General features: G+C 39.4%; 1 long non-coding RNA gene and 1 pseudogene across 1 annotated transcript; both read left to right on the forward strand.

Moving 5' to 3' along the window:
• The first annotated feature begins 17,796 nt into the window (after positions 1–17,796).
• LOC138814768 (uncharacterized) lies at positions 17,797–29,159 on the forward strand. Its single transcript, XR_011368082.1, has 3 exons — positions 17,797–18,069; positions 24,061–24,111; positions 28,960–29,159. It is a non-coding gene; the product is annotated as an uncharacterized lncRNA (long non-coding RNA).
• A 2,375-nt stretch (positions 29,160–31,534) lies between these two features.
• Positions 31,535–31,634, forward strand: LOC138814775 (U6 spliceosomal RNA; annotated as a pseudogene).
• The last annotated feature ends 40,455 nt before the right edge of the window (positions 31,635–72,089 follow it).

Below are 72,089 nucleotides of genomic sequence, written 5' to 3' on the forward strand. Positions count from 1 at the left end.
GTTCCTGTCCCAAAGAATGGCGGAGGCCGGTAAGTCCCTACCCGGGAGGTGGATAATCTCCCTTCACCCAGAGTGGCAGAGGCCGGACAAGTCATGGTCCAAAAGACGACAGAGTCAAGCAAGACCCCACTGGGGAGGGCTTCCCCAAGGGCCCAGGGAATGTCTTCAACTGGCCTGCTGGCTACCTTGTAGCATGTCCACCAACGTTTCTTGCCAGCTCCAAAACCCTACTTGCAAATCAAACACAAAACACTCAACATAAAGCAGCTGCACCCCCTCTTATCGGCTAGCTGGACGAGTCGCTGATCAAGTATCTGTGTGGCTTATGGGGGGGTCTATCCCGGACAAGCTCCCACATAAAGTGCCCAGTTTTCGGATGCCCCCTCTCAGACCACCAGAAACCATGATCAATGCAAACAGCAAAGAGTCGTTTATTGCAAGCTGGAGCTTGGTCCTCTGTGCACTTGGTAACTGGTGATGCTAAGAGGCCCCAAGCATAAAATTGACACAGCTTTTATAGTATCAAACAAACAAGTTTAGGGGGTTTCCACACAAGCAAGTTCACAAGTTCAGGGGGTTTATTTCCACCTTGATCACACTTCCCTTTTTCAGCTGGAACACCTGGGCAACTGTTCTTTTCTTTAAGGGTGGGCAGGGTTGGTGGCAACCTGCGGTTTTTCTGAGAACTATTTTTCTCTTTGGCAGCACAGCTCTCTTTGGGGGTTACTTTGAGGACAGCAGAGCTCAGGGGGCTTGATCTTAAAACAGAATTACTTTAGCTCTTCAGTTAGGTCCTGAGTTCAAACACCAGGAATGGTGTATGCACACACACACACACACAGACACACACACACCACATGGAGGCACCTTTGCCAATAATATATCATTCCATTATGTTCAGCTCCCTAATTGTCTGCCAGAAGGACACTTGAATTAATTGTAGCAGTTTGTTTCAAAACTGAAACATAGTCTTACAAAGACAGGATGAGTGCAGGGAACTTGGCCTGCCACAGAAGGTGGCACAAATGAAGGTTTCCTATCAAAAAAGACCACTGGGGAGAGAGATAGCTTGGGGGTACAAACAGGCCTTTTTCTACTGACCATCAGAACCTGTGCACATTCATCCTCATTAATTGGCCCGGATGAATTGTTTGTTATGCAGCTTTACAGGAGTGAAGCTTTTTGTCCGCCTGTTCCAACAATGAAGCCAACTTCCTCTGGTAGCCTGGGGTATGGAGACCCCTCAGGCTACACTGGGAACACTGTGGGAGCCCCGAAACATGGATTGTCTTGAAAGCACTCTCTGTGCTATGAAATCATTCTATTCAAAGCAAATTTCCTAGCTGGGTGCCTTTCTTCATGGCAACTCTGGATCTTCACTGATACAAATACATGCATACATACACAGACACATGGAGTTACAGGCTCTTTTTTTGTGGCAGGTCCTGGGCTTGAACTGTGAGCCTAGTCATTTTCCCTGAGCTCCTTTTGCTCAAGGAAACATTTTATTGTGTCTTAAACCATGATTACCCTAGGCTGGGGTGCAGCTTTTACACCCACAGATGATCCAGGGATCCTAGGACCAGAGTTCAACTCCCAGCACTGGCAAAAATACATTAAACCTACAAAAATGGAGGAGGGAAAACCAGGAAATGTTACACAACAGTTTTTACTTTTGTTTCCTTAGCACTGTGACCCTCCTGAGTCCCAATGACTTGGCTTGAAAATTGTATGTGACCTTGCATGGATGACAGCTGGGGGGCTGTCAGTGAAGCCTGAGCCAAACCAGACACCTAGGCACTGAGATCGATCCTAGGACTGCCTCCTACACACAGCTGAAGATCCTAGGAAACTCGTTCCTATCTATAGGAACATTAATAGAATATTTGACATGTATTAATTGAATTACTAACTAGCTAGTCATTCCAGTATAAGATTGTATGCAATAAATATAGGTCATTGATTAATTAATACTTTGTTAATTCTTCTACCATGATAATTGGAAGCATAATTTTATACCAAATAATTGGTAGTAATAGAATATATAAAAATAAGGTACAGACAACACTCTTTACATTGGGTTATACACTAGATTCTACATAAATGTCTGTCTCTCTCTGTATATATTTATAGATGCATACACATATGTAAATGCACACACACATGCACACACACACACACACACACACACACACACACACACACACACACACACACACAAACACTGCAATCTAAACATCTACCTGTTTATATATTGGCCATTCCTAGGGCTTGATCTCAGGTCCTCAAATTGGCCGGCCAACTTCACTTGCATCAGACTGGTGTGCTAACATTTAACCATTCATGAAGTGGGCCTGCTAGGCCCTGAGTTCAAGTCAGAGAATTGCCAAAAACTTAATCCTGTTCGAAAAGCCAATTGTTCCACTTGTTTTCTGTATCAGTGAAAGTCCTGGGCCTCAGGAATGATGTAGAATACATAGGCAAAGCTATGTCTTATGTAATAGGATGCAAAATGTTATATGTGTAATCATGCTCACTCTCAAATACATAAGAAATAAAACACAAAATAAAATGAATACACTAACTGCAATATGCAATAAGCATGTGTATGTAAATATGAATCATGTATTTCAAATATATATGAATATTATTTTTTCAAGTGCTAGGATTTGAATTCAGGCCCTGGGAACAGGCCTGGCTTTCTTGTCTTCCAGCCCGGTGATCTTCCCATCCCCCACAGTGCTACAGATTTACCCACATCCTGAGTTCAAATCCCAGGCCTGGCAAAAACAGTGGCCTGAATTCCAAGCCAAGGAGCCTCATAATATTTTAAATATTTTAATGTATATATGTATGTATGTATGTATTTTTATTTTGTCAAGCACAGGGCTTGATCTCAGGTAGTGGCAATTCTGCCTCAGCATTGATCACTCTAGGCTGGGGTGCAACCACTGGACTCAGCCAAACCTGGGTTCCTGGGCCTCAAATGCTGACAGGAAAACAATAATAAATAATGCGACACAGAAAAATAAAAACTGGCAACTTACCAGTTTTACATTTGTTTTCTTTGCAAAGTGATCATCCTGGGTCTGAATGACACGGCTGCAAAATGTTGATAACCTGGCATTGCTGAAGGCTGGTGGGCCACCAGGGAAGCCTTAGGCCAACACGGCAACATAGACCATGTGTTTGAAGCACAGTCCTGACCCCTACCAATGAAGGGAGATCCTAAGAATCTCGTTCCTATTCATAGGATTACCGATGGAAGATTATGAATGGCAAAGTTGAATTAGTTGTTTCTGAATACTACTATACAATTAGATGGAGTGATTTTAGGAGACCAATGGATTTTAATGAATATTTTTCACACATTCAAAGAATAGTATTAATTACATGGATGCAATAGTTTTGGGACACTGGTTGCTTTATTAATAATTCATTAAGGATGAAAACAAGAATACTAATTACATGGAGGCATAATAAATACCCAAGAATTGGCAGGAATGCAGTCTATATACATAAATAATGTATAGACATCACTGGCACTCTATAAAGATCTGTATTTATTTGTGTACTAACATCTGCATGTCAATCTGTTCTTATCTTGTCAACCCCTGGGGCTCAATCTCAGGTGCTAGAAATGCTTGTTAGCTCAATATGCCCCAGGCTAGCGTCCTGACACTCACCCATTCATGAATTGGGACTTACAGGCTGTGAGTTCTAATGCCAGCACTCACAAAAATTGAATCATGGAGTAAGAATCCCATGGTGACACATGTTTTCCAATTCTTTGAAAGTCCTGGGTGTAAGGTATGAAGTTTCATACATAGGCAAATCTATATCTTATGTAATATATGGAGTAAATATTTCATGTGTAATAAGAATCAATAAAATAAATAGTAAATAAATTAATAAAACAAAAAATAAAATGAATAACTACACTAAGTGCAATATGTGGTCAAGATATGGGGCTCGATCTCAGGGCCTGGGAACTGCCTGGCAGATGAATTGGCTAGAGGCTTCTGTGCTGACAGTCACCCATTCATGAATTGAGCCTTCTAGGCCCTGAATTTAGATCCCAGTACTGCCAAAAATGTAATCGAGGAGGAAGAAGCCGAGTGTGACACATGTTTTCTTTTTCTTTGAAAAGTGCTCAGTGACAGGATGTATAATTCAGATGCAAATATATATGCTATGTAATAGGATGTCATAAATGTAAAAAATGTCATTGGTGGAAGAATTGTCACTACAATAAAGGAAAAACAGATTGAATTTGTAGTGAATCATTCTAGGATAAAATTAGACACACTAATTATAGGATATGGATTAAGTTTAATATTTTATTAAGCATTAATAGAATGAAAATTGCATGGAAACATAAATACCTAATAATTGGTAGTAACACATGATGCATAATTTAATTATATAGACATCTGTCACATTCTATAAAATATGTAATTTATGTACAGATGTATATACTTATAATTTTAATTAATGCTTTATTAATTGTTAACTGAGACACATGATTAAATGGAGACATAACTTAATACCTAAAAATTGGTAGTAATATTATCTATAAATTAATAATGTACAGACATCTTTTGTGTATATAAAATTATATACAGCAACCTCTATCTATTTTAACCCTTTCACTCCTGTGGCTCATTGGTTGAGTGCTTGACTAGTAATCACGAATCCCTGGGTTCGAGCCCTCAGTGCCACATAAAAAGAAAACCTAGAAGTTCTGCTGTCTTTCAATCAACTGAGTGCTAGCCTTGAGCACAAACGCTTAGGGACAGTGTCAAAGCCCTTACTCAAGTCCCAGGACTGCCAAAAATTTTTTTAAAAAGGTAGAATATACTCACTGCAACTATAGAAGGACAGGACATCAAATACCTCATCACAGAGAAAGCTAGGAGTCTGGTGCTGACAGCTGTCACCTAACCTGACTTAGCCAGATGTAAACTGCTGTAACCCAGCTCCATGGGTTACCCCCATCATCCTGGATTACTCTGCCTTACCCGCGACATCTTGGCTGCTTGGGGGCTTTAAATCCTGGCAGGAAGTCTGCTAGAATCTTTGAAATATGGCTTGAAATGGTAGAACACTAGCCTTGAGAAAATGTTATTAGAACCGTATCCCCATGTTTTGAATTCAAGCACCATAACTTACCTCCCCCAAAATAAAAACACCCCACTAAACTATTAGATACGAAATGTTCCTTGAAGAATGTGAAACCACCTTAATTCTAATTATAGCTTGTGGAACAGAGCTTTGTGCTGAGTCCTTCATCGAGTGATCTGTGCTGAGTCCTGCACGTGCAATGGTGCTATGTGCTGAGTCCTTCACAAGGTGGAGTGTGCTGAGTCCTGCATTGGGTGCTGGGTGCTGAGACTTTCACAAGATGCTGTGTGCTGAGTCATGCAAAGAATGCCATGTGCTGTGTCTTTCACAGGGTGCATTCTTTCAACTTGTCCTTGTAAGAGCTCCACAACTGAGATGATTATGCAGACAAGAATATTGAGGCTCAGATAGGTCCCCATGGCAGGGACCTATTACTGAAGACTAGTGAGTTGTCTCCTGCGGAAAATTGTTTTGTTTTGTATTTTCTCAGTCATGAACCTTGAACTAGGGGCCTAGGCACTGACCCTTACCTCTTGGGCTCATGGCTAGTACTCCACCATGTGGAGCCAAGGAGCCCCTTGCACCAGAAGCCATGGCCTAGGGGTCTATAGCTGAGGTCTGTCATCCTGCCTTCTCAGGATGCTGAGATCTGGTGATCTGGCTTCCAAACTATCCTAGGCAAAAAGGTCCCATGAGACTATCTCCTATTCACCACTAAGAAAACTGAAGTAGAAGCTGACTGATTGACGCTCATGTTTGTCATCCTAGCTACTCAGGAGGATGAGATCTGAGGTTCATGGTTCAAAGCTAGCCTGGGCAGGAAAGTCCTGGAGACACTTTGCTCCAATGGACCACCAGAAAAGCTGAAATGGCGCTTTGGCTCAAGTAGTAGAGCACAAGACTTGAGCTGAATAGCTCAAGGACAGCACCCATGCCTAGACATCAACTACTACAACAATAAAAAAAGACAGAAAGAAAATAACAAACCTGAAATAGAGGGCTGGGAATTTGCCTTAGGGGTAGAGTGCTTTGTATATATGAAACCCTGGGTTTGATTTCTCAGGACCACATCAATAAAAAAAATCCTGAAGTGGTTCTGTGGCTCAAGTAAGAGAGGACTATCCTTGTACAAGAAAATCTAAGTACAGTGCTCAGGTCCTGAGTTCAACTTCCAAGAATGGTGAATGGGCCCACATGCATGCCCGCGCGCGTACACACACACACACACACACACACACACACACACACACACACACACACACACACACACACACAGATTATGAGTGATGCTGTTACACAAAATGGTAAGGTACCAGGCTTCTTCACTGAGATCATGGTCAACACCTTAGCCCCGTGTCCCCAAAAGCTAGCCACCCAGGGCCAAACTAGGAGAGGTCAAAAGTTTCAAAACCTGATGTGATTCACCAGCCCTAGAAGACAGGAAGCTTTGTGATATCAGATATGTGCTTGGATTTCCCAAGCTTGCAAAAACCTAGGAGAAGCATCATAGGCCCAACATCGCCCTCAATGAAACATTTCATGAGCTTCAGTGCCCTAGTTGTCTGCCAGAAGGACTTTTGAATTATATTGAGAACTGTATCTGAACACTGGTATATAGTCTCACAAAGGCAAGATAAGTGCACAGGATTTGGCCTGCCATGGGTGGTGGCACAAATGAAAGCTTCCTGTCAAAACAGAGCACTGGGGAGAGAGATAGTTGCCAGTACACAGTGACCTTTCTCTCCTGACCTTCAGAGCCCGCCTGCACTCCTTCTCACTATCTGACCTGGATGCAGTTGTTTATTACACAGCAGTACAGGAATGAGGCCTTTTTTCTGCCTGTCCAGGAAATGAGAGATATTTCATCCACAAGGCCTGGGATGCAGAGAAACCCACAGGTTATAATGGGACCAGAGAAGGGAGCCCTGGAACATGCAGTGTCATGAAAGCAATCTCTGTTATGAAATAATTTTAATGAATACAAATTGGTGCCGTTCATCATAGCTACTTTGGAGCTTCACCTATAGGAATACGTCCATACATACACAAAGATATGGTGGTACAGGCTCTTTGACGGGGCAGTTCCTGGGGCTGAACTATGAGTCTAGGCATTGTCCCTGAGCTCCTTTTGCTCAAGGATAGTGCATTAACCTTGAATCACAGCCCCACTTTGGTTTTTTCTGTGATCTCTTAGAAATAACAGTGTCATGGACTTTCCTATGCAGGCTGGATGCAAACTAAGATTCTCTACATCTCAGCCTCCTGAGGAGCTGTGATTACAGTCAGCAGCCACTGGTACCTTCTTTCTCTTCATTTTTTAATCTGGACAATATGACTTCTTTTTTTTTTTTTTTTTGGGTCCGGTTGTGAGGTCTGAACTCTGGGCCTCAGCTCTTCAGCTCAAGCCTAGCGCTCTACCACTTGAACCATAGCACCACTTCCGGCTTTTTTCATTTTGTTTATGTGGTGCTGAGGAATCGAACCCAGGGCCTCAGGCATGCAAGGCAAGCTCTCTACCACTGAGCCACCTTCCCAGCCCACAATCTGACTTCTTAACAGGGTCATTCCAATGCCTTGAATTTATAAGTTAACTACCCAATGATCTTTATGGCTGTTTTCAGTGAGAAGGATTTTCTCGCCTCATCTTCCCCTCTGGACACAGGTTTGAAGCCAAAAGTGAGAAATGAATGTCACAGGAATTGGGAGAAAATATCCGCAGGTCATGCCAGTTCTGTCACTTAGCATTGAGCTGCAGTGAATTTACTGTCTCAGGATGAGAGGACTGAAAGCTGCAATGATTCTCATAATGTCTGAATTGTTCCTTTTGCCAATAAAATGATCTAATAATTATGAGTGTTTTGTGTCTCCAACCTTAAGTATCTAGAACACACTAGAAACATCTTCATATATCACTTTTCCTCTAGTGCCTCTCGAGATTTACAATAAGGTTTTGTGTGGAGCAGCTCCTCTGTGTATCCTTGAGAAAAGCTGCTTGAAGTCTCTTCGGGAAATCGCCATTCAAAGTCAGCCTGAGCAGGAAGTCTGTGAGACTCTTATCTCCAATAAACCATCATAAAACTAGAAGTGGAGCAGTGGTCCAGAGGGAAGAGCTCCAGCTTTGAGAGAGAAAGCCAAGCAGGAAACACAGGCTAGAACAGTCAGGAAAGCCTGGGAGGTGTTTATGTCCAATTAACGACCAGATGGCTGGAAGTGGAGCTCTGGTGGCGGTAACACCTCAGCCTTGGGAAAAACATCCAAGGAACGCATCGGGCTTGAGTTTAAGCCCTGGAATGACCACAAAAGTTTTCATAAAGAGAAGGCCAAATTTATTTATCAATGCCCTACCTACTTATGTGTGTATATTACCTCCATGAGTGCAAACAGACTGTATGCAATACTTTTTCTTTTATTTACTCGTTCATTTTTTCAAATATGCTCCTAGTGCATACTGCACCATTTTCTTCATTTCAGACCCATGGCTTTTCTCTTCCAGGTTTCCAGTCCTGTGTCATTATATGATGCACACAGCAGATCTCAGCAGCCTTTATTTACATTAATTATGAGGCCAATGCAGGACCAGTCACAAATCAGGCAGGGGAAAAGAATATCAGGTTTTGTAGAAGTAACCAGTATTCAGAAAATTAACCTAAGGGACTTAAAATGGTAGCATACTTATGTTTAAAAACTACCATTAAGGAAAATATGAAGGGGCTGGGAATGTGGATTAGAGAGAGAGTGCTTGCATAGCATGCAAGAAGTCCTGGGTATGATTCCTCGGTATCACATACAGAGAAAAAGCCAGAATTATTGCTGTGGCTTAAGAAGTAGAGTGCTACAGACAGTGCCCAGACCTTGAGTTCAACCCAAAAACTGGCAAAGAGATACCTAAGTAGGTAGGTAGGTAGATTAGATAGATAGATAGATAGATAGATAGATAGATAGATAGATAGATAGATAGATAGATAGATAGATAGATAGATAGATAGATAGATAGATAGACAGATAGATAGACAGACAGATAGATAGACAGATAGATAGACAGATAGATAGACAGATAGATAGACAGATAGATAGACAGATAGACAGACAGATAGACAGACAGATAGACAGACAGATAGACAGACAGATAGACAGACAGATAGACAGACAGACAGACAGATAGACAGACAGATAGACAGACAGATAGACAGACAGATAGACAGACAGATAGACAGACAGATAGACAGACAGATAGACAGATAGATAGACAGATAGATAGACAGATAGATAGACAGATAGATAGATAGATAGATAGATAGATAGATAGATAGATAGATAGATAGATAGATAGATAGATAGATAGATAGATAGAAAGTTGATAGATAAATCTGGTCTTGGATGTCAGGAGGAAAGAAGGGAACACTTCCCATTCATGAGGCCTTCTGCAGTGTGCTATGCCACCAGCATCACCTTCACACAATTACAGAGCAGGAAGACTGTCTCATTCCCACTTCTAAGGTAGCCAAAGGCCCCAGAGCCACGAGGGCAGAGCTAGGTTCTAATTCAGGGGCTTGGAGACAGAAGAGAAACAGCCATGCCTCTTGTTGGTCTGGGGATTTGCATTAATTAAGTGGAGAATGAAGGAAGGAGGATGGACTGGCAGAGGTAGAAGAAGGGCTTCAAATCTGACAGATGGAGAGTCAAAAACCCACTCCCTAAGACGAGAGAGCAGGGTTTTTCTACTCTGTTCCTCCCCTCTCCCCCACTAAACTGGCTCTCTATTGGTAACCTAAAGATAGCCTGAGGCTCCCTTCACTGCAGGAGGAAGGTTAATTAGTCATTGTTTGAAGAGGCTGAGAAAAGCCTGACCCTGGTGTAACTAACAAATATTTCAGGTTTCCCTTCATTGCTGGTTGTTCCTGGAATGAATGAAGTGGTTTTGCAGCTCACTTCCCTGTTTAGCGTGTACATTCTGCCTCCTAATCCTGCAGGCCTAGGTCTCTGCACCTAGCCTGGCTTTTGCAACTGTTTTCTGTCCTTCAAATACAGTGTTACACTGGAGTTCATCCTGCTAACAGGGCTAGAGCTTGGATCCTGAGAACTTCATTTGAACCTCGGATGGGTCATTGATATTTCTTTCCTCCTTTGATAACTCAGGAACTCTAAGAACATTTAGAGTGCAAGTAAATTCTCATCACCAAGGGAAACACAAGAACCTCTTTGAACATCTGACCTTTCAGAAGTGGAAGTCAGAGTGTCATAGACTTCCCTGCCCTGATTGGCTTCACCCTGTGATCCTGAGACCTCACGCTCCAGAGCTAGGGTGATGGGCGTGAGCTACTGGTGCTCTGGTAGGTTCAGAACTGTAATGACATTGACAATACAAGTCAAATGCTTATTGCAAAGTGTTTGGGGAACATATTAAGCCTTTCAACAATGGACCATTCAGAACCCTGTAGGACACAAGGTTACAATGCTGGAGTCTGAGAGGCTGGGTATATGGATCTGCTACACTTGAACCTGGAGCTCTACCTCCAATTCTGGTGTACATCAGTGTTCATTTTCCAGAGAATGTTCTCCTAATTAGTAAATAGGAAAAGTACTTTGATAAACCCTCACTTTTTTTTCCAGGTGTGTCTCGAACTCAAGCCTGGGCACTGTCCCTGGTCCCTTCAGCTCAAGGCTAACACTCTACCACTTTAGCCACAGCACCACATGGGGTCTTTTGGTGGTTCACTGGAGATAAGAGTCTAACAGGCTTTTCCTTGCCTAGGTTGTCTTTGAACTTTGGTCTTCAGCTCTCAGTCTACTGAGAAACTAGGGTTCCAGGTGTGAGCCACTGTCATCTCGCCTATTGTTTTTGACACTTCTGGGGCTTTATCATAGGGCCTGGGTACTGTCCCTGAGCTTCTTTTTCTCAAGTCTAGCCACTTTAGCCACTCCACAGCTTCTGGCTTTTTCTGAGTATGTGGCACTAAGGATTCAAACCCAGGCATTCATGCATGTTGAGCAAGCTCTTTACCACTAAGCCACATTTCTAAGCCACCTTTCCAATTTTATCCCTCACCTGCCTATCCTCAAAAAAAGGTTTCTGACTATAAACTGACTATAAAAAGAAATCCCAATGGGAAGATGTCCAAAGATAAGACAAAGCTCATACTTGGGGCAGACTCTAAACATGTGAAGACTGTGACAAATGCTTTCATTTAATTATGTACTGTGTTTCAACACTTAATAAAATAATAATGAAAAATGAGTCAATATCCTAAATTATTGTGTTTAATATTATAATATATGTGCAAAATGTAAAAAACATTGTGTATAATAATACTAAATACAATAATCATTAAATAAATCAAAGAAAAATAAAATGCAAAATCAATAATAAAAATCATAATATGAAATTAACATACATATGTAAATATATATCATATATTACATATGTATAGAAATATTTTTTCTCTTGCAGGACCTTCATTCAGGACATGGGAATTCTAGCCTGAATTTCTTTTCCTCAAGGACAGTGAACTCTGCCTTCACCCATGCTGCAAAAGAGTTACCTGGATGGTGAGCTCAAATCCTAGCAATGGCAGAAATACTGGCCCCAGTTCCAAGACAGTGACTTAATTTTTATTAATGGAAGCAGTTATGTTTTTTCAGTTCCATACTGAACATTTAAAAAAAGCAGTGTAGAATGTTGTACAGCTATTCAGACATCCTTCCTTGATTGCTTCTCTGAGAAATACATTGTTTCCCTTTTTTAAATACGTTTTTATTGTAAAAATGTTGTACAAATTGGTTACAGTTACAGGAGCAAGGTAATGAGTACATTTTCTATTGAGCATTGTTGACTCCTCCTTTGTTTTCCCCCTACTATCCTTTCCCTCCCATCTCCACAACTACCTCCCCCTGCCAAGGTCAGTGACTTAGTTTTCCATTTTTGGTTTGCACAGGCTTTGAACTCATGTAGTGGCAACTCTTCCCTCACATTGCTAAAGATTTACCAAGACCCTGATTCTAAATCCCAGGCTAGGAAAGAAAACCGGCAGAAATTCCAAACCAGGGAGCTTTATTTTTTACAATTTAGATAAATGATTAATTAATTAATTAATTTTTGGCCAAACATGGGGCTTGAAGTCAGGTCGTGTAAACTCTGCCTCAGCTTGGATCTCCCTAGGCTGGGGTCCAGTCTCCAGACCCATAGCCGATCCTGATATCCTAGGCCCAGAGGGATTTTAGGAAGAAAAAAAAGCTGGAAAGCACAAAAAGTGGTGAGGTGCAGAGTGCTGGGGTTTTACTTGTTTTTTTCTTTGCATGTTGACCATCCTAGGTCTGAATGATATGGATGCAAAGTCGACTTGACCTGTCATTGCTGATGGCTGGTGGGATATCAGTGAAGCCATAGGCCAACCTGTCAACATGGCCCTGGATTCAAATCCCAGTCCTGACACCAATGGCAGGAGATCACCAGAGACTCATTCCTATTCATAGGAATACTGATTGAAAGTGTAGTTCATGCACCGGTCTAGTCTAAAATTGGATGCAATAATCGATTTGGTAGGAAAGTTATAGGTGTCATTTAATCATAGATAGACAGCCCTGGCACTCTTTACCAATGTATATTTATTTGTATACCACCATCTGCCTATCCATGTATCACTGTTTTGGCCAAACCTAGGGGTCGATCTGGGAACCATCTGACAGCCTCATTGGCTAGAGGCTGCCATGCTCACACTCACTCATTCTTGAATTGAGCCTGCTAGGCACTGAGTTCAGATCCTAGCACTGCCAGGCTTGATGGAGAACACATCTAAAATCTAGATACTTTGTGATGGGATGTAAACTATGTAATAAATTGTATATGTATCATCAGAGTCAATAAAATAAATGGTAAATAAATGAATAAAACAAGAAATAAAATGAATAACCACAGCAAACACAATATGGACTGAACAGCTGTACGGAATTACAAATCCTAACTTTAAAACGTATGTAAGATGAACTTTTCCAGGTCTGAGGCTTGAAATCAGCCCCCCCTACAAGGAGGGAATTGCGAGGGACCCTGAGATACTCGTTTGTGAACCTATGAGGAGTCATGGAAAGCAATCAATCTCATCCCTGAATGAGTAGTTCATGCATGATGCGAGTAGGAAATGATAGGCAAGACTCATGGAATATTGATTATTTGTAGAGAAGAGTTGATGAAGCATGATAATTATCATCACAGTCATGAAATGGAGGCATCCAGAAAGATCCAAGAAACAGTAGTCACACAGAATGGATTCCATTACAAGTCACCATCTCTCCTACTCTACACAAATATGTACTTATTTGCATACTACATTCAGCTTATGAGTGGGTGACTATTATCCTCCCCAGTTTCCCCCTGCCGGGGGCCTCAATCTCAGGTCTTTGAATGGCCTAGGTCCTTCATGGCTCACAGGCTGGTGTGCTCATGTGGACCCATTCACCAATTGGGCCTGCTAGGTCCCAAGTTCAGATCCCAGGCCTGCCAAAAGATTCAGCTTGATGTCAAAAGCCAATCATTGCACCTGTTTTTCTTTCCTGTGCAAGTCATGGGTCTCAGCTAGGATGGAGAATAAATGGGCCACCCTGTGGCTATGGGAATAAGTTGTTATCCATGTCAGTCAAGGTATACTTGTCATTATATACTCAAGAAAATACACAATATATCCATGAATAGCATACAAAATAAAGAGAATAACTACACTCAATGCATGATGAAGTCCACACACGGATGTGAATATACATACCTTGTTTCAATGATGCATTGATGACAATTGTGGCCTCCCTGGGGCTCGAACTCAGTTCCAGGGAATGACCCAGCTCCTTAGTGGCTCACAGTCTGGTATGATCACATGATCCCATTGGGCAGTTGGGCCTCCTAGGCTCTGAGTTCGAATCCCAGCACTGCCAAAAGTTCACCCTGATGTGAGAGGCCAGTTGTTGCATCTGTTTTCCTAGGCTGTGCAAGTTCTGTGTCTCACCTAGGAAGGAGAATGTATAGGCAAGTCTATACTCATGGGAATAGGTTGTCATCCAGTTCACCAGAGTTATATCTGTCATTCTATACTCAAGAAAATACACAATACATCAATGAATAAGACACAAAATAAAGAGAATGACTACACCGAACACAAGATGCTGCTCACCAATGTTTAGAAATATAGATCCTTGTTTAATTATGAATTTATGGCTATATTGGCCCCCACCTGGGCTGGATCTCAGGTCCTGGGAATGGCTTAGCTCCTTAGTGGCTCACAGGTTGGTGTTCTCAACATGTCCCTTTCACTGATTGGGCCTGCTGGACCTTGAGTTCAAATCCCAGCACTGCCAAAATATTCAACCTGATGTAAGATTCCAATTGATCCACCTTTTTTCCTGTCCTGCGAAAGTCCTGGGTCTCAGCGCAGATGGAGAATGCTATAGAGGCAACTCTATAGCCATGGAAATAGGTTGTCATCCATGTCAGCACAGTTATATCTGTCACCATACTCAATAAGATACATCCATGAATAAGACACAAATTAAAAGTATAACTACAATGAACTCAAGATGCATACCACTCCTGTAGGTAAAGAGAGATCTTACGTTTAAAAAAGGTGGGCTTATTATTTTGTCCAGTGCTGGGCCTTCAAATCAGGCCCTGGACCATGCCTGACATTCTAGTCTTCAAGGATGGCGAGCTTCAATTTTCCCACAGTGCAACAGAGCTACCCAGACCTGAGTTCAAATCCCAGCACTGACAAAAGATACATTCTGATGTCAGAAGCCAGTTGTTGCACACGTTTTCCTCTCCTGTGAAAGAAGAGGATGGAAAATGCATAGGCAACCCTATAACCATGGGAACAGGTCGTCGTCCATGTCAGCACAGTTATACCTGTCACCATACTTAGTAAAATAAACAATGCCTCCATGAATTAGAGACAAAATAAGAAATGCACCAAACACAAGATGCTGTCCACACATGTATGTCAATTTAGATCGTATGTTTAAATTATGAACTTATGAAATTATGAACTTATATTGGACCACCCTGGGGGTCAATGTCAGATCCTGGGAATGACCTAGCTCCTTGGTTGCTCACAGGTTGGTGTGTTCACCTTGATTTATTGGCCAATTGTTCCTTCTAGGCCCTGAGTTGAGATCCCAGTAACATTAACAAGTGGATCGTCGAGTAAGAAGCTGAATGTGAAACTTGTTTTCCTTTACTCTGAGAATTCTAGGTGTCAAGCATGATGGAGTACATTTCTACAAACCTAGTGCTCTGTGATAGGATGTCATCAATGTAATAAACGAAATGGGTTTCATATAGTAAAATCAATGGTAAATAAATGAATAAAACAAAAAATACAAGGAACAACCACACCAAACATGTATGGACTGAACATCTATAGGTAAGTATAAATCCTATCTTTACAATGCATGTAAATAGTATGTTTTCCAGGGATGGGGCTTGAATTCAGGACTAGTGAACAGGCTTGACATTCTTATCTTCAAGTACGGTGATCTACCGCCTTTATCCACATTGCTGCAGATTTACCCTGATCCTTAGTTCAAATCCAACACCTGGCAGAATAAATAGCTGGAATTGCAAGCCAGGGAGCTAATTTTTTTAAAACTTTTTCTCAGCACGGGGCTTGAACTCAGGTCGTGGTAACTCTGCCTCAGCTTCGATCACGCTAGGCTGGGGTGCAGCCACTGGACTCACAGCTGTTCCTGGGATCCTCGACCCCCAGGCCTTGCAGGGAAAACAATGTACAGAAAAACTGTGGCCTTTTTAGGTTTTCTTCCTTTGCACATGACCCTCCTGAGTCTGAATTACACTGTTGCAAAGAGTACTTCACTTTGCATTGCTGAAGGCTGGCAGACTATTGGGGAAGCCATAGGCCCACGTGGCAATATAGGCCCTGAACAACCAATGGCAGGAGATACTAAGAAACAGGTTTCCAACCATAGGAATAAAAATGAAGTGTTGTCAGTGTCACCGAATGAGTTGTTCATGAATAATGCTCCTATAAAATTAGACAGCATGATTTCATGAGGTTGATTGATTTTATTTAATATATATGAAGCATTAAAAGATTATTACTTACAGGAACACAATAATTTCAGGACACTGATTTCTTTTAAGAAAGAAAACAATTACATTACTTACATGGACACATAATAAATACCCAAGAATTGGTAGGAATGTAGTCTGTATAACTAAATAATGTATAGACATCTCTGGCACTCTGTAAAGACATATATTTATTAGCTTACTGCCATCTGCACGCCAATCTGTTCTTATTTTGTTAACTCCTGGGCTCAATCTCAGGTCCTGGGAATAGTCTGTCAGCTCAATTTGCCCCAGGAGGGCATGCTGACACTCACCCATTCATGAATTTGGCCTTGTAGGCCATGAGTTCAGATGCCTGCATTCCCAAACATTGAATCGTTGAGTAAGAAGCTGATGGTAACACATGTTTTCCTTTTCTGTGAATGTCCTGGGTGTCAGGTATGAAGTGGAATATATATGCAGACCTATATCCTTATGTAATCAATGTTCTATGTGCCATAATAGTCAATAAAATAAATGGTCATTACATGAACAAAACAAAAATATAAAATAACTACACTGAATGCAATATAATCAACATATGTATGTAAATATAAATCATATATGTAAATTGTACATGAATAGGATGTTTTCTAGTGCTGAGGATCGATATCAGGCCTAAGGAACAGACTTGAATTTCTTGACAAGAAGGAGGCAAGCTTCCACTTCCCACACAGTGCAACATAGGTACCAGACCATGAGTTCAAATCCCAGTCCTGGCAGAAAAATAATGGAACCTTTATAGTATGATTGGCCCAATTCTTAGGTATTTCATTATGCCTCCATTTTATGAATTTGATTGTTTAAATGCTTAATAAAGTATTAACTAAAATTGATTAGTGTCCTATAATATAATTGTGTATAATTTTATCATAGAATCATTCAAGAACTGCCCATTCAATCATGACATACATAATATTCCATTGGGTATCATATTGATAGAAACAAGTTTCTTAGGATCTCCTGCCATTTGGAGGTGGCAGGATCACGATTCGAACTGTGGGCCCCAGCTCCCACCATTTCACTGCGAGAATAGGGTACTCACCAGTCTGTCCAAGAACATCAGCAAGACCAATGATTAGGCAGGTACCAGTGGATCTCAGCAGTCCTCCTTGATACTTACAAAGCTATGAAAGGAGGATCATGGTCAAAGTCACCCAAGCCAAGAAAGTTCTTGAGACTCCTTTCCAACTTCAGTGCCAACATATCAAGTGTGGAGGGCCAGCCTTGAGCAAAAGCAGCTCACAGACTGTGTCCAGATCTTGAGTTTAAGGTCCAGGATTGGCAACAAACAGACATACACAACAATCTGTGCAGCCATCCAGCTAAAGCAGGTTACTCTTTTGTCCCCAACTGCATTGGACAGAGTTCCTTGGGAAAAAAGGCTAGGCGAGCCGCTGTCATCTTGCTCTGCCCATACTGCTTGCATCACAGGATTACAGCCACACCCCCATTCTTTCATGTTCCTTTCTGACCAATGAGATACAAGAATGGTGACCACGCCCGCATTCCATGATGCAGGGGAGCACCAGGATTCCCTCTGTTTGTTTACAACACTACCAGAAGTTGAGGAAGGTAGAGGTGGTTGAGTGATCAGCAAGAGACTTGAGGAGAGTTTGGAGTATAGTAGGAAATTGATGCTCCCACCAGCGCCCCACCTCCCTCCCCACTTCTTGCGGTGCTGGGTTTCAAACCTCAGGCAATGGAGCACTCCAGCAGTCATAAGGCCCCAACCAGGTCCCTGCCCCTGGTCTTCTGCTCTGGGCCCATGTATCCACAATGCCACCTCCATCACTGCTCTTCCCACCTGTCACAGCTGCCAACAGCTTCTCTGAGCAGCACAGGTGAGTGGCTGCCCCAACACTACCCCTGCCGCTGGAAAGACACTCCGCTGGGGTCCCCCTGACCCCTGCTTGTTTCCTCTCCCTGGCTCTGAGGAGCCACCTTTCTGTCTTGGGCATTTCTGAGAAAGAGACTGAATAGAGACTCAGGCTGTGCTGGATCGGGGTCCTCCTATCTGTGACAGGTATGCTCCACCAAGCATGGTCCTCTGTAGTTGGGATGGTAGACATGTAGCGCCATGCTCAGTTATTGGTTTAGATAGATTATCCCAAACTTTTAGTCCATGCCAGCAGATTCTTGACCACAGATGAAGTTCTGGATAGTGCCGAAACCATCAGACTTCAGTCTCCTCAGAGGACAGTTGTGAGGAAACAAGGGATTCATACAGAGGGTTCTGTGGAGCATGGCTAGGCACAGAGGGAGCATCCTTCAGATAAGGTTCTCGGCAATTCTGTGAGCATATGACAGGAAGATACCCGGAAAAGGCTTAGGTGGGGTCTGTTATTAATTGTGCAACAGGTGTGGGATTATGAAACAAAACATGGCTCTCATCATTACTCTATCCCCATGAGGAAGGGGATCCTTCACTCTGTTGAGTTTTTCAGCTGAGGAAACAGATGCACAGAGAAGCTGGGTGACCTACTTATGACCTCAAGGTCACAGGAAGCTCAGCCTGACTTCTCTACCATGCTCCTTGGGACAATGGGTTCTATTCAGTCCACTTGATGTGGTGGGAATCACTTCTTGTCAGTTGTGGGTCTTGAACTCTAGGCCTGGGCGCCGTTCCCAAGCTCTTCAGATCAAGGCTAGTGCTCTACCACTTGAGGGCACTTCCGGTTTTCTGGTGGTTGTTTGAAGATAAGAGTCCCACAGACGTTTCTGCCCGGACTGGCTATGAACCATGATCATCATATCTCAGCCTCCTGTGTAGCTAAGATTAGAGTTCTGAGCCACTGGCACCCAACTTAAGCATAATTCTGATTTTCTTTCTTCGTCTCTCACATAGTAACTGGTTGAATGTTTTCTGGATGAGGTGGCCCAGTGTCCCTATGTGCCTAGAACCCAAGGTAGCCCTCTCATTCAGGAAGTGGGCTGTGGGTCAGGAGCTGTCTAGCTCAGACTGTTGAAACAGCTCCATGACGTAAGCCCCTCTGTGCCCTGGCTAGACCATGATGGTTATTCATTTTCCATCCAACCTTCCTGGACTTACTGTATTGTATTGTTTTTTACATCATTTTCTAGCACCTGGCCAAAATTATGATATAGTTATGGAATGAAAATGTAATGCCATCTTAAGAAAGTCATTTAGGGCTTTGTGAATGTGGCTTCATGGTACATTGATTGCCTAACATGCATGAAACCCTGGGTTAAATTCCCCATTACCACATAAACAAAAAAAACTGGAAGTGGTGCTGTGCCTCAAGTGGTAGAAGGCTAGCCTTGAGCAAAAAAAGAAAGACAGAAAGACAGAAAGAAAGGAAAATAGAGAAAGAAAGAAAGAAATAATGAAAGAAAGAAAGAAAGAAAGAAAGAAAGAAAGAAAGAAAAAAAGAAAGAAAGAAAGAAAGAAAGAAAGAAAGAAAGAAAGGAAGGAAGGAAGGAAGGAAGGAAGGAAGGAAGGAAGGAAGGAAGGAAGGAAGGAAGGAAGGAAAAAAAGCCCTGGGTTTCCCTTATTTGCAATAACTAGTGTATGTCTGAGTCAAGCAGAAATGATCAGATAAGTTGCTGTTAGGGAAATGAACCCTAAGATATGTATTTAAATGTTTTTTCTTTCATGTGATATTTTTCTAACACATTTATAAATTATTTCTTGGTTGTTTTGTATTTCCCTCACCCAGGGTATAACCCTTGCTTTCACTGTACTTGATAATGATATAATTTGTGGAGGGGAAGGGAAAAAACACGTCATTTAAATAGGGATACAGGTGGACCCATTGCAACAATGAGATATGCAAGTCGTTATGTCAAAAACGAACTTTACAACTTTGGTGGGGGGGATGGGAAGGAGGATTGGGTCTGGGGGCAGGTGGAGGATGGGAGGGGGTCAGAAGGGGAACCAAAGTAGGAGGATACAATGCTTGATAAGAAATGTACTCATCTTGCCCCTGTAATTGTAACCCTTCTGTACAGTATTTTCACAATATAAAAGAAAAAACTAGTAAATGCAAAATAAAGAATCCCTACTTTGAATATATAATTGCTCCTTCCAAACTGAAACCTGACAGTAGTCCCTAATTCATTAGGTCATTAGGTCACAGCAATTAATGCCAGTAATGTGCTTAGATTTCAGGTGAAGATTAATTCTGGAAATTCAAAGATTCCAGGATTTTGTGTGGTCACTGCTAATCACAAAGAGAAGGGTAATCTAAGTGACATTTGGAAACCTTTTTGGTCAGTGACTGCAAAAAAAGGCAGAGGCTAATTAACAGTTGTGACACAAGAGAAAAAATAACTCCAGATGGAAGGAATAAATGATAGTAACTAAGGTATACCAGAAATTGTTCTAGAAAACAATTTTGGTTATTGAAGAACTAGTTTTCAACTAGGCTTATTCCTCATTGCCTTTAGCATTCTAAATCTCTTAGGCTAGTTATTAATCTCTGTGTGATAAATGTATCTCTCTCTATGCTGTTCTTTCATACTCGATATCCTTTGCTTTCTAAAAATCTGTCTTTCTATATTTCTCTATGAACATTTCCTGATACTAAATACACCAATACAGATGGTAGAGGATGTTAATGGAGGGATCCCATAGCTAATGAGTCATTAATGTAACAGAATGGAAAAGGAGGACATATTATTGCTACCTCAAATTTTCTGAAAAGCTGCAATGGCATCATTTGGTTCAAATTTCCATTGTTTGTCTACATAGTGTCATTCAGTGCACATAAATGCAAATATGAGCCAGGTGCTGGTGGTTCACGCCTGTAATACTAGCTACTCAGAATGTTGAGACCAGAGGATTGTGGTTGAAAGACAGCCTGGTCAGGAAAGCCCATGAGACCCTTATCTTCAATTAAACACAGGTAACCCGGAAGTGGTTCTGTAGCAAAAGTAGTAGAGCACTCAACTTGACCTGAAGAGCTGAGGGACAGCGCCCAGGATCAGAGTTCAAGCCCCATGACCAACAAATAAAGTGAAAGATGACTTTGTTTCCCCCAAAGGAATGACAAAATTAATAATCTTCCCAAGCAGAAAAATAAATTCCAAAATGATTCAATGCACCTACTTTTGCTGAATTACTTACTTTATGGCTTCTTTGCTGGACATATTCTCTACTTTTAAAAATAGTCAAATATTAGCTTTACAAAAAATTTCATCAAATATTAGTTATTTCAAAAGAGAAGTCTATTCAGTTGATGTCACTTAGCTTTCTTACTATCTTAGTTCAAAGCTAACCCAGGCAGGATAGTCTCTCAAATTCATTTTTAATTAAACACCAAAAAAGCACAAGTAGAGTTTTGGCTCAAGCAGTTGAGTACTAGCTTTGGGGGCAGGTGGGCAGGAAAGAAAATTGTTCAGGGACAGGGTCCAGCTTCTGGATTCAAGCCCCAGAACCAGCACAAACGAACCAAACAAGCAAACAAAAAAACCCAGATATTTCTTTGGGATCCTCCTTAAAGGAGTACTCATTTGAAAAGAGGCTCCTTTTGGTGATCATACTCACTGGATCCTGCTTTTCTGGAATCCTTATTGCTCTGGAGAACTCAGGACAGACTAAAGAAATTGATAACTGACTCCTGCAAATGGTGATAGCTCTCAGGGGTGAAATATCCATCCATAAGGCACTTTAAACCTCCATGTCTTTGTTTCTTTGCAGTAGAACACTTTTTAAACAACGTTATTTCCTTTTGTTCTATGATGGCTTTCAAATGGCACATTATTTTTGTAATACTCTCAACTAGAACTTTACAGAAAAGTTTTATATGAGTAAAGAACATATTTGAAAAAGTCAAGAACAGAGTTTCCTTCAAGCCTTGGGATTCTTTTCTTGTACAGTAAAAAGGAAAGCACAAGTTAACTTGAACTTTGTCATTCCTCTATGTTCCATTCCTCTCCTGGGATCAGTTTCCACATCCAGTTACCATTACTTCCAGTAACAATTGATGGTGCTGCTTGAGGTATAATAAATGTTTACTGGCTTCACTGAAATAACACAAGGACACCTTTGGACATGAGGTAACACGTGTTTCAGAGAAAACTTAGTAAAGAGAAAATATGAAAATTATATTGCTTATAAATATATTATCCATGAGTATATTGAGTTCAAACTTTTTAAGGTCTCTGTAAATTAAAGTGAATTGTAAATGGGAAGAAGGTTCTCAGATCATTCCTTTTGTGAGTGTATGTACAGCACATTATTTCCCGTGTATATGAATTAACAGTAAGGGAAACTATAGCAATAATAGGAGAAAGAGAAGTTCTGTGTTAAAGTATATGGGTTCAATACACTATAGAAGACTCTACAAATAAGACAACATTGAAACAATAAAGCCAAGTCCAGTATGTAGATTTATGGGAGTGATGTAGAGAAAGCATTACTCCTAGGTGGAACACGAAGTATGAAGCCACTCCCTTTCTAAATCACACTTGCTAATCACACAACTCTGTAGAAAGTATAATGGAAGTATAATTCTGGTTCCAATGCAAGTCAGATATAAAAGCATGGACTTAAATGGAAAAAAAATCCATCTTGAGAGAACAGGGCTTATACTAGCAATGAACTGCTGGCTAAGATGATATTTCTTTTTCTTTCCTTATATATTTATTGTTGTTGGTGGTGGTCTTGGCACTTGAACTCTGGGCCTGGGCACTGTTCCTCTGCTATTCAGCTCAAGGCTAATGCTCTACCACTTGATCCACAGTGCAACTTCCAGTTTTCTTGTAGTTAATTGCAGAAAAGTGTCTCCAGTACTTTCTTACCCGGGCTGGCTTTGAACCCCAATCCTCAGATCTCACCACCACTCAGCTTACGATCACATTTCTAACAGTGTACACTCAGGATATGTAATGGGTATATTAATCTATCTTTATTTGAATTCTTGAGTTAAAAATCTCGGCTACAGCATAGACTTTACACTCACAAAAATGTTTATAGCTTAAAAGTTGATACTTCTGGAGAAATAAAACCTAAGAATGTAATGGAGTCTGGGAAGTTCAGTTTGCAACCAGCTAGGCTAGAACAGTCTTTGCAACAGTACCTATAATTGAGGAGCCAAAAGCTGTATTGGAAGAATGGCTCAGGTGATGGAATACCAGTCATGAGCAAGATTTATGAATAAGAGCTTGAGGCTTTTGTGTACATATATACAAACATACACATAAACACAGAGGCACTTATATGTGCACACACAAATGCACAAATGAAATGACTCTCATAATATGTAGAAAAATTACAAAACAATAGAAAATATGTCCTGAGTAAGACTAGAATTATGTGATAATTTTTAATATTAGAAAGTCCTCAAGTTACTTTTTTCAAAAGTATTTGAGAATATTACATAGGTAGGGACCAGAGATAGTAAGAGAGTCAAGTAATCATTATTAAAGGTATCGGATCCATTGAGGAATGAATCAGAGACCCCGCAGGTGCATCTGAAAATGTTCATATCCTGTGTCAAATGTTAGAAAATGTTTGAAAATTGTACAGGAACAGTCTGAGCAGTGTAGTGGGTAATATCACTGGAGAAATTCAGAATTGGTAATCTGTATTTAGATTAAATACAACAAGAAACTATGGCAGGGCAATGTGATATAAGCCTAGAATTCTAGCACTCAGACTAAAACAGAAGATTAGAGAGTGGAATTACATAGTGATACCTTCCCTGGACCAGGTAGTATAATTTTGTCTTAATAAAACAAAGCAAACAAGAAAGGAATACACAGTTGGAATGCTGGGCTAATTTTGTCATTTTTTGCGAAGTCAAGTTTCCTATTGAAATGCAACTCATATATAATCCTCACTTGTGTTTTAAATTCTCTCTCCATTACAGAACATTCCTAGATGCAAAATGACTCATGATTACCTTCCAAAATTTGAGAAAGTAAGTAATCATCATTCTGTTGGATTCCAAAGAAATGATGAAGGATTACAAAGGCTTAAGCCTGGAGAAATAGCAAAGTTTATCTAATGTAGGACTTTGTAAATGTTGCTAAATTAGAATTGAGATTTAAAATAAATATTTTGGTTTTGTTTGTAATTTCATATTCTATTAGATATTTCAAAATTCTTTTCTTTTTTTGTCAGTTGTGTGGCCTGAACTCTGGGGCTGCACACTTTCCCTCAGCTCTTCAGCTCAAAGCTAGTACTCTACCACTTGAGCCACAGCACCACTTCTGAGTTTTTTCGCTTATGTGGTGTGGAGGAATCGAACCCAGGGCCTCATGCCTGTAAGGCAAGCAGTCTACCACTGAGCCACCTTCCCAGCCCCAAAATTATTTTTAAATAGAGGGTTTAATTGACAAATTCACAAATGATTCTTGCGGTCTACTTGCCTAGAATATTCTTTCAAGAGAGATATAATTAGAAATTAGTTAATAGATAATTCCAACAATTCATGTATAAAATGATAATGTGAATAATGTAGACAGAGTTGCCAAGAAATGCATGATATTAATTTATAAATTTATCAAAAGCAATTTTTTGAAGCTTTGGTATAACATAGTATGAGGAGAATAATTGTGTGACATCTTTTTCTTCTACCTATGTAACACAGGAAGCAATTCCCTTAATTATGTGCCTCTGTATACAATGAGAAAAATGCAAGATTGGGGGTTTGTTTTCATTTTTTTGTTTTATTGGTTTGTCCTAGTGCTTGAACTCTGGTCCTGGACACTGTCTCTGAGCCTGTTCATGCTCAAGGCTTGTGCCCTACCATTTCAATCTCAGTGCCACTTGTGTCTGGCTTTTGCTGAGAAGTTTATTGGAGATAAGCATCTAAGGAACCTTCCTGCCTGGGTTTGCTTTGAACTGTAACATTGCGCTCTTAGCATCCTGAATATCTATGGTAATTAAAAAAGTATAAATATAAATAATATTTGCAAATGGTCTGATCTCAAGAATACTAGGGGTGGGAAAATGATGCAACACAGTTTATTGTGGTGTTCTTTCCAGAACATGGAGGGCATCACATTAGCAGAGGTGTAGTATTTTTCACAATAAAGATAAGCTATTAGTGTTGTAAATTAAGGGAACCTTTGAGGTGCACCCTACACCTTGGAAACTGTTGGGGTATGATGACTTTATGGCATAAGTCTTCGGATTGATGGTCACATAAATAATAGCTTACCCTGATAAACAATTGCTTACTCTTGAAAAATTAATTATTACAGATGCTTCATAGTTTTATCCTTTACCAGAATGTGGCTATTTTTCTGTTTATTTCTCAATCTGTAGCAACCCATTGGAATATGAATCTATTGCAGAATTACATAACATGCAAACAGGTATTCTTTTGAATCTCTCAGGTAGGAATGTTCAGAATTTGAAAATGAGTAGATATTAGTCATAGGAATTTTGAAGAACACATATATTCTGTCCTCTTAACAACTTATTTACTTTTAAAAGTTATGGGTTTCCATTGAATGAAACTGTTTACTGTTTTTGTATGAGAAAGTTTAAATTTATTCTTTTTTCAAAATATTGGCAAGTATATTGTGAAAATATTGTCTAGTTGGATAACATTCAAGTTGATGGCCCTCTGATTAAAAAGGTGTAATTAATTCAAATTTAATGCCAAATAGTATTGATTTTTAAAAGTTACTAAAAAATAATAATATTTACTATACCAATACAGTGAAATTTTATTTCATGTAGCTTATTTATTTAATTTAATTTTCTTGTCAAAGTTATGTACAGTGGAGTTACAGTAATTGTAAGGTAGTGAATACATAATGTTTCAAACTTGTTATCCCCTTTCTCATTTTTCTCAGTTTTCCGTCACCACAATACCCCTCACAAGTTGTAATGTACATTTTCATCATATTGTCTTGAGAGCATTGTTATTGCATTGGTTTGCCCTTTGTCCTATTTCTCACCATTTTGTTGTTCCTATTCCTTTCCGTAATTAAGGTAAATGTATACCAGTACACAGGGTATCCAAATCAAAAACAGCAGGGAATAAACCATAGGGAAAAATGTCAAAAGAAAATAGAAATCACATAGTACATTAAAAACAACAACCGCAAATAAAAATCTCTGTTTCCATATCTTGGATTTTATTTTGCTTAGCATCAGCATATATGGTCATATATATAACATAACAAAGGCCCTGGAAAATAATAGTTGCATGGACATGATATCATGAAAACAACATTTAACTGTTTAATATGGTAAAGATGGAATTAGGATTGGTGAATTCGCGATTCTGTTAAAGGAATTTCAAAAGAGTTTTAAAGTTATGACAGGTAAATTTTAATTGTTCAAACTTTTTAACAACTTAACCTATTAAAAAAAATAAAATTGCCTGGGAGAATAGGCTTTCATGCAAAGAAATCCATGGAGACTTAGCTGAGAGGGAGTGATGTGGGTGAAGATGGCTCTTTTTCACACTAAACAGACAAACCTCACAAACCTTGCTGTAAATCCTGTAGGTTACCTTAAGAATTTTCCTTACCCAAAAAATATACTCTTACTGTGTGAAACAAGGTTGTAGTGGAATTTAAATTCAAAGTTCTTTAAAAAAAGACATCAAAGCCGGGCGCTGGTGGCTCACGCCTGTAATCCTAGCTACACAGGATCTGAGGATCTGAGGATCTGAGATCTGAGGATCTGAGGATCGCGGTTCAAAGCCAGCCTGGGCAGGAGAGACCATGAGACTCCTATCTCCAATAAACCACCAGAAAACCGGAAGTGGCGCTGTAGCTCAAGTGGTAGAGCGCTCGCCTTGAGCTGAAGAGCTGAGGGACAGCGCCCAGGCCCAGAGTTCAAGCCCCACGACCGACAAAAAAAAAAAAAAAAAAAAAAAAAAAAAGACATCAAAATTGTGATTTGACCTTTACTTACTAAACAGTAATTCTCTGAAAAAGATAATTGTGTGCAAACTGTTTAGGGGAAAGTGCCCTCCACAATGAAAGAAGATATTGGGTTTACACTTTTCTGTTTATAATACTTTCCACAATGTCTTTGCATATAAAGCACTGAAACACAGAAAAAAATCTGATTGGATACTTCAAACAAATGATTTCGCATTTCTAAGTGGCTCAAAAATATAATATCATTATTAACATGAGACTGTGAAGACTTCTCTTATTACATAAGCCAAAAAGTTTTGGGATCAGAAAAGAAGAGCAAATGGAAAAAGTAAGAAAACAGTATTCTTCGAAGCCCTAGCTAAGCATATTAGCTTCAGCAATGGAGGGAGGCCAAAACTTTTTAAAATAGATTGTCTTAATATTTTACCTACATAAAGTGGTTTTACAGAGCCTATTTGTCTCACTTCAATGCACACTAGATCGAATGAAGACATAAAAATAAGTTCCACATCCAAATAAAATAGTTTTAAAAGAGAAACCATGAAGACGTAGCAGTGGGAGAGGTCTTATAGTCCTTCCACTTCACTAGACTTTAACCCAAGAAGCTGTGATTAATTGGAAATCAGGTAAGAGCTAAGAGGAGGACATAGAAATAGGTCATCGAAGTATTGTCCTTTGTAACAGACACTGTCATCCAAGGTATCGGTGATTTAACTCTATTCTTCTCCATACATCTTGTTAAGCAAATGCAAGACCAAGAGAAAAATAATCTATTGAAGTAATTTTGAAAAGAATAACTTCACTGTTCCTGATATGGTATCTAACGAGAATCTTAAGTGAGACGATAAAAGTGGAGTATTCTTCGCTTTCCTCTAAGCATCTTGTTAGCAAATTATATCTTTGAGGTTAGAAGTAATTGAACCAAAAAGTGGTGGAGTACTTATTTTTGTGGGCACTTTAGACATAAGAATACTTTCAAGGTAAAAGAAAAAACAGTATAGCTAAATATTTGTGATCACAGCTTCTTGGACTGGTTTTTTGGAGAAAAGGTTTTACCTGAGAGTTTGTCCTCATTATCATAGATGTTGGGTTTTCGTGGCAACCAAATTCAAGAGGGAAGTTTAATGGACTCGCTTGGACAAATAAAAAGCATAATAGAAAAAATGGGAAATAATCTTTAGTGAATTACTTTGACCGATTATTTTGCCAGAACAAAGAAGGAAAGATATAATTCAAAATCACTTGACTGAAAAGTATGAAAAAGAGTAGTAAAGAGAGATGAGAGAAAACATAGAGGACTGTTTTCTCTCCAACAGAGTAATGGGTTTTGATCTTGTTTCTTCCATTCTATATTCACCAGCTATCAAATGTATCTCAGGACTGGAATATCCAGTTCAGACAAAGATCTCCCATTAGAAAATATTTGCTGCAGATGTAGGTGATTTATAACCTTAGACAATCTATTTAAATCTGTTCAAAATTCTCCCCTACCCCAAACTGCCCTCTTTGAACAGTTGGTTTGCTTTTCACATACTGCCCTTGATTAACTATTTAATATTTTGAGAGATCATATTCATACTCTGTAGAGTTTGCTGTTTGGTTGTGATTTTTATGTGTTTGATTTTTGTTGTGCTTTTAAATAAATTTCAAAAGGTTGTGCAATTGTGTTACAATTAAATATGTCCATGTAATTGTCCAATGCTCCTGGATCAGAGTCACTCCTTCTATCATTCTCAACCAACTCATTCTCCAAGATTTATTTCAGATTTACCACTTCCTTTATCACATGTGTACATTGAGTATTCTAGTTGTGCTTGCCACTTTTTCATTTTTCATTCATTCTGTTTTTACTAATATTCTTCTCTGGTTTCAACTTCTTGATAGTCATTCTGTTAAACTGTCTGTTCATACTTTGACAGGTTTATATACATTCTATGGCATTTCAATCCTGCATATACTTGAACTGATATCAGCTTATATTTCCATAATTAATTCATCTGCAATAACAATTTGCAAGACTGGAGACGTGAAGCACCTAGACATGATTTTATTCTCATCCATTTGGAAGATTAATCTTTATTCAACAAGAAAGTTTAAAAATGGCTTAGAATGTTTTCCTAACTACCAGTTTTTATAAATGGCTTTGTACAATGGTTTGTGATTATTTTACTTTACATGGGATAATATTCTCTACTACGTATAACTTTTGGGAAAAGAAGAAAACTAAAATTTATTACTGTGGAGGAATATGATAGAAATAGAAGACAGATTTTATGTTTGTCACATCTCTCATGAGTACCCATATTCAAGACTTAAAGTCATATTTCTTAAGGAAAACATCAAACAACATGATAATGCAACTATTCGTGATCTTTTAAAATGTACTTTATTATTTGATGAAATTTACTTTATTAGCTAATGTTTAGGCTTGAAATATGGGAGGCTGATCTAGGTAACACATTTCTGGAAGGCATCTACTGAACAACACAAATGGTCGGGGCTACTATTTCTATAATTTAAGGAATGGTTGAACCTGTTTGGTATTAGTGCAGGATAATAAATCAACTCTATTGTAACTTGCTCCTTCCACTTGAAAAACTTTTGTTACTAAGTATATAATTGTCAAATGTCATTTTGGCGAATGTGCCTTTAAAAAGTTTATTTGAGGGGCTGGGAAGGTGACTCAGTGGTAAAGCACTTGCTGGCATGCATGTTTTTCTGAATTATATTTGACTTCTAAGTCAAGTTTTCCTATCCTTGGTAGAAAAATTATGGATCTATCCTTCCAGGAACTATTTTTTGGCCTACTTATACTGGACTGAAATCTTTCATTAATCATTAGGAGAGGGGTATTAAAAATATTCTTGTGACATTTGTGATCTTGTTCACTAATATGGGCTGGTCATCTGTAAATTGAAAGTGTGAATTACAGTAGTTTCTCTCAGATTTTGTGATCTCATCTTTCATTTTAAGTTGCCTTGCATTTCACAATTGCTTACTGCTAAATCCTGTGTAATTGGGGCCCTGAATTATTATAGGAAATGAGGAGTTGAGATGAGTCTTCAATTACTTTCTGTTGGCATGTGGCATGGGCCTAGGTGTGAATACTTGCCCTTCTTGTCTGATGATACAGATAACTAGGACCTAGGATCCTAGGACGCGTGGATCCTGTAGAAGAATAATACCTTTTGGACATCATATCAGCAAAATTTGGGTATGATCAGAAATATGGGGAAAACCATTCTGAGTCCAGCGAGTTAAAACAATATACAGAGCAGCAGAGTAAAATCCCTTACAGATTAAAGGAAAACAACATTTTCTTTTACCATGTGAATTCAGGAGACTAAGAACACTTAGAAGGTATCACAAGTTTATATCGAAGACATTGCATTGATACTTCTTATATTCTAATAAATATTCTAAACCTAATTATTTATATTCCTATCTATTTATTGTAATAAATATCAAATTATTTGTCAAATTATCGATTAATTCTAGCAAGTTTCATTGTGTGAAACATAAAATTAGCACATATAAATATAAAATATATAACTGTATGTAATCTAAGGAAATGTTTTTCATTGTTCTGTTGTGGTTAGGGTATCAAAGGCAACTCTGTTTTACAGTATTATTCCATTATCTCTACCTCAGAGTTTGGTAGAGTTAGACCTAAAGCTTTACCATTTGTAGATTTACAGCCTAGAGGCAAGAGGAAACACTGTGATTAAAACATTACCAATTTAAGGCCTAATATCAAGGAAAAATATGGACTTCTCCTGGAGCTATGGAAATATTTGGCGGTAGAAATTCAGTAGTGTAAGTTCCTGCCTGATTGGATGGTAGACAGGACAGGACATTAGGTAATCATGCATAAGAACAATTTTTTTTCACCTTCTTGGCTTTAGCTACTTTTGAAATGGTAGGTATAATAAACAATTATATTTTGATAAAATACTTTCTACTCAGAACTGTTTATTTCTCTATGATCCCTTGTAACTATGATTAGTTTTTTTTTTCCAGTAGGATAATCTTTGCTGTCAGGGTAAGATATTCTGGTTGGTCTGTTACTACATGGAAGAAGGGTAAAAGGTCAGTAGACATTTGTGCCAGTAAGACCTCATTTGGGAAATTTTAAGCTGCAAAAGTTTAGAAGTAGCTCTTCAGCAAGGCTTACTTTGAATCCATTAGCTCCACAAAGCTAACTCAGTTGATAAATAAGTACTTGAAAAGCCATATCTTTGAACCTAGCTATAAAGGCTACAAAATATGATGAAATTTAAAATGAAAAAGACTTAAAATAGTCATTGGCAAATAATTGCAAGTGTGAGCAATCTACCGAACAATATGTTTTTTCCACTATACACAGAATTTCAGAGAAATAAGATCAATAGCATTGTTAGTAACAATAAGGTTTCCTTGTTACAAATAGGCAACCAAGGATATATGCCTGTATAAAGATTACATCATTAACTACTTAAATTTACAGGATACTACATGCTTCAGCAGCACGTATACATAAATTACAACAATATAGAGATTAACATGCCACTTGGACAGGGATGATATGAAAATATGCGAAGTATTCCATATTTTTCATCCTTCAGATGCAAGAAATGAAAAACAGTTATTAAAAAGTTGATTACAAAAATACAAGTGTAACAACACATGCGATTCATATAATTAAAAGTTAGTCTTTTCACAATGATTTATTTTCTCTTTTTCCATTTTTACTATTCTAAATTATTCTAACTGGAAAGTAGAGAACTGATAGAAAGCAGAGGAAAGATTTTCCTGTGTATTAAAAGGTACAGACTGAAAATGAGGACCAATGGTGTCTTCATGTGCAGCTTATTCTAGGAATGAGAAAATAGGAAATAATACCTTCTATGTAAATGATTTGGGAAATGGCAGAGCAGAAAGTGAAATGATGCAACCAAAAATATAAAAGCAAAATAAGTTAGGATAATTATGGAGCAATCATATTATCTATGAGAACCATGAAAGAGAGAGAGGAAGAGAGACATGTGCAATGAACTAACTAGCCACAAAATCCATGCCTCTGATCAATTTATAGAGCAAAAAATTTTATTTTTAAAAGAGATGGAAATAGAATTTATAGTGTGTCTCTTTATGATGTGCAATGTAATGTATTGATATGCATTGTGTTGATCACTTTTCTGTTACTGTGAGGAAAATACCTGCAAAGAACATTTCTAAGGAGGAAACTATTATATTGACTCATGGTTTAAGAGAACACAGTTTAAGATAAAGTGTCTCCATTGTTTTTAATTATATTTTTATTATCTTAAATAATTGTACAAGTGAATTTCCATTCAACAAATCAGTTTTTAAGTACAATGGATCTTTACATAATTCACCACACCCTTCCAAATCTCACCCCACTTTAATTTTTTCTACTGTCATACTATCTGTATTGAATATTATGCCTTCACTCTTTTCCTCCATAACTCTTTTTAATCCTTCCCTTTGAATTCCCCTCATATCTTAAATGATAGTTTCCTGGTATTCATTTTGTTGGATTAAAAATTCAATTTTATAAGAAAATACACCTTTTAAATTCTCTGCAAATAGAATGCTTTGGTTGATATTGTTGTGAAAACTTGTATAAAGTTCTATCTTCCAAATATGAGACAGAACATGGGTCCTTTGTGTGTGTGTCTCTGACTTAGTTTACTTAACATATTTTTAGATCTATCCATTTCTTTGCAAATAATGTAACAGTCTTCATAATGGATGGGTGCAATACAATTGTGTATATGTGCCACACTTTCTCTAACCATCCCTCTGCCAAAGGGCATCTGGGCTGTTTCCTTAAGTTTTCTACAGTGAATAGTGCAGCAGTGAACATGGTTGTGAAAGTGATTTTACTGTAACCTTTTGGAAGAATTCATCACTATCTTTCTGGGAACAATCTTCTAGCCAGTTTTCCAGAATAAGCACATCCCTCTCTTCATCTCCATTAGAACGTATTGCAAATCCTCAAAAACACACTACCCCCTACAGGTCACAATAAGCTAAAACCACATGGTGCCCATATTTTTTCAATAGTGTTTTTCATAATTGTACATATTATTTAGTGAGAACTTTCTTTTTTTGGTTATTTATTTTTTATTTATTTTTTTAAATTTAATTTAATTTTATTTGTGAACATACTGTACAGAGGAGTTACAATTACATGGGCAGGATAATGCGTTTAGTGAGAACTTTCTATGTACTTTTCTAATGTGGGAATGAGGGACATGACAATAGTGTAAAGGTAAGAAATATGCAATTTAATTAGCTATTATCATATTTAAAATCATTTTCAGCTCTAACTCATAGCCTCACTTACTATTATTTTAATCTTTATTTGATTACTTCATCTATCCTCTAACTTATAACAGGTGAGTTAAATACGAAGGCAGAAACCGTGGTTTGATTTTGACACTCATGTGTGAGGATGCACAATAAGGGCAAATAGATGAATTGGATTTAATAGTTATTATCCATTTTGTTAAAGTAGAGATGATTTTGCCAAACTGATTCTCACAATTCATATTATATTCAACAACAAGAAACGTGTGACAATTCCCTTTGTTTTGCTCCTTATTAACTTTTGTTTCCATTTAATTTTATTTTTATTTATTTATTTTTCGTCTGTCGTGGGGCTTGAACTTGGGCCTGGGTGCTCTCCCTCAGCTCTTCAGCTCAAGGCGAGCACTCCACCACTTGGGCCACAGTGCCACTTCCGGTTTTTGAGTGGTTTATTGGAGATAAGAATCTCTCGGACTGGGCTGGGAAGGTGGCTCAGTGGTAGAGCGCTTGCGTTGCATGCTCAAGGCCCTGGGTTTGATTCCTCAGCACCACATAAGCAAACAGAATAAAGCCGGAAGTGGCCCTGTGGCTCAAGTGGTAGAGCGCTAGCCTTGAGCTGAAGAGCTGAGGGACAGCGCCCAGGCCCAGAGTTCAGGCCCCACGACCAGACCCAAAAAAAAAAAAAAAAAAAGAATCTCTCGGACTTTCCTTTCCTGTCTGCTTAAACTTGCAATCCTCAGATCTCAGCCTCCTGAGTAGCTAGGGTTACAAGCATGAGCCACCGGCGCCCGGCTACCATTTTATTTTATAATGAAGGATTATTTCACAAATCTATTGTAGATACAAAAATATACTAAAATATTTCTATCCGTATGCATTGATATATACATACACACATATATTACACAGGTTATAAAGATAATATATAACTTCTGGAACTGCACAATTTACTAAATTATTAAAATCATTGATGGCTGGAATCCTGGTTACTCAGGAGGCTGAGATCTGATGATTGTGGTTTGAAGCCATCTTGGGCAGGAAAGTCCATGAGCCTCTTATCTCCAAACAACCGACAGAAAATCAGAATTGGAACTGTGGCTGAAAGTGGTAGCGTGGTAGCCTTGAGAGAAAAAGCTCAGGGACATCACCTAGGCTCTTAGTTCAAGAAGTGCAATCTATCCCAAAAAATCTATTTAATTTACCCCTGTGTAAGTAGAGTATTTCCGTCACCCAAGTGCACATCCATACCCATTTGCAAAGTAACTGTTTTGTCTGAAGTACCACAAAACATTATCACTTAAGTAGAAAGTATTGCAATGTGGGTTCATTCTATCTCTCTCATGGATTTTTCTCCACTCAAATACTCAAATCTTACATTTATTCCAATTATTTAAAATCATAGTTTTTTCTTTAATACCCATAATATTAGAGTTTGAATTGAGTGTCTTGTGCCCCCAAAATGGTTGTTCTTACCACTTTGTCATGTCCTCAGACTTAAATTATCCTGATTATTTTTCAGATAGAATCTGGCTTCCTACTTGTATCTGATTTTGGGCTCAGTACACTTTATGTTATTCTTCCTGGAATTTAAAATAACAGGTGCATGGCATTGTGTACAGATCTTTCTGTCCAGTCTGGGTTTTAAGCACTATCCTTACAACAGTTCGCTCCCATGTAGTCAGGATATTCATAAGCTTGTCATAGTTTTTTTTATTTGCATTTTCTGCAGGTTCTTGAGTACTGAATTAATTTGTGTTTTCTTGGGTTGTTTTGTTTGATTTGAATATACGGATTATTGTTCTTCACTTTTCCTTTTGTTTCTTTCACTCATGTTCTTACCTAAAGTGCTGAGAAACCAATTCTTCTTTCTCAAGATAGTCAAGATGAATATTATTTATTCCAAAGAAATTTCAGTAATATTTAAACACCTCATACCTATGAATAGTATACAAATGCTAAGTTCTGAGAAGGATCTTTTTATTTGCACAGCAGTCTTTGGCATACACAGACAGATCATGAATTTTATGAAGTTAGTAAAACTACAGATGCTCGCCAGGTGGAGAAAAACCTATTATTAATTGTTTGACAGGGTCTTCCCTTCTCGTGAAAGAAATATGCTGCTTGATGCAGGATTACACAAAATCATATTCCTAGGAGGAACCTAAAAATCATCTAATACAACAGACTTGAGAGAGATGAATTGACTTCCTGAATAATTTACTTTTGGGTCAAATAAAAGCTGACTTCCAAAGAGAGAGTAGACTTTAGAGAAACATGAGTTGTATGTAAATAGGTGCTTAGCTGATTTTGTTAATTTGTGAACTAATACAGGGAAATAAAGTATAGCAAGGTTAAAATTAAAGAACTTCACATTGAAATACACATTTGTGTGTGTGTGTGTGAGTGTGTGTGTGTGTGTGTGTGCACGCTCGTGCGAGTACGCGCACACACATGTGCATGTGCTCATGCATACATTCATTATTCTTGCGGCTTGATACTGAGTAGGCATTATTCTTAACCTTCTGTGCCCAAAGGTAGTGTTCTACCACTTGAGCCACTGTTCCACTTTTGGTTTTTTAGAGATAATCACTTGTATTTTCATGATTTGACTAGCTTTGAACAGTGGCCTTCAGATCTCAGCCTCTTGAGTAGCTACCTAAGCTGATTCAGCCTCTGAGTAGCTAGTTAAAATTCTGTCTGTCCTCTATGCTTCACTGCTCTTTTATTCTTTTCCTGAGGTAATCACAAGCGTAAGTCATGTATATGTCTAGTTACTTTAAAAAATACTCTTACTGCTTGGCACCAGGGGCTTCCACCTCTACTTTTAACTACTAAGGAGGCTTGAGAATAGAACCAGGCCAAAAGTTTAGTGGACCTCCTTCTCAATCTATAGCTGGGTGCATTGGATCATTTCCACCACACTGCACTATCTACAGGCTAAGATTGGAAGAACTGCGGAATCCAGGCCAGCCAAGGTAGGAAGCTAGACAAGTTGGTCTGCAACTCTGATGCCATTGATGATGGGAAGGCTAAAATGACAGATCAGGTGCATGTTCTTGTGGAAAGGGAACCCCTATCCTAAAATTAACCACTGATATGACGCCTGCCTAGCAAGAGCAATAACTCAAGTCGAAATCCCCACAATTTCCCACAACCAAAATAAGTATATACATTAACATACAAAAACTTATTAGAATCTGTTCTTTGCTCTAATATCAGCTTTATCTGATTATCATATGATGTGACAGAATAGGTTCTTTATTAAACTTAAGATATATTTTAAAAGACCTAGAAAATTCTTCTCACTTATTAAGTGCAAATGTATGGCAAATTGTCTCATTTCTTACATATTTGACTATCACTATAAATTCAGCTTATGATTATTATGAATAGTAACATATTCTGATTTATTACTTTGTAACAGTTTTTACACTTTTTGCTTCTCTACTGAAGTTTAATTATTAAAGTAGCATCATCAAAATATATTCCTTGGGTACTTAGTGCAGTTTTTTACAAAATTTTTAACCAATGGTTTATATGAATCCTTAATTCGTATATTGTTTGGTTTATTTTTAGTTTCAATTTAATTTTATTGTAAAGGTAATGTACAGAGGGGTTACAGTTACATAAATAAGCACATTTCTTATGGAAGGAACATTGTTATCTCTTCCATCGATTTTTTGTATGCTCAAAATAAGAACTACTGATTCTTTTGCTGTTGCTATTAATCAATTGGTACTTTTTCTTTCTTTGTTCATGCATTTTTATAAGAAAATTTATATGCAGAGGGTTTACAGTTACTTAAGTCATCTAAAGAGTACACTTCATTTTATTATCTAAATTTCAAATTTTGAACTTAAATATTTTCTTTTGTTTCTTTAGGGTAATACTTTTTTCAGAGTTGTAGGATTAGCTAATATAATTTCTTTGTTTTTTCACATGTAAATTATTCAGACACATATATTTTGCTTTTAAAATATTTATGATGTGAATATTTAAAATTATTTTTTGAATTTTTATACGGTTGGTAAATTTAAATAAATTTATTTCTTATAGTTATAAACATATTTGTCCAGGTAACAAATACTGTATTTTCAAGAAGCACATACTTTATTAAGAAAAGTTATATTACCTGGTGACTTTTTGGAAATATTTGTACTTAAATTAAAAAAAAAAAAGTTTGAGCTGGGCATGGAGATTTGTGGCTGCTTTTTTCTAGCTACGGTGGGAAGTGTAAATAGGGTTTGTAATTCGGGAGAGACAGAGCAAGTATAATACCTTATTATAAAAATATTCAGAGTGAAATGATTAGAGATATAGCCACCCCTAGCGAGATATAGAGCACCTGGTTATAATATTCTAAATCTTGAGTTAAAACACGACTAACATCAATTTTTTGTCAAAATAAAAGGATACATGTTTCAAAATGTTTATTATTTAAAACTTATTTGAAAAGGTTCTCATGTCTTCTATTGCTTAATTTTCAGTTTACTTAATCTATAAGAATCCAAGTGTATTGTGATTATTTTATTTCTACTAAACTTTTAGATAGTACGAGAAATATTCTTATTTCATATATTAACCTACATTTTCTATTTGTGATAATTTCCTCTGTTTAATATGATAATATCAATATTCCAAATGTGTGTATGTGGTGTGTGTGTGTGTGTGTGTGTGTGTGTGTGTGTGTGTGTGTGTGTGTGTGTGTTCATGTGGTTTTTGTGTGTGTGCTTTGGGTGTACTTTGTAATGCTTAGGAGATCACACCATTGCTTCACATATGCTAGGCCAATGTTTTACCACTGAGCTATACTGTCTAGTTATAATCCAAATATTGTTTTAATTTTGACTTTTAAATTTTCATTCCTAGTATGTTTTTTTTTCAAAATTATATATGACAAAATGTGATCCATCTTCTATCCATGTTAGCAATTTTTATTGTTTAGAATATTTCCACTGCTTTTCCAGTTCCAAACTCTGGTGTTTTTAATTGATAAAGGTTTTACTGCTTCTTTTCTCTCTTCATTCTTTTTCCCTTTAGATTTGACCTATTCTTTCTCTTCCCCAGATGTCAGGCCACATTGAGGCTCCTGCAACCCACAGCCTTGCTCCTAGTATAGTCACCAATAGGCCAGTGTCCCCAGGATCCAACACAGACTTCTGACTTGGGTAAATAAAGAGGCTGTGCTTGAGTAGCCCACAGTCAGCAGTCAGCAGTCCTGGCACATGGGCATCTACTAAGGCCACCCTAGTAGCTATGGAGACTCCGACCTGAAGAAAGTGTCAGACACACCCATGCAGGCTGACTTTGGAGAAGCTCCTCTTCCAGGTGTAGCATGGTGACGTTTGAAGCAGAACATGGCAGTGCACACACTAGTAGATCACAGCACACACTAAAACAACTTGGTAAGCAATGGTCCTGTGCTCAGAGAGCTGACAGAGGCAGGAAATCAGAAAGAGGGAGAGAGAGAGAGAGAGAGATGGAGAGAGAGAGAGAGAGAACTCAAGGCTACCTCTGATTTGTACCGGTTTCGATATCCTTGCCGAGAAATGCATATTTTCACCAAGAAATAAAAAGGAAAACTCCTAAGTCTAACTCTGATGGAGTAGCTGAGATCAATCTAGACTTCCTACCATAAACAATCACAAAAGTGGAAGTTATGTGAAAAAATATATGTATATAAATGTATATATAATATAAATATGTAGGCATATATATGTATATTCAAATATACAATGTGAATATGTATTGTATGTACAATGTATAACATACGGTGATTAAAAAAAAGAAATACATAGTATTTGAAGGAATAATGACCAAAACCTTCCCAAATTTGATTGAAAGCATGAACCCTTCTATGCAGGAATCTAGCAGCTTAAAGAAGACAATTAACATAATTACACAGGTCCACACTAAGACACATTCTAATTAAACAGTCAAAGACAGGAAACCTCCCAAAGCACAGAGACACAACTCATCACACAAAGGATCTTCAATCATATTATGACAAATTTCTAATTAGACACTAGATTAACAATTAGACATCAAGAGCAACAAATTTAAGGTGTTAAAAGGACATATCTAATACCAACCTTTCTAACAAATATATATACTTCCCCCAAATGTGAGGAATGAGCTAAGTAACTAACGATGGCTCAGGCATATAACCTTACCTACTCCGGAAAGTGAATTGTGAGGATTGTGGCTCAAAGACAGCCTGGGCTGGGTGCTGGTGGCTCACGCCTGTAATCCTAGCTACTCAGGAGGCTGAGATCTGAGGATCGCGGTTCAAAGCCAGCCGGGGCAGGAGAGACCGTGAGACTCCTATCTCCAATAAGCCACCAGAAAACCGGAAATGGCGCTGTAGCTCAAGTGGTAGTGCGCTTGCCTTGAGCTGAAGAGCTGAGGGACAGCGCCCAGGCCCAGATTTCAAGCCCCACGACCAACAAAAAAATTTTAAAAAAAGACAGCCTGGACCTTGTCCCCTCAGGAGCAAGTTGTAGGAGTGCTGTCCTTGAGAAGGACGGAGATCTTCTTGCCATGTCATTGCTGGAACAAATATAGGATAAGGTGGCCATCAAGAATGGAGGCTATTGGCCAGTGTCTCCACAGAAGCAATTTATGAGATTCAGGAGTCCTCTACAAGATCAGAGGACTTTGACCACTGTCCTAGTAGTTTCAGGAATGGCATAACAATGACCAGAGCAACCTCAAGCCCACATGGAGTCCTTAGCAACAGTCTTTGAAGCTTATGGGCTAGATTATCAATGCTGGCAAGCTATGATTGCTCCATGTTCTCTGACTTCACTGGCCCAGACTCTAATTGGTCCATTTCTTCTATGATGTCACTATGATGGGTTGTGATAGCTCCGTTTTGAGAGGTCATGCAGGGTATATAGGAAGCCACTGTGCTCCAACCTATGTCAGTTAACACATCTAGGAGCTCTTGATTGGTGAAACGCTGGACTGATTCAAACAAAATTCATTATTTTTCTGATTTTAGGGGGATGAGTTGTCGTTTGGTTTTGCTATTTCTTTTTTTTTCTGGGTTTCCATTATTTTATTTAGTTGATTTTAGGTAGACTTGCTACCCACCATCATAGCAGAAGAATGGAAGAATACAAAGAATCATCCTCCATATTCTTGAATGAAGAGATCATCAATCAATACCAGATGAAAGAGCTCATCGACCATGATACCAATAGACAAGTGAAGCTGGCCATCCACACCTCACACACATGGAAGTGGCAGATAAAATACTCCTGAAGGGATGAAAGGTGACCACTTGTTGTTTGTTCCCGTCTAGCAAAGCAACACGTGGTGGTAATCCAAACATCTGGTTGATTGTGTGCCTTTATAAGACCTGCAAATCCTTAGCTAGGGGCTCTCCTCCTATGCTCCACTGTGTCGAAGTGTAGGACAAGGCCCAAGCTGCAGCCCATTTAAATAAAAAAAGCAGTAGAGTCTGACTCTCGGTTGTTTTTTTTGCTGGGAGTGTCCTGCAACCATGGCATAACATATTAGTGGGACTCATCTCGGATACCCCCCAAAGACCCCCGAGACCTCAGACTCCAAAGGTAAAACAGGGCTGTCTTTGTTAATTTGTCTTGTCCTCTCATTTGTCTGTTTTACTTTCATTTTCCCTTGTGAGGATATCCCCTCAAATTTGTAAAGGGTTGTCAAAGTGGACCCACTTGCACGACAACCCTGGAGGAACTGGGAGACATCCCAGATCCTCTTCTGGGGAGGGGGTAACCCTGCTGTGTGGAGCAGGGGTCCTTGGAAGCCCACTGTGTGGGGCGGGGTCCTTGGAACCCCGCTGTGGGGCGGGGGGGTCCTTGGAACCTTGGCATGTGAATTGTGGGGTGAGGATTGGTTTGGTGTTGGGCCGGAACTGACCAAGAGAGCCTCCTAACAGAGGCCCAACTCGCCCACCATGGGACTGCTCCTTCTGCTGTGGGGCATGGGTATGGAACCCTGCCATGACAGGAGTCAGCAGACCAATTTGGGAGATCTCCACTTTGTAAGCTTTTTTTTTTTGTAACTGTCAGGCCTGCATGTGTTTTGTTTGTGCTGTTTATTGTTTTTTGGACTTTATGACTGACAGGACTGGAAACCATGGGCAACACTCCATCTAGCCTCCTAGACTTACAAAAAGAAACTAAGAAAGAGGAAAAGAAAGTGTACCCCTGTTTTTTCAGGGAGATAACTTGGAAGAAGAAATGTTTCCTCACCCATGCTCCCCTTCCCAGGTTCCTTTTGCAGAACCTGAGAATTATCAAGAGGAGGAGGGAGCTATAGAACACTTGGCACCTGCCCTTAAAGTTTTTGAGGGGCCAGTCACTCAACGCTGCAGTGGAATCACCCCCCATCTAATGCAGCTGATTTTTCCTTACATGCCATAGGTACTGTGGATGTGAATGGTCAACAGCAACCCAATAGTGTCCATTTTCTACCAGTGATCTATAAAATTGGTGCATCCAAAATGCCCCCTTTACTGAGAAACCCCAGGATTTAATTCGTTTGCTTGAAACTATTCTCTTTACTCATCAACCCACTTGGGATGATTGCAGTCAGCTTTTACAGGTTCTTTTTACCACTGAAGAGAGAGAACGTATCTGAGAGGCGGCCCAGAAACATATCCGTGGCCCCACAGGAGAGCCCATCAAGGATCCTGCCCTGATCGCTGCCTATTTTCCTGAGATCCAACCAACATGGGACTACAATATAGTTGAAGGTAGGGAGTGACTCCTCATCTACCGCCAAGCTCTGTTGGCAGGTCTCAAAGCAGCGGCTTGCCAACCTACTAATATGGCCAAGGTTTATGATGTAAGACAGGGAGTAAGTGAAAGTCCAGCAGCATATCTTGAGCGTCTCATGGAAGCTTTTAGTCAATATACCCCATATGAACTTGAGACCAGGAGTCGACACAGATGATTATGTTTGCCTATATAGATCAAGCTGCACCAGACATAAAGTTGCAGGCTCTAGACAGCCTTGGTGAAAAGTCTATTAGGGATCTAGTAGCCACAGCAGAAAAGGTTTACAATAAGAGAAACAGAGGAGCAAAGTCAGGAAAGGAAGGGCAGAGAACGTAAAATGGAGCATGAAAAGAGAAACTGGGCCAAGGAAAATATGACAGATTTGTTGGACTCGCCACTATCGCATGCTGAGCATACCAGGTTCACAGATGGCAGCAGTTTCATTCGAGATGGAAAAAGGTACGCGGGCCCAAAAGTCACCACGGACACTGTAATAGTGTGGGTAGAAGCACTGCACCAGAGAACATCTGCACAAAGAGCAGAGCTAGTGGCACTAACAAAAGCCCTACAAATGGGAAAAGGGGAGAGACTAAACATTTACACAGACAGTCGGTATGCTTTTGCCACCATGCATGTCCATGGAGCCATTTACCAAGAGAGGGGACTGCTGACAGCTGAGGGAAAGACTATTAAAAACAAACAAGAAATTTTAAGCCTCATCTGGGCCTTAGGGGAAACAGCAAATATTGCCATTATGCACTGCCCTGACTATCAAAAGGGAACTGATTCAATAACCAAAGGAAATAACTTGGCTGATCAGGCAGCTAAGGAGGCAGCCCTCCAGCCCAGAGCAGAAGTAGTGACACTAGTAGACCCAGGGCCACAAGCTTTGCCTCCTGAGCCTCAGTATTCCCGAGAAGAATTGGAGTGGATAAAGAAAATTCCCAAGGCCTATAAACCCCCTGGCAGAGAAGGAAACAAAGACTGGTGGAAAACTGGTGAGGGGAAACTTACCTTGCCAAAAAGATTGGGCAAGGGGATTCTTAAGAGAATCCATCGGGTCTCTCACATGGGAACCTGAAGAATGCAGGACTTGCTCCGACACTCAGAAGTAAAAATTAGTCAAGGGAACCAACTCATTGAGGACATTGTTAAAAATTGTAAAGCCTGTCAGCTCACCAATGCCCCCAATCAGCCGGTTACAAAAGGAGCTTGCCTCCATGGAGATAGGCCAGGTGTGTATTGGGAAGTAGACTTCACAGAAATTAAAACTGGAAAATTTGGATATAAAAATTTGCTAGTTTTTGTAGACACCTTTTTCAGTATGGGTTGAAGCCTACCCAACAAAGCATGAGACCACAAACGTCGTGGCTAAGAAGATCCTGGAAGAAACTTTACCCAGGTATGGCTTCTCATCCCCCAATGGATCAGACAATGGACCGGCCTTTGTCTCAAAAGTAAGTCAGCAAATAGCCGTGGCATTGGGGACGGATTGGAAATTGCACTGTTCTTATAGACCCCAGAGTTCAGGGAATGAATCGGACTCTAAAAGAGACCTTAACTAAATTGGCCTTGGAGACTGGTGCAGACTGGGTATCTCTCCTTCCTTTTGCCTTGTTTAGAATAAGAAATTCACCCTATCGGCTTGTCTTTAATTGCTTGCTAATTTGGATGATACAAATTTCTGTGTAAGCTTGACTATTTACAGCTGGTGCATAAGAGTATGTGGCCCCAGCTTAGAGCATTATATGATTCTGCTTCTATTCCTACCCCACATTTGTTTAAACCAGGGGACTAGGTGTTTGTTCGAAGGCACAACTTGCGATCTCAGGAACCACGATTGAAGGGACCTTACATGGTGCTACTGGCTACACCCACTGCCCTTAAGGCGGATGGCATTGCTGTTTCGATCCACTGCTCCCATGCCAGACCAGCTGACCCCTTTTCCCTGGATGACCATGGGGAAACATGGGAAGTCTCCAAGCATCCTACCCAATCCCTCCGCATATGCCTCAAGAAAAGAAAAATGGGCTGATTGTTATTGGTATACTCATTCAAGATTAAGTGCTGTTGAAGTTTAGTTTTGGGCCAGAGCCACAAGATTGTGGCTCAGGACCATAAATCAAGGGGGAGGGGGGAAATGAAAGGTTAAAGTTTGAGACAGTGACCACTTGTTGCATGTTTCTGTCTAGCAAAGCAACACACGGTGGTAATCCAAACACCTGATTGATTGTGTGCCTTTATAAGACCTGCAAATCCTTAGCTTGGGGGTCTCCTCCTAGGCTCAGCTGTGTCAGAGTGTAGGACTAGGCCCAAGCTGTAGCCCGTTTAAATAAAACAGCTGTAGAGTCTGACTCTCGGTAGTCTTCTTGAGGGGCGTGGGGGGGGGGGATCCTGCGACCATGGCCTAACAGCGAGAGTCCTCCAGTCATCAGTTAAAGAATGAGGTGGACATTTTTAAGAAGGTATGACACAAACACACCATCAGGTTGTACCAGGTGATGGAGAAGGAAGAGTATGTATATCTCATCAATGGAACTGGCCAGTAGGGGATACCTTCTGGGGTGGATCTCAAAATCCTGCCGCCTATATGAGGATGAAACCAAGAGGCTCTTCACACAAATTGTAAGTGCTGTTCACTACCCACACCAGAACAGAATCACACACTGAGACCTTAATTCCAACAATACTCTGTTGGATACCAAAGGCAATATCAAAGTCAGTGGTTTTATCTGAGCATCTGGTTCACCCTGGGGCAGTTGCTATCAAATGTATGTGCTGCTGTGCTATTCCACCCCCCTAAATTTTCCTGGAGGAAAGAAATGATGGCCGGGTGCCAGTGGCTCACTCCTATGATCCTAGCTATTCAAGAGGCTGAGGTCTGAGGATCAGGGTTCAAAGCCAGCCCAGGCTGGCTCTATCATCTGACCAGACTCATACTGATACCAAAGACTAATTTGAGGTGGAGATGGCAGTGGATAGAGATGGCTAGCAAATAGTTACAAATCTTCTCAGAATAAGCTGCTGAATGTGGGCCCAGGAACAGAGCAGTTCCAGACAAAGGGGAGAAGAACCCTAAGAGATATCAAAGATAATTTCACTTGAAAGCCAGAAGGCCCTGTTATTGAGATGGGAGAGATTTGTAGGTGGTGTACTAAAAAAAAGAGTTGTAAGTGGGATCCACGAATTGAGATCAAAACACTGTTTGCCTAGCAAAACCCTCAGTCCAGCCAAGAATACAAGTGCATCAACTGCCTTAGATTTCCTCAGGAGGGATTCCAGCCACGGGGCACCTTGTACTGCAGTGTAAACTGAATGTTGTGGTTATCAAAGCATGTAATTTTTGTGCATACAAAAACTACTTTAATTACACTTAAACTACAGCCTAGTCATTAAAATTTTTGTTTGATTTATTTATTCTATGTTATTTAAGATGCAGTCTCATTATGTAGCCAAATCTGATCTTAACTTCATAATTCTACTGCTTAGTCTCCCAAGTGTTGTGATTACAGGTGTGTCCCTCTTTGTTGTCCATCATATTTTATCTGCATGCTTACTTAACTTTCAATACTTTATTTTATCCCTTGGCAGTACTGCGGTTTTGATTCAGAGGCTGGTGCTGGGCAACCTAGTGCTCTACCCCTTGACCCCTGCCCCTGGCCTTACTCTTCATTTTACTTTAGATTAGCTCTTATTGTATTATTTTTTGTATTGTATTGTATGTGCTTTGGTCAGAATCAGACTATGATTGTAATGTATTTTCCTGCTGAGAAGCTTTTTTGTCCTTTTTTATTTTTTGTAAATATAATTTTCCTTCTTAATAAAAAGAAGGTACACAGAGGTGTTACATTTATAGAAGTCATTTTAAAATTCAAAACCTTATTTTAGAAGAGTAAAAATGCATATAATCACTAAATTTTATCTCTAGAAAAAATGGCTACTAGATTAAATGTTTTTGGAGGCTAGGTTAGTGGCATTTAGTATTGTTCTCACTTCAGTTCTAGAAAATGCTACATAGATCCAGGCCTGCGTGGCCTAAATCAAAACAAGTAAAAAGTAAAAAAAAAAAAAAAATGATTCTTTCGGGCACATCTGTGAAAGATTTGAAATACATTTTATTGACCATTTGTACATTTCTGTGCTGATGAAAAGTGATATAGCAATTATGGTACAATATGACACATTCTTCTAACATAACATAGCATTACCACATTACCCAGCAATTCCATTGCTCATTGCATAACCAAAGGAACTGAAAAGAAAAAAACTAATAGCTCATATGCCAATAATAGCAGCAAAGTTCATAATAGTCAGAAGCTGGAATTTCCTGGAGAGTCTATCAGATAAACAGGTTTACAAAATATGAGGTATGCATTAATGGATTATGACATCCACAAAAATGCTGCAATTAATATATGTCTGTCACGGATGGACACAAAAATTAATCTACTATTTATGGGAAACATTGACTAAACCATTTTATAAGAGAAAATGGAAGATTAAAATTTCTGGGGCAGGTCATTGGGGTGATTATTACTTAATGATTGTGTGGATTTCATCAGTATCAAAAAGATAGTTCTCATATAGAGGTAATGGTGTGGATATAATTAATGTCACTGAATTTTATACGTGCCTAGTAAGCATGAAGCCTTGCGTTCATCCCCAGCACATCCAAAAAATGCTAAATCTTCTTTCTGTTACCTACCTTGAGTGTTAGGTGCTTTTCTAATGTTTTGATTGTATTCCTCAGAAGATCTCTGGTGGATCTCTGATGTTTAGTCATGCTTTACAGATAATCCATTATTTTAATATTAAATTTGAATTTTTAAGGAAACCTCATTATTAAAATGAGGGCAATGCCTGGAGATCTAAGTCAAGAGGCTAAAACAGGAAGACTCTTACACAGTCTAGGCTGCATAGAGAGGTCATGTCTAAATTTCCATGGTAGCTGCTGAAACTGGAGGGACAATTATTTGTAAGTAATAGCAAGTGATAGATAAGTGAGAGATAAGTTTCTGATCACATTATATTTTGGTCATGTCAGCTTGTATTTAATATTTACATGAATTTTTAAATTTTTCCCTTTTCCCTTACTCTCAGCATGTCATTTTGAAACTTTATACTATGTTCTCTTTTGCTACTTTTAAAAAGAAACATAGTTTTCCTTTGTATCATATTAAACATAGTTTTTGATTTTTTTCTATATTATACAACTACTATTATTTACTTTTGAAAATGTTAGGGAAATGAACCCGAAGACATGTATTCAAATGTTTTTTTTTTTTTTTTTTTTTTTTTTTTTTTGTCGGTCATGGGGCTTGAACTCCGGGCCTGGGCGCTGTCCCTCAGCTCTTCAGCTCAAGGCGAGCGCTCTACCACTTGAGCTACAGCGCCACTTCCGGTTTTCTGGTGGTTTATTGGAGATAGGAGTCTCATGGTCTCTCCTGCCCGGGCTGGCTTTGAACCGCGATCCTCAGATCTCAGCCTCCTGAGTAGCTAGGATTACAGGCGTGAGCCACCAGCGCCCGGCTTCAAATGTTTTTTTTTTTTTTTTTTTTTTTTTTTTTTTTTTTTTTTCATGCGTTTGTTTCTAACACATTTATAAGATGATTTCGTTGTTGCTTTGTATGTCCCTCCCCCACAGTATAACTCCTGCTTTCACTGTATTTGATATCGGTATAATTTGTGGAGGGGAAGGGGAAAAACAAATCGTTTAAATAGGGATACAGGTGGAACTATTGAAACAATGAGATGTACAAGTCGTTATGTCGAAAAAGGAATTTTACAACTTTGGTGCAGGGGAAGGGGGGTAGCGGGGAGGATTGGGTGGGGGAGTGGGGAAGGATTGGAAGGAATGGGAAGGGGAAGCAAAAGAGGAGACTACAATGCTTGATAAGAAATATACTCATTATCTTGCCCATGTAATTGTAACCACTCTGTACAGTTTGTTCACAATAAAAAATAAAAATTTTTAAAAATGAAAATTTTTATGTTTTTTTCTGCATGTAAGGACTGGCCACTGTCTCAGAGATTTTTCTCAGTTCTGCCAATTGAGCCACAGATAAACTTCCAGCTTCATTCTTTTGAAAAGTTTCATGCGAAGCCCAGCACAACTAAGGAGGCTGAAATCTGATCTTGGTCTGAAGCCAGTTTGAGCAGCAAAGTCTGAAATTCTTATCTCCAATTAATCACCAAAAAGCTGTGGGTAGTAGAACTCTATTTAGCCTCGTGTAAAACAGGGCAAATTCAAGCCCTAGTATTGTAATTACATTAACAAGTCTCATGGACTTTCTTGCTTGGGTTGGATTTGAACTACAACCCTTAGATTTCAGCCTCCTGGATAGTTAGGATTTAAAGGCATGAGCAATCAACCGCAGACATTTAAATTTTTTTTTTCCGTCATTCGTGGGTCTTAAATTCTGGGTTAGGTGCTGTCTCTGTGCTCTTCAGCTCAAGGCAAACAGTCTACCACATGAGCCATAGAACCACTTACAGTTTTCTGGTGCTTTATTAGAGATAAGAGTCTCACAGAATTTTCTGCCTGGGCTGGCTTAGAACTGTGATCCTCCGATCTCAGCCTCCTGAGTAGCTAGGATTACAGGCATGAGCCACTGGTGCTCATCTTATTTTAATATTTTTAACCAGCTCTTTCTTGCCTTCAAACTCAGTACTTTTTTATTTTGTCCAGTAGACCTGATCGTTGGGCCACATTGCTGTTGCTTAGTTATTTTGAAAGGGGGTAGGGGTTGAACACACTGTCTTTGTGTTCTTCAAGTTAAGGCAAATGCTCTACAGTCAGTTTATCTGGTGGTTAATTGGAGTACAAGAGTCTCATGAGCTTTCCTGACCAGGCTGGATTTGAACCATGGTCTTTATATCTCAGCCTCCTGAGATTACAGTGTAGAGCCAGCAGTGCCCTTCTGTTTCTTATCTTTTTGACTCAAGGACGATGTTTTACAAATTCAACCACAGCTTCACTTCTAGCTTTTTTTTGTTTATATGACATAAGTTTCTAATGTACTTTTCTGGGTAGTCTGGCTTCAAACCGTGATCCTCAGGTTTCAGCTTCCTGAGGTGCTCCGATTACACACATGAACCACAAAACCACTGGTCATTTAAAAATATTAATATGTTTTTTCCACTTTATCTTGTTAAATTTTTCCTTGTTATTTTTTTTTTTGGGTCCAGTCGTGGGCCTGAACTCTGGGCCTGGGTGCTGTCCCTCAGCTCTTCAGCTCAAGGCTAGCACTCTACCATTTGAGCCACAGTGCCACTTCCGGCTTTTTTCTTTTTGCTTATGTGGTGCTGAGGAATCGAACCCAGAGCCTCATGCATGCAAGGCAAGCGCTCTACCACTGAGCCACCTTCCCAGCCCTCCTTGGTTATTTTTAACTTTTGTATATGTTCTAGTCCTGGGACTATATATCAGGGCCTGGATACAATGCCAGAGCGTTTTTTCTTCAATACTAGTGGCTTTGCACATAAGCCAAAATATAGCTTGTGGCAATACTTGTTTTGTCTTTGTGCTTGAACTAAAGCCTTGGGTGCTGTACTAGAATGTGACTGCCCAGTTTGCATCTTGGGCCACAGCTCAACTCCAGGTTTTTTTTAACTCTTGGTAGTTAATAGGAGATGATTCTTATGCAAAGCCCAGCATGAATCAGTTGGCTGAAATCTGAGGATCACGGTTCAAAGCCAACCATGGCAGGAAATCCCATGAGACTCTTAGCTCCAATTAATCACTGAAAAACTGGGAGTGGTAAAGCTCTATCCTTGAACAAAACAGCATAAATTCAAGCCAAACATAACACACAGATGCACACACAGAGAAAGCCTCATGGACTTTCTTGCATGGGGTAGCTTTGAACAATGATTCTCAGATTTCAGCCTGTCTTCATCCTCTCTCCTTTGAAAATTTTATGGGTCCTGTGGCTTGACCTCTGACTCTGGGGCCTATATCATAGTTTTACACTCAAGATTGGTGCTTTACCACCTCAGCCATAGCTCAAGTCTTTGTGCTGTGTAGCTGGGGATAAGAATCTCAAGCATGTTCTTTCCTAGACTAACTTGACTCTGCAATTGTCAGTTGTCCAGCCTCTTGTGTAAAAAGGATTACACATATAACCATCAACATTTGGGTCATTTTAAAACATTAATATGTGCTTGCCTCCACCTGTTTTTCTTTTTTTTTCTTTTTTACTTGTTCTGGGAGTGGAAATTGAAGCTTAGATGTTGTCTAAGGGCATATATGGGACCAACCATAACATTTGGCTTTTGTGGGGAGGTTAATTGGAGAGAAAAGAATCATGTATAGCTAAGCCAGATTCAGGAGGTTAAAAATTGAGGAGAGTCCATGACACTCTTTTCTCCAATGAACCACTAAAATCTGAGAGTTGTAGATTATTGAGCAAAATAGTGCAAGTTCAAGCACCAGGATTGGCACACACACACACACACACACACACACACACACACACACACACACACACACACACATGTCTTATGAACACCTATACTTGAGCTGAGCTTTAAACAGTATCCTCAAATTTTAGCCTAAGGAGCTAGAATTACAAATATGAGTTCCCAATGAAACTTCTGTTACTTGGTCTTTCTTGTCTTCCTCTACACTTTTTTCATTTACTTCATTGTTTTTGTTTGTGTTGGTCCTGGAGCTCGAACTCATGCAAGTATTGGCCTGACTCAGGAGGCTGAAATTTGGCCATCATGGTTTGAAAGGAGCCTGGGCAGGAAAATCAATGAAATTCTTATCTCCAATCAATCAACACAAACCTATCCCCAGAGTGGCCACCACAAACAAAACAGTCTCCTGGAATTTCTTGATTGGGTTTGCCTTTACATAAGATCTTATATTTCAGCCTCCTGCATTTCTAGAATTACAGACATGAACCAACAGTCCTGGGTTCTCTACTTCCAACCATTTAATTTTCTTATTGTGATGCTGAGGCTGGATCTCTGAGTCAGGGCATTGTTTCAATTGGTTTTTCATTCAAGGCTGTTGCTTTACAACTACAACCTCAGTTTTATTTCTGGCGTTTTTTGCTGGTTAGTTGCAGACTTATGCACTTCCCTGTACAGGCTGGCTATGAACAACAACCTTCAGATTTCAGCCTTGTGACACTAGGATTACACAAATTGACCAAAATTTCATGTATTGCTCATTTTGAAACATTAACTGGATTTCCTCACAACATTTTTATTCTTTTTCATAATCCTGAGGCTTGAACTCAGGGCTTGAGCACTGTCCCTGAACTTCTGTTACTCAAGGTGAGAACTCTACTACTTGGGCCACAGTGCCACTTTCAGTCTTTTCTATTTATGAGGTACTGAGGAAACAAACCTAGGGATTCAAACATGGTAGGCAAGCACTCTGTTACTAAGCCACATTCCCCGCCATTCTTAGACCTTTTTATTTGTATTTTTATTTCCTTGTGTATGCTGGTCCTGGGTCGAAAAATCAAGTGCAGTCCCAGAAGTTTTTATTCAAGATTAGAACACTAAGACATGAACCACTGCATAACTTGTGGCTATTACTTTTTGCTTTGTTGTAAGTAGCTACTTAGATTTGAGTCCATGAATTCTCCTACCCGGGCTGGCTTTCAAATGTGATCCTCAGATTTGAATCTCCCAAGTGGCTACCATCAGAGGTGTGTGCCACTTATGCTTAGCTCATTTTCATCTCTGAAATTGTCTGTTTCTTATCCTACCTTCTCTACACTTATTTATTTTATACTTTGTGTGTGTGTTGGTGTATATCAAGGTCTGGATGCTGTCCCAGAAAAGATTTTCTCATTTCTGCCATTGGAGCCACAGTTCAATCACCAGGTTTTATTTTTCTTCTTTTTGGTGGTTAATTGGAGATAAGAATCTCATGTAAAGACCAGAAAGACATAGGAGGCTGAAATCTGAGGAATGTAGTTGAAGCCACCCTTGGCAGGAAAATCCATGAGACTATTTTCATCAACTAACTACCAAGACGCTGGGAGTGGTAGTGCTCCTACATGAATTCAAGCACAAGGTTGACACACACAGATAAAAAGCCGCATAGACTTTCCTGTTTGGACTGGCTTTTAACTGGTATCTTCAGACTTCAGCCTCCTGAATAGCTAAAATAATAAGCAAGAACCACCAGTCCCAGGCTTAAATTTCAAATGGTAATTTCTTCTCTTCTTTCAGTTTTGTTTTTGGTTGACTTAGGGCTGAATTGGGAATTGTTTCCCAGGTTTTTCACGGAATTTCAGTACTTTACTACTACTATCACACCTTCATTAAGCTTTTGCTGGGTACTTAGAGATAAAAATTTCAGTCACTGCCCTACCCAGGCTGGCTTTGAGCTATGATCCTCATATTTCAACATTCTTAGTAGCTAGAAATACACACATAAACCAAAGGCTCATTTTGAAATTATAATTTTTGCTTTCTCCCATATTTTATAATTTGTGGTCTTTTTTCTTTCTTTTGGTAAGTGCCTTTTTGTAAGTGAATAACTAGGAATAAACATGAACCAAAACCCATACTCATTTTGAAACTTTATGTTTCTCTTTACCCATCATTTTCAGTTTCTGCTTTTTTTTTTTTTTTTTTTTTTTTTTTTTTTTAATGTGTGTCTAGATTTTCAACTTAGGGCTTAGGTGCTGTTCCAAGCTTTCTGTTTAAGACTACCACTCAACCGCATGAACCAAAGCACAGCTTGTAACTTATTTTTGGTGCAAATTAGATATATGAGTCTCATGGACTCTCCTGCCTGGGCTGGTCATGAACCTGTGATCCTTAGATTTCATCCTCCTGACTACCTCGTATAACATGTGTGAACAAGAAATATTTGATTCACAACTACTGTCACTGACTCTTCCTTTTGTACTTCTGTTCTCCTTTTATTTCTTCTGTGTTTGTCCTGTGACTTGAACTCAGGGTCTGGGTGCTGTCCCGGAAACATTTTCCCAGTTTCGCCAGGAGAACCACAGCTCAATTCCAGGTTTTTTTCTGTTTTGATGATTAATTAGAAATGATTATCATGTAGAGCCAGACCTAATTCATGAGGATTCAATTTGAGGATCAAATTTTCTACCAGCATGGGCAGGAAAGTCCATGATATTTCCAATTATAACCACTAAAAAGCTGAGAATAGTAGAACCTTAAGCAAAACAGTACAAGTTCAAGCAACAGGTCTCACACACAGACATACACACACACAAACACACACACATACATCTTATGAACTTTCCTACATGGTCTGGCCTTTATTATCCTCAGATTTTAGCTTCTTTTGTAACTAGAATTAGAGTTATGAGCCATCAATGATTGGCTGATTGGCTCACTGAAGCCTCGGTTATTGGTTCTTCTCTTCTTCTACCCTTCTTTACATTTAATAATTTCATTGTTTTGGGTGTGCTGCTCCTGGAGGAGGAACTCATGCAATTCCTGGACTGTTTCAGGAGGCTGTGGTCTGACCTTCATGGTTCAAAGCCATGTTGAGCAAGAAAGTCTAAGATCCTTACCCCCAATTAACTTCCAAAAACCTGGGAGTAGTACAGTACTAGCCCCAGGATGGCCCACAAACAACTGTCTTCTGGACTTTCCTGCTTGGATTGGCCTTTATACTGGATTCCCATATTTCTGCCTCCTGAGGTTTTAGAATTACAGGCATGAGCCACCAGCACCAGGTTCTCTTCTTATAAATATTTTTTATGATCCTGAGACTGGATCTCTGTGCCAGGGTACTGTTTCATAGCTTTCTCACTCAAGACTGGTGCTTTACAACTCCAATCACAGCTTCACTTCTGTTTTCTTGTTTGTTTGTTTTGCTGGTGATTTGATGATGAGACACCATAACCCTCAGATTTCATCTATCTTTGTATCTAGGATTACACACATGAAACAAAAAATCATGCTCATTTGAAAATTTAGTTCGATTTTCCAACACATATTTTAATTTCTATCTTTTCTATTTCCACATGTATACTGGGCTTGGGGTTATAAATCAGAGCCTATGTATTGTCCCAGTAATTTTTTTCTCGTCTATCTTTTTTATTTATTTATTTTTCTTTTTATTGTGAAAATGCCGTATAGAGGGCTTACAATTACATGAGCAAGGTAATGAGTACATTTCTTATCAAGCATTGTTGCCTCCTCCTTTGTTTCCCCTTCCCATCCCTAGCCATCTCCCCACCACACCTCCATCACCCTGAAAACCACCCCCCTGCACCAAAGTTGTAAATTTGTTTTTCAACATAACATCTTGTATATCTCATTGTTGCAATGGCTCCACCTGTATCACTATATTTTTTGCCCATAATGGGGCCTGAACTCTGGTCCTGGGCACTGTCCTTCAGCTCTTCAGCTTGAGGCGAGAGCCCTACCATTTGTGCTACAGTGCCATTTCCGGCTTTTTCTGCTTATGTGTTGCTGAGGAATTGAACCCAGGGCATGATGCATGCAAGGCAAGCACTCAACCAGAGTCAGTTCCCCAGTTCAGTCCCACTATATTTTTAATGCTAGACCTCTAATATGTGAGTCATAGCACAATTTATGGCTTTGTTTTTAAACTGTATTTGCCTAATTAGAGTTGAGTCCACGGACTCCCCTGCATTGGCTGGCCTTGAACACTGATCCTCACATGTGAGACCCTTGAGTAACTACAAGAACAAGTGTAACCTATTTCAGTTTTGCTCATTTTAAGCTCTGAAATTGGCTCTCCTTTTTCTTCTTCCACCTTTCTTTTCATTTATTTATTTTATTCTTGTGTACACTGTTCCTGGAGATTGATCTAAAGGTGTCGGTAATGTCCCAGAAATCATTGTCTCATTTCTGCCATTGGTGCCACACGTCACGCTCCAGCTGGGTTTTTTTGTTCTTTTGGGGGTTTCATTGGAGATAACAGACGAATGGAAATAACAGAATGATTCAGGGAGCTGAACTCTGATGATCTAAGTTTGAAGCCAGCCTGCAGAGTAAATTCCATGATACTCTTTATCTCCAATTAGCTGGCAGTGATTCCAATAATGAGATTGATAAAACTCCAGCCTAGAGTAAAGTAGAACAAATTCAACCCACATGACTAGCACACACAGAAAAATGGCCAATGGAATTTCCTGCTGGGGGTTACCTTTAAATGTTATTTTCTGACTTTATCCTCCTATGTAATTAATACAACATGTGAAGGCCACCAATGATTGATTAATTTAAAACTCTGTCACTCACTATTTCTTCTCTTCTTCTACACTTCTTTATTTCTTTTGTGCTGTTCTTGAAGCTCGAACTCGGGGCCTTCGTGCTTGTCTTTTTATATGTTTTATATAACTTGTTTCAGTTTTGTTGTTCTAATGTTACGTTTGTTTATGTTGCTTTACATAACTTACTTTGATATCTCACAAAAGTAACTTTTACCTTGGTACTGGTGGCTCATGCCTGTAATCCTCCTCAGGAGGCTGACATCGAGGATCACAGTTTGAAGCCAACACAGGCAGAAAAATCTGGGAAATTCTTATTTCCACTAGACTACCAAATATACAAGAAGTGGAGCTATGACTGAAGTAGTCAATTGTTGGCCTTGAGCAAGAGAACTCAGAGCTCTGAGTGCAAGTTCAAACCCTGGACTGGCACAAAAATAAAATTTTCATTACCTTATATTATATTAGGATTACTGATGTCAGAATCAAGTCCTAGTTTTAAGGACCAACTTTTGTAGCAGGTGCTACTTTTGATTTTTTCCCTAGGAAATTTTATGCTTGTTTTTCCTTGCCTTATATTTGCATTCTACTAATGACATTCTTATTTTTTGTTTGGAGGGACATTTCCAAAATTCAATGACATATAAAAAAGCATGTCTTGAACTTTTCTTTATTTTAAATAGGAAAGGGAAATGCTGATTCTGAATCCAGCAGAGAGTGAATGATGGTTTGATTGCAGAGCTGTTAAATCCATTCCTGGATGTCGGAGGCTGTGATTTGCAGTGCTTTGGTGGATGAGTTTTCATGCAGCTTCACAATAATCTTCTATGATGTCACAGTCAACTTTGCCATTACAACAGATAGGTGTCAGCCACTTATCTCACCCTTACGTGGACTTTAGATACACAAAGTAGGAAAAAAATAATTAGAAGAATGTACTATTAACCACAAGATCACAGCTTGATGAGCTTTCCTGACTGAATTCAGAGATTACATGAGCTACACAATGAGATTACACAAGGCTACTAAGCACTAAGGACCAGGCAATGTTGTAGGCAACTGGAGAAACAGATGTGCATACAGCTGCAAGTGGCCTGCTCCATGAACCTTTCATGCTGAAGGAGAAAAACATAAATTACAATGATAATGTCAATATTTCAGAAGGCTGGTAATGTGGGGAAACAGCTTCACATTGAGGTTGGGTGGAAGGTACATATGATCTAACAGCAAGGGACATCATCCATGCAATTATTGCTTTTCCATGCTGGCTCCAGTCTCAATCCCAGATCTCATCCTTCTGAGTAGCAAATTATAGGTATGAGGCACCTGCAGTGAGCTATTTTATATAAATATCTATAACCAATTTTTGCTAAGTTTCTTGGAAGTTTCTTGAGAGGAAAGTTCAAAATTAAATATATTATGTGTTTTAAACTTTCTTTTCATTATCTTCTAATTATTTGAATATGAGCTGTCTTCCTCACTTTTGTGAAAAATCAAGGCATTTTTTTTCATAGTTCAAATCCTGGTGAGGGAAGGAAAACCACAGCTTCTTTGCCAAACTAGAAAAAAAATTGTGAATTCAACTTACCAGTTTTTCCAAATATATGTCATGTCCTTGATGGATTTTTCATCTTCAACAATGTTAGATGAGTGAAATTATAAATGGGAGAAAATCAACCACATAGTTGCAAGTTTATCACAATGACAGATATAAGCTCTCCACTTTCTACTGAATAAATCATTTGCCACAAGCATTAAAAATATTGAATAAAAACTTGGAGATTCGTCCTCTTTATATAAAGTTGGATTTTTGTTTTGTTTTGTTTTGTTTTTGGTTCGACGTGGGGCTTGATCTCAGGGCCTGGGACAGACCCTCAGCTATTAGATCAAGGAAAGCACTCTACCACTTGAGCCACAGCACGACTTCTATTTTTCTGGTGGTTATTTAGAGATGAGCCTCACAGAGTTTGCTGCTCAGGCTGACTTTGAACTGCAATCCACAGATCTGAGCCTCCTGAATAGCTAGAAATACAGACATGAGCCACCAGAACCTGGCCAAAGTTGTAATTTATCAGTTTTGTTGGCTTGAATGAATATCAAGGAAAAATAGAAACTAAAATTGTTAGTTTATGTTAAAATTTGCAATAGTTTTACCATGAATAATAGTGAAATATTTAGAATTACATATTTTGAGAGTATATAACTGATTAAATCTTTTTGTTGTAAAATAATAAATTATTTCTCTTTTTTTCTTAGACACTGAAGTCTGAGTTCAGAAATTATACTGGTTGGCAGGCACTCTCCTGCATGAGCCACATCCTTCTGATCATTTTTAATCAATCATCTATTAAATAATTTGAAGCTCACAAGTCATCTTTTGCTAAGATTTAGTAAAATAAGCCTAAACTCCTGCCTTTTGAGTAACAGAAGAAATCCTAATATCTAGAAGTATAGACTCAAAAAATGAAATACCCTAAGAACAATCTTATCAATAAATGGCTAGATGATTAGATTAGAATGACTAGATCATTCCCAAAACAGATGTAGGTTTCTAAGGAATACATGAAAATATTCACATCTTTAATAATCAAGGAAATGCAATTCAAATCTATATTGAAGTTTCATGTCTGCCTAAGCAGAATCCTTATTAAAAAAGAAAACAAAAATACTCATAAGGAAGTAGGGAAAGATACCCTACACAATGTTGGCAATTAAATGAATCAGTGCAGCAACAGAAACTAGTGTGGAAGTTCCACCCAAGAAATCCTACATATACACCTGAAGAAGTGTAAGTCAGCCTTATAGTAGAGCTATCTGCACACACATATTTTATAGTAGGATTCAAATGATCACATTCCAGAATCGGCCTCCACAGGCAGAAAAGTGTGTAAAACTGTTATCTCCAAATAAGAATTAAAAAGATCTGGGAGTAGAGCTGTAGACCAAGTGGCAGAGTACCAACTTTAATGGAAAAAATCCAATCAAGAGAATAAGGCCCCAGGTTCAAGCCTCAGGACTGGCAAACATACACACACACACACACACACACACACACACACACACACATACACATACACTCACACACACACACACACACACACACACACACACACACACACACACACAATGCGGCCTATATTTTTAGTAAGTTTCTTAATACCCTAAAATTCATGTACCTATGACAAAGCTTAATATAATGGGAAAGTGATATTTATAATGATAAACTCTTACTGAAGAACCCAGGTTTTTTTTCTTGATTTGTTTCGTTTTTGTGCTCATTGGACTTGAACTCACAGCCTAAGTGCTGTAAGCGTTTTTGTTCAAGGTTGGTGCTCTACCACTTAGTTACTGTGCCACTTTCCAGGTTTGTGGTAGTTCGTTGGAGATAAAGAGTCTCAAGGACTCTGTCGTCCACTCACTGATTTCAAACTGCAATTCTCAGATTTCACATTCCTGAATCGGTAGAATTAGAGGCCTGATCCACCAATGCCAGGCTAGACCTGAGTATTTTCACCAGTGCTCATTGAAAGAGTTCAAATCTTTTTACTCCAGAATACTTACCAAGCACAATTCTCTCTGAATGGCAATCAAGCAAATATAGAGGCGCCCATTGTTCACACCTGTAAATCCTAGCTACTGAAAAGTCTGAGATCCGAGAATAGTGTTCAACGACAGTCCAGACAGTAAAATCTGGGAGAAATTTAGTCCCAATTAACCAAAAAAGTGCCATATGTTAAGCTATGGCTGTAGTAGTAGAGCTCTACCTTAATCAGTTATCTCAGAGACACCTCAGACCCTGAGTTCAAAGCCCTAGACCAGTGCACATGCGCACACGCGTGCACAATTTTATAACATAGTTCTCAAACCCAGCAAGGTGCCATATTAATCCCTTAATGTCATGCTTTACTATGAGAATTGGAAAAGTCTAACCTCTGGCATGGGCTACAGTCCATGCTGGTAAACGTAAACATCATCTGGAGAGAGTAATTACCTCAGAGCCAGTCGGAATGACCCAGATTAGAAGTATGAGTGAGGTGGTGCAGGAACAGGGCCCTACTCCCCTATTCACCTAGACCAAAAGCAGGAGTATGGTGACACAGACACGCAACCCCCACTCACCAAGACCTGAAGCAGGAGTGAGGAAACATAGGTACATGGCCCCCACTCACCCAGAAATGAAGCGTGAGTGAGGTGAAAAGGGGATTAGCTTCCACTTATCCAGCCAGGAAGCCGTAGTGAGGTGGTGCAGGCACATGGCTCCTACCCACCCCTACCAGAATCAGCAGTGAGGTGACACAGGCACCATAGCCCCTACTCCCCTACTCACACACACCAAAAGCAGGAGTGAGGTGACACAGGCACATGACCACCCACCCACCTAGACTGGAAGTAGGAGTGAGGTGATACGGGCACGTGTCCCCCACGCAGCCAGACCGGAAGCGAGAGTGAGATTGTACAGGCACACGGCACCTACCGACCCAGACCAGAATCAGGAGTGAAGTGACACAGGCACGCAGCCCCAACTTATCCAGCCAGGAAACAGAAGTGAGGTGATGGTCTTATGCCGCCACACCATAAGAGCCTAGCATTCTATGGTAGCCCCCTTCTCTTTCGGCCTTTGTGAAGGGTGGCTGGGTTTCATGATGCACTCCAGATGTCAAGGGTCTGGAGCTAAGGATACTGCCACCCTCCCCCAACTGGAACTGCACCTTCTGCAGCTATGGTAGCAAACTTAATTAGTTCTAATTCACAGAACATATACTATGATCTATGAGTTTCTTCAGGTACTGCCAGCCACTTGCTAGTCAATTAATATTATAGTTGCCAATGTCTAAGTGCTCACTGACTTGTAAATATGCTGGAATGGAAATCCTACTATCACTGCTGTCTTTTCATTTCTAGAAATGATGATTTGAAATGGCCCTTGTGAAGAGAAGAGGGGACATGGACCCAACTATTCAATAGCACAGTTGGGTGACACTATATTGGCCCAAGAATGAGTCGACACAGCTGCTATCCAGGTGTTTTGGGTTAGTCTTTTGGGTCATGCTTTCTGTTTGGCCTTGGAGAGTCTTAGGCTTCTCATTGTAGACACAGAAGATGGGAAAGTAACTGCCAAAGGCTTATACATACAGGAGCCATTAACTTTCTGCCCTTCTGAGATGGCATCTTACTACCTATCCAAAATGGCCTTTAACTTACCAGGCTTCTGCTTAAGCCTGCCAAGTGATGGAATTACAGGCTTACCATACCACAACCAACTATGTGTCATGGGCCATTTGAAATAGAAAATTCATGACATGTGTGCTGTATCTACTAACACACTTGTGCAAAGATCAAATAAATTACAACCCAGTTGTTAAGAATATAGACTTAGATTCAACTGAATTTCAAATTCAATTTTGGTTATTTACCTGCTTTTGGTTAAAGAGGAAGAGACTATATCACTGTGCTTTATTCACTTGTATTAAAATGTGGATGGATCCATGGACAGATGGCTCATGCCTATAATCTTACTCAGGTGGTTGATATGGAAAGATTATGTTTCAAACCCAACTCGGGCAGAAAAGTCCCTATGAGATACTTAGGTCCAGTGAATCACTCAGAAACCGGAATTGGGGGGCTAAGAAATTGGCTCAGTGGTAAAGTGCTTGCTTTGCAAGCATGAGGGTATTGGTTCGATTCCTCAGCACCACATGAGCAGAAAAAGCTGGAAGTGGTGCTAAGGTTCAAGTTGTAGAGTGCTAGCCATAAGCTGAAGAGCTGAGAAACAGCGCCCAGACCCAGATATCAGGCCCCATGAACAACAACAACAACAACAAAAAACCAACACAGAAGTGGGGCTGTAGCTCAAGTGGTAGAGTGCTAGAAATTGGATCAGGGACTGCACCCAGACCCTGAGTTCAAGTACCACAAAGTACAAAAAAAATGTGATTGGATAGTGGTATTTTCCATCTCCTAGGTTTATGATTATTCAATAATCAGAATTTATTGAGCATTTCCTATGGAAAAGAGGTATTTTTCCTCACCAGCAAGTGATTTATGATGCTGCAGAGCATGCAATGGATACCCTCTACTTCAGTGGAGAATTGAATGTAAATTTTGTGGGTCCAATTAGAATAGCAGCTCAGGAGCAAAACTGATAAGGATTCAAGCTCTCTCTTAAACCATACTGTAGCCATTATGATTTTTTAAAGCAATAATTTATTTAGACATTGGTGGATCATACCTTTAATTCTCACAGCTTAGGAGGCTGAGATCTGAGGAGCATGATTTCAGACCAGCCCAAGCAGGAAAGTCCATGAGACTTGTCTCCAATTAATCAGTGATAAACCCAGAAAAAGAGGCATGGCTTAATAGAGTATTATTCCTAAGGAAAACACTCTATTTAAGCTGCCCTAACCCTTCAATTCCTATGTTGGGACATTCCCACCTACAATGCTGCTAGACCATGCCTTCCCTTGGTATTTTTGTCTACAGCCTATAGGCTGTTTAGCTCTTGACTTGGTAATGGCATGATACCTGTATGGAATATACTGCCCAGAAAAAACAACTATGATATAAGCAATGCTTGACAACGTGTTGAATCCAAAGTTGCAGTGGTAAGGATGTTTTCTGTTTAAGTTTTTACTTCAGTTAATTGCTTTGAAAAGATTATCTCCTTATTTAATTTACTCGAGGAAATCAAAAGTTAATATTTGGGACTTTTGCTGAAATTTGAAACTAGGCAAGTAAGAGCACCCATTGTCCCCAAAGTCATCATTTGAAATTATTAAAACTTTATTCATATGTTTTAGTCGTCAGAAATTTGAGCCAAGTATGGGAACTCACACTTGTAATGCTACCTGATGGGACTTGACTAATGCAGAGAGGACTATGATTTGATGCTAGCCCAGGCAAAACATTCACAATATTGGATCTCAATCAATATCTGAAACCAATGCATTGTGCTTTTTATTTCATCTACACAGGAAGGGTAAAAAGAAGGATTGTGATCCATGATGGCCTGGTCATAAACATAAAACCCTAACACAAAAAATGTCTCAAGCAGAGTTGGATGCAGGTGATTCATGCCTGTAGTCTTAGCTACTCAGGAGGCTGAGATCTGTAGATCACAGTTCAAAGCCATCCCAGGCAGGAAAGTCCATGAGACTCATCTCCAATAAACCATTAGAAAACCAGTAGTGGTGCTGTGGCTCAAGCAGTAAAGCATTCGCCTTGAGCTGAAGAGCTCAGGGACAGCGCCCAGGCACAGAGTTTAAAACACATGACCAACAAAAACAAAAATGACTAATGCAAAAAAAGCAGATGTATGGCTCAACTGGTAGAGCACCTACCTAAAGTGCATGAGGCCCTGAGTTTAAGTTCTAGGATAAAAACGAGGGAAGGTGGATATATGGAAGGAAGAAAAGAAGGAAGGGAGGAATTATTCTGTATATTGTACTTGCCTAGTTATTTCATTAAGGTGGCTTCTCATTCCTTTTTCTTTTTTTTCTGTCTGTTGTGGAGCTTGAACTCAGGTCCTGGATCCTGCCCCTGAGCTTTTGTGCTCAAAGCTAGTGCTCTACCACTTTGAGTTACATGGTCAATTATGGGTTTCAGTGGTTAAATGAAAATAAGAATCTCATAGATTTTCCTGACCAAGCTGGTGTTGAACCTTGATCCTTAGAACTCAGCCTTCTGACTAGCTAGATTTACAGGTATGAACCACTGGCTCTGAGCACTCACTTGTTTTCTTTCTTTCTATTTTTTAATCAGTCATGGTACTTGAACTCTTGGTGCTGTCCCTGAGCTCTTCAGCTGAACTGAAGCACTCCACCAGAGTCCACTTATGGTTTTCTGATTGCTAACTGGAGATAAGAATCTCATTAGAGAGGTTCAGAATCAGACAGCAGAGGAGAAGCTATAGGCTAAACAAGCTCCAGCATAGAAAGCAGTTTTAGTGTTCCTAAACACTGTTTAGTGAAAAGTCCTAGGCTACAGAATCACCCCAAATGTGACATCACAGTACAGAGAGTTTGGCCCGAGAGGGAAAATGCAGGCAAGGAGGCAGAACTGAGCACTTGTTAGTAACAAAGGCTGCAACGGATGCGGCAGTAGTGACACTGGCCATAGCGGCCATAGCTATAACAGAGAGAGTTCTGGAAAGCAGCACCAGACACAGGGGGTGAGCAGATTCTACTCATTACCAGCAAGAACTGCCAAGGAGCAGATATCTTCAACCTGCAGATCGCACACCAGAGACGACTCAGGAACCAACACTCTAGAATGAGTAGAACCCTGACATCCTCACTCATTCTCAGGGAGAAGAGGAGGGAAAGCCATCCCTCCCAAACGACCAGAGATCTCCATTTTCCATACTGACAAAGGCCCCGCTGAGCAACTAGCTCCAACTCAGGCCTTGGAAGAAAAGAAAAGAGTCATTTAGCAGGTCACAAGAACCTTACCTAACCTGCCAGGCTCAGCTACACCCAGGGGAAATGACACAGCCCAGATAGAGGAAGATCCGTCTCCCACCTCAGGAGAGACTTTCTTTACTGTGTAAACACAACCAGAGGCTGCCCCTCCCTACAGCAGCTTAGAAAATCAACTAAAATTCAGTAAACACAAACCCTGAGAATGGATCCAGGCTGGGCCCTGTGAGTGTCTCTGGAGCTAGCCCATCAGGGAAAAGCTAGTTTGCTGAAAGGCTTCAACCCTACCCAGAACCTAGCCTCATCACAGCATCTCCAAACTAAAGGAAATAGCCATCTCCCTCTTTTGTGATACAAAGTAGATCTCCCTCATATTGAACTAGCCTGGGAAGAGGATCACAAAATCCTGGGTAAAGCAGAGCATTATTCTGCCTGCTCAAACAAACTGACTTAAGAATCCAATCAAGCCACAGGAAAACCGAACACCACAAGCAGACCAGAGACTCCACCAAGAGACTGGTTATGGACACAGTGGAGATAAATGACCTTCCAATCCCCCCTCCAAAAATAGAACTATGTTTGTACCTTTTTTAATTTTATTTTCTAATTGCTTTCTATTAATATTTTTTTCCTCTCATAATTTTTATTTTAGGTGTATATGTGTGTGTGTGCTTTTCTTTTATCTCTTCTAATATTTTGGTATTTTTTATTTTCTTTTTTCTCTTTCTTTCTTTTTTGTGTTACTTAATTGCTATTCTGCTCGTCCCCATATATATACCCGTCATCAATTATTAGACCTTATACCCCATGGTATACACACTTAATCCAGAAATTTATTACTCAATTCATAAGCTCTTAGGCTTAAATTCTTTAGTAGCAATATTATATCTTTATACCTATATAATTTACTGTTTGTGTGTATTTTTTTTTTTTTGCTTGTCATGGGGCCTGGGCACTGTCCTTCAGCTCTTTGGCTCAAGGCTAGTGCTCTACCACTTTTAGCCACAGCTCCACTTACAGGTTCTTCTGCTTATGTGGTGCTGATGAATCGAACCCAGGGTCTCAGCATGCAAGGCAAACACTCTACCACTGAGCCACTTTCCTAGCCCTAATTTTTTTAATAACTAATTTTAAGCACTTTTATTTTTTAGTTTTTCATGTCTCCTATCCCTTCCCTCCTCTCATTGTATCCTTCTCTCAATATCATTTCTTTAAACTTACATAATTTTTGTGTTTCATTGTTTAAATTCAAATTTTTATTTCCATTTTTCTTCTTTTCTTTCTTTATTAATTTAATTTAATTTAATTTAATTTGTGAACATACTGTACAGAGGGGTTACAATTACATGGGCAGGATAATGCATACATTTCTTACCAAGCATTGCCGCCTCCTCCTTTGTTAACCCTTCACATCCCTTCCCAGCCTCCCCCCACACCCCACCCAATCATCCCCCCCCCACACTGATGTTGTAAAGCTCGTTTTCAACAAGACAACTTGTACTTCTCATTGTTGCAACAAGTCCACCTGTATCCTTAAACGACTTGTTTTTCCCCATCTCCTCCACAAGTTATACCGACATAAAATATAGTGAAAGCAGGGGTTATACTGTGGGGGAGGGACATACAAAGAAATAATCTTACAAATGCATTAGAAACACAAGCATGAAGGAAAAAAACATTAAAATACATATCTAAGGGTTCATTTTCCTAACATCATATTATCTGAACTTTTCTGCTTGACTCAAGCATATACTAGATATTGCAAATAAGGGAAACCATGGGACCTATGTTTCTTTGAGCCTGGCTTACTTCACTTAATATAATTTTTTCCAAGTTTTTCCATTTCCTAACAAATGGGGCAATGTCATTCTTTCTGATGGAGGCATAGAATTCCATTGTGTATATATACCACATTTTCTTGATCCATTCATCTACTGAGGGGCATCTAGGTTGGTTCCATATCTTAGCTAGGGTAAATAATGCTGCAATAAACATAGTTGTTCTGGTAGCTTTAGTGTGGTCTTGTTTGTAAACATTTGGGTAAATGCCCAAAAGCGGGATTGCTGGGTCATAGGGGAGCTCTATGTGAAGTCTTTTGAGGAACCTCCATACTGCTTTCCAAAGTGGTTGAACAAGTTTACATTCCCTCCAACAGTGAAGTAAGGTTCCTTTCTGTCCACATCCCCTCCAGCATCTATTGTTGTTAGAGTTCTTGATTTTTGCCATTCTAACTGGAGTGAGGTGGTATCTCAATGTTGTTTTGATAGGAATGTTGAGCATTTCTTCATGTGTCTATTGGCCATTGTTCTTTCTTCTTCAGAGAAGTTTCTCTTTAAGTCTTAAGCCCACTTATATATCGGGCAGTTGTTTCTTTGAGGATTTGTTGTTGGGGGATTTAATTTTTTGGGTTCCAGGTATGTTTTAGATATGAGAAACTTGTCCGTTGTATGGCTAGTGAAGATCTTCTCCCAATCCACAGGCTTTCTATTGATCTTGCTAGCTATTTCCTTTGCCATGCAGAAGCTCTGCAACTTTATACAATCCCATTTGTCCAACCTTTCTTTGATTTGTTGTGTTTTCCGGTCACTATTCAGAAAATTTCGGCCTGAGCCAAGGAGACCTAGGGTTTCTTTTATTCCATCCAGTAATGTTTTCAGAGTGTCTGCTTTGACTTCGAGGTCTTTGATCCATTTGGAGTTGATTCTGGTGCAGGGTGATATATAAGGATCTAGCTTTAGTTTTCTACAAGTAGTTAACCAATTTTGCCAGCACCATTTATTGAAGAGGCTATCTTTCTTCCATTCTATTGTTTTAGCTCCCTTATCGAAGATTAGTTGGCTATAGGTCTGTAGGTTCATTTCAGGGTTTTCAATTCTATTCCTTTGGTCCTTAGGTCTGTTCTTATGCCAGTACCAAGCTGTTTTGATTACCATGGCTTTAAGAGTAGAGTTTAAAATTTGGTATTGATATTCCTCCAGCAGTGTTCTTTCCGTTGAGGAGTGTTTTTGCTATTCGGGGTCTTTTATTGTTCCATATGAATTTTTGGATTGCCTCTTCTATTTCCTTGAAGAAAGAGGTTGGAATTTTGATAGGTATTGCGCTGAATTTGTAGATAGCCTTGGGAAGTATTGCCATTTTCACGATGTTAATCTTTCCAATCCAGGAGCATGGGAGGTTTTGCCATTTTTTAAGTTCTGTTATTATGTGCTTTTTCAAGTTTTTAAAGTTTTGATCATAGAGGTCCTTATCTTCTTGCATTAAGTATTTTATTTTTTGTGGGTCTATTACAAATGGAGTTGCTTTCCTAATTTCAACCACGCTTTTCTCATTGTTTGCATACAGAAAACCCATTGATTTTTGAGGTTTAATTTTATACCCTGCTACTTTGCCAAAATTTTGTGATTTATTAATTTAAAACCCTTTCACTGACTATTTCTTCTCTTCTTTTACACTTCTTTATTTCTTTTGTGCTGTTCCTGAAGCTTGAACTCAGGGCCTTCGTGTTTATCTTTATATATCTTTTATATAACTTGTTTCAGTTTTGTTGTTCTAATGTTTCGTTTGTTTATGTTGCTTTATATACCTTATTTTTATATCTCAAAAAAGTAACTTTTAGCTTGGTACTGGTGGCTCATGCTTGTAATCCTCCTCTGGAGGCTGACATCGGGGATCACAGTTTGAAGCAAGCACAGGCAGAAAAGCCTGGGAAATTCTTATTACAACTACAATACCAAATATACAAGAAGTGGAGCTGTGACTCAAGTAGTAAATTTTTGGACTTGAGCAAGAGCACTCAGAGCTCTGAGTGCAAGTTCAAACCCCTGGACTGGCACAAAAATAAAACTTTCTTTACCTTATATTATATTAGGATTACTGATGTCAGAATCAAGTCCTAGTTTTAAGGACCAACATTTTTAGCAGATGCAACTATTGATGTTTTCCCTAGGAAATTTTATGCTTGTTTTATTCCTTGCCTTGTATTTACATTCCAGTAATGGCATTCTTATTTTTTTTGTTTGGAGGGACATTTCCATAAGTCAATTACATTAAAAAGCATGTCTTGAAGTTTTCTTTATTTTAAATAGGAAAGGGAAACTCTGTCCGAATCCAGCAGAGAGCGAATGATGGTTGGATTGCAGAGCTGTTAAATCTATTCCTGGATGTGGGAGGCTACGATTTGCAGTGCTTTGGTGGAAGAGTCTTCATGCAGCTTCACAATAAACTTCTATGATGTCACAGTCAACTTTGCCATTACAACAGATAGGTGTCAGCCACTTATTTCACCCTTACGTGGACTTTAGATACACAAAGAGCAAAAAAATAATTAGAAGAATTAACTATTAACCACAAGATCACAGCTTGATGAGCTTTCCTGACTGAATTCTGAGATTACATGAGCAGGGCAGTTTCATCTACACAAGGCTACTAAGCACTAAGGACCAGGCAATGTTGTAGGCAACTGGAGAAACAGATGTGCATACAGCTGCAAGTGGCCTGCTCCATGAACCTTTCATGCTGAAGGAGAAAACCAGAAAATACAATGATAATGTCAATATTTCAGAAGGCTGGTAATGTGGGGAGACAGCTTCACATTGAGGATGGGAGGAAGGCACATATGATCTAACAGCAAGGGACATCATCCATGCAATTATTGCTTTGCCATGCTGGCTCCAATCTCTATCCCAGATCTCATCCTTCTGAGTAACAAATTATAGGTATGAGGCAACTGCAGTGAGCTCTTTGATATAAATGTCTATAACCAATTTTTGCTAAGTTTCTCGGAAGTTTCTTGAGACGAAGGTTCAAAATTAAATATATTATGTGTCTTAAACATTCTTTTCATTATCTTCTAATTATTTGAATATGAGCTCTCTTCCTCACTTTTGGGAAATTTTTTTTCATTGTTCAAATCCTGGGGAGGGATGGAAAACCCAGTTTCTTTTTCAAACTTGAAAAAAAATAGTCATTTCAACTTACCAGTTTTGCCAAATAGTGTGTCATGTCCTTGATGGATTTTTCATCTTCAACAATGTTAGATGAATGAAATTATAAATGGGAGAAAATCAACCACATAGTAGCAAGTTTATCACAATGACAGATATAAGCTGTCCACTTTCTACCAGATAAATCATTTGCCACAAGCATTAAAAATCTTGTATAAAAACTTGGAGATTCGTCCTCTTTATATAAAGTTGGATTTTTGTTTTGTTTTGTTTTGTTTTTGGTTGGTCATGGGGCTTCATCTTGGGGCCTTGGGGCATTCCCTCAGCTATTCAGATCAAGGAAAACACTCTACCACTTGAGCCACAGCACTACCTCTATTTTTCTGGTGGTTATTTAGAGATGAGCCTCACAGAGTTTGCTGCTCAGGCTGACTTTGAACTGCAATCCTCAGATGTCAGCCTCCTGAGTAGCTAGAAATACAGACATGAGCCACCAGCACCTGGCCAAAGCTGTATTTTATCAGTTTTGTTGGCTTGAATGATTACCAAGGAAAAAATAGAAACTAAAATTGTTAGCTTATGCTAAAATTTCCAATAGTTTTACCATGAATAATAGTGAAATATTTAGAATTACATAATTTGACAGTATATAACTGATTAAATTTTATTGTTTTAAAACACTTAAATATATCTCTTTTTTTGTAGACACTGAAGTTTGAGTTCAGAACTTGTACTTGTTGGCAGGCACCCTCCATTGCGAGCCACATTCTTCAGATCATTTTTAATCAATCATCAATTAAATAATTTGAAACTCACAAGTCATCTTTTGCTAAGATTAAGTAAAATAAGCCTAAACTCCTGCCTTTTGAGTAACAGAAGAAATCCTAATATCTAAATGTATAGACTCAAAAAATGAAACAACCTAAGAACAATCTTATCAATAAATAGGCAATTGAATTGACTACATCATTCCCCAAAACAGATATAGGTGTCTAAGGAATACATGAAAATATACAACATCTTTAATAATCAAGGCAATGGAAATCATATCTATGTTGAGGTTTCATGTCTGCCTAAGCAGAATGCCTTTTAATCCTACATATACACCTGAAGAAATGTAAGTCAGCCTTATAGTAGAGCTATCTGCACACACATATTTTATAGCAGGATTCAAAGAATCATATTCCAGAATCGGCCTCCACACATAGAAAAGTGTTTAAAACTGTTTTCTCCAAATAAAAATTAAAAAGATCTGGGAGTAGAGCTGTGGACCAAGTGGCAGAGTACCAACCTTAATGGAAAAAATCCAATCAAGAGATTAAGGCCCCAGGTTCAAGCCTCAGGACTGGCAAACACACACACACACACATACACACACACACACACATACACAAAATGCTACCTATATTTTTAGTAAGTTTCTTAATACCCTAAAATTCATGTACCTATGAAAAATCTTAATATAATGGGAAAGTGATATTTATAATGATAAATTCTTACTGAAGAACCCAGGTTTTTTTTCTTGATTTGTTTCGTTTTTGTGCTCATTGGACTTGAACTCACAGCCTAAGTGCTGTGCCTGAGCGTTTTTGTTCAAGGTTGGTGCTCTACCACTTAGTTACTGTGTCACTTTCCAGGTTTGTGGTAGTTCGTTGGAGATAAAGAGTCTCAAGGACTCTGTCCTCCACTCACTGATTTCAAACTGCAATTCTCAGATTTCACATTCCTGAATCGGTAGAATTAGAGGCCTGATCCACCAATGCCAGGCTAGAACCTGAGTATTTTCACCACTGCTCATTGAAAGAGTTCAAATCTTTTTACTCCAGAATACTTACCAAGCACAGTTTTCTCTGGATGGCAATCAAGCAAATATAGAGGCGCCTAGCTACTGAAAAGTCTGAGAACCAAGGATAGTGTTCAAAGCCAGTCCAGACAGGAAAATCTGGGAGAATTTTAGTCCCAATTAACCACAGAAATGCTATATGTTGAGCTGTGGCTGAAGCAGTAGAGCTCTACCTTAATCAAATATCTCAGAATCACTTCAGACCCTGAGTTCAAGGCCCAAGACCAGTGCACATGCGCACACACATGCACAATTTTATAACATAGTTCTCAAACCCAGCAAGGTTCCATCTTAATCCCTTAATGTCATGCTTTGTTATGAGAACTGGAAAAGTCTAACCTCTGGCATGGGCTGCAGTCCATGATGGTAAACAGCATCTGGATAGAGTAATTACCTCAGAGCCAATCGGACCGATCCAGACTGGAAGTACAAGTGAGGTGGTGTAGACACATGGCCCCTACTCCCCTGTTCACTCAGACCAAAAGCAGGAGTATGGTGACACAGGCACGCAACCCCCACTCACCCAGACCTGAAGCAGGAGTGAGGAAACATGGGTACATGGCCACCACTCATCCAGAAATGAAGCGGGAGTGAGGTCAAAAGGGCATTAGCCCAGACTTATCCAGCCAGGAAGCAGTAGTGAGGTGGTGCAGGCACATGGCTCCTACCTACCCCTACCAGTATCAGCAGTGAGGTGACACAGGCACCATGACCCCTACTCTCCTACTCATGCACACCAGAAGCAGGAGTGAGGTGACACAAGCACACAACCCCATACTCACCTAGACTGGAAGTAGGAGTGAGGTGACATGGGCACGGGCCCCCACACAGCCAGACCAGAAGCCAGAGTGAGGTTGTACAGGCACATGGCAACTACCGACCCAGACCAGAATCAGGAGTGAAGTGATACAGGCACATAGCCCCAACTTATCCAGCCAGGAAACAGAAGTGAGGTGAGGGTCTCATGACCCACCATAAGAGCCTAGCATTCTATGGTGGCCCCCTTCTCTTTCGGCCTTTGTGAAGGGTGGCTGGGTTTCATGATGCACTCCAGAGGTCAAGGGACTGGAACTAAGGATGCTGCTGCCATCCCCCAACTGGTACTGCACCTGCTGCAGCTATGGTAGCTAACTTAATTGGTTCTAATTCACAAAACATATATTATGAACTATGAGTTTGTTCAGGTACTGCGCGCCACTTGCTAGTCTCTTAATATTATAGTTGCCAATGTCTAAGTGCTCACTGACTTGTAAATATGCTGGAATGGAAATCCTACTATCACTGCTGTCTTTTCATTTCTAGGAATGATGATTTTGAAATGGCCCTTCTGGAGAGAAGAAGAGGGGACATGGACCCAACTATTAAATAGTGCCTTTGGGTGACACTATATTGGCCCAAGAATGAGTCGACCCAGCTTGTATCCAGGTGTTTTGGGTTAGTCTTTTGGGTCATGCTTTCTGTTTGGCCGTGGAGAGTCTTAAGCTTCTCATTGTAGACACAGAAGATGGGAAAGTAACTTCCAAGGCTTATATATTCAGGAGCCATTTACTTTCTGCCCTTCTGAGATGGCATCTTACTCCATAGT

Source organism: Dipodomys merriami, unplaced genomic scaffold (genome assembly GCF_024711535.1).
Source record: "Dipodomys merriami isolate MVZ:Mamm:240054 unplaced genomic scaffold, mDipMer1.0.p SCAF_61, whole genome shotgun sequence".
NCBI lineage: Eukaryota > Metazoa > Chordata > Mammalia > Rodentia > Heteromyidae > Dipodomys > Dipodomys merriami.